This window comes from Micropterus salmoides, unplaced genomic scaffold (assembly GCF_014851395.1).
Source record: "Micropterus salmoides isolate LMB-PRFRI ecotype aquatic unplaced genomic scaffold, ASM1485139v1 Ms_hic_scaffold_1, whole genome shotgun sequence".
In the NCBI taxonomy this organism is placed as follows: domain Eukaryota; kingdom Metazoa; phylum Chordata; class Actinopteri; order Centrarchiformes; family Centrarchidae; genus Micropterus; species Micropterus salmoides.
This window is the reverse complement of record NW_024040040.1, coordinates 47,141,065-47,205,352: the sequence shown is the minus strand read 5'-3', so window position 1 is coordinate 47,205,352 and position 64,288 is coordinate 47,141,065. Positions and strand designations below refer to the sequence as shown.

Sequence of the window (64,288 nt, the reverse complement as noted above, 5' to 3'; positions counted from 1 at the left end):
ACAGATGGTGGTGACACAGTTGCTCTGTTGTGGGACAGCAGATCTCAATTTTCATGAGTTGGTTTATAACGAAAAGTTTGATTTCTCCCACTATACTGTAAAATGGTGATTTATTTAGATTGCAAAGATTTTTATATTCAATTTTTAAACATACCCCTCTTGAATCAAGTACAATGATTTACAATTTAAACTCAACTTTAAGGCTTTTGGTTTTTACACCTCTCCTCACCCTCTGTTACTCACACACATTGTCATTTATTTCACTGACTGACACAACTCACAGCCTTGTTTAGCCTACTTATTCTATACTTTGTCTATAATAATATGATGGCATTTTTGATGGCACATTTGTGTTGACCCCACTGGCTGCTTGGTGTCTGGTACTATGCTGCACTATTATAGTGCACGAGTAGAAACTATTAGTCTTGTGTGGCATGGTGCTTAATTGGAATAGAACATAAAAGCTGGAAGCAGCATATAGTCTATCAGCTGAATTCATTCTCACAAATAACAATTCATCTACTTTAAACATATATACACACACACACATACACAGGCCATGAAGGCACATGAAATACGGATAGGTGCAGCAAAATCAGGTCTTGTTGTACATACGAAGATCCATAGTGAGATTATTGCCAGATAATAATGATAAAAGACAATAATACTACAAATAGTACAAAAATACAAAACACAGGACTCTCAAAGAAAAAAACAAACTATCAATAACTTTAATCATTTTTTCCGGGGTTGTTCATGCGCGTTTCATTAAGAATGTCAATATTTCCAATAGCCTTGAAAGTAGCATCTCTCTAAGCTCAAAGCCTCGCACCTGTGTAGCCCAAATCTCGCGATATTTAAGTCAACGTATACCCTTAAATTGCATTGTGAAGGGATTCTAGCACCTGTGGTTAACTGGCATTTTACTGTATAATCAGTGTCATCCAGTGGGTTATTTTTTAAAAAATAGTTTTATATTTTAGTTTAGAGACCCCTTGTGAATTACACAAAACACAGATAAACACACACCATGCAAAGCCCTGTTGTTTTGCCCCCTGGATGAAACAACAAGCAGGGCAGAATGCATGGGCTTGCAGCAGCAGAAAGAGGGCGATGAAATGATGCAGCGATACTGGAGAGAAAGAAAGAGATGAGTAATTTAGATTCACAATTAACTGTCTTTTGGGTGAAGTACTGTGGCAGAACAAGATGATGCACAGACAATAAGACGTGCTATGATAAACTAGCACAATTCAGGTATGGCATTCACATGGCCGGACATAGATCTAGATCAATTGTGAATGCATCTCAAGTATCTATGACACAAGAGAGATGATCTTGTACGGATGTGGCAGTGTGTAAAAGCCTTTAAATTATCCATTATTTTCAGGAACACTTAGAGAGGATGTGGCATTACCCTACCAGCATCTGACAAACAACAGCTGTAGCCAAAGTTAGTATAGTAGTCTTTGAATAAAGAAATTGTTTTTGGAAATACATTTATACAATATCTTTGTAGATTGATAACCACTCATGTCTTTATAGTAGGCTACATATGAAGCTACAGCTAGCAGCCAGTTAGCTTAGATCAGTTAGCCTGGCTCTATCTGACGGTAACAAAGCCCCCTGTAAAATTGCAAGTTGTGTTTACACTTTGGTTTTGTACAGATTAAACAAATGAGATAATTTTTGTGCTATTGGAAGTGATGGAAGTTAACGCTATTTAGCCTTTGATCAGAGCCTTACGGCTTCCAGTCTTCATGCTAGGCTAAGCTAAACGAGTCCTGGCTGTAGCTTTATGTTTAAAAGGACAGATATGACAGCGGTATCTATCTAAACATCTTACCACTTTCATACTGTTAAATATAAGGCTGTATCCAGTAGATGGTTAGCTTAGAATAAAGATCCTGCATCCACTCATGAAATAATTTGTGCTAATAATAATTTAGTTGTGCTGTCAGGGTAGATCCAGACTAGTCCCCCTCCCCAACCACATTTTCTGGCTTTATGCTAAGCTAAGCTAACTTAAGCTAAACTTCAGACAGGCATGAGTGGTATCCAATCAATCTTCTCTTAACTCTCGGCAAGAAAGCACAAAATCTCCCCTATGTGAAACTACTCCTTTAAACCAAAACAATGTAGTAAATTTAAAGCGAGACATAACATTTCAAAAGAAGAAATGACTAATTTGTCCTCTTATGTAAAGTTTAATCATATACAAAAAATAACAAACATACCATTGGTCAATTCAATACACTCAGGGATTTTGTCAGTACAGCATTTACTTGCTCTTGTGTGATATGTAGCTTTTGTATAATTGTGTTAGGAAGGTGAATTTGCTGTACATTAGACATTATTTTGAGCAACAAAAGAACCCACTCAGCAACAAAATGTAAAGAGATTCTGGTCACACACACTCTCTCCCACATACAGTAGATACCATCTGTGCTGCTGTACGTGCAGTTTCAAGAGAGACAATTGTTTGCTCATCCAGAGATGGAGGTTAATTCTCTCCAGAGATCAGATAATTTTAACACAAAGCACTAAGGTGACACCATCTGGGACTGTGTTGCTATTGCATGATGTGCTCAGTCCCAATTAAATCTTACCACCTACTGTACATGTGGAAACACACCCACAGTCTCAGCAGTGCAGACACTATTTCTGGCACCTCCATCCCTCCCTTACACACATTTGTCATTTGATGGCATCTGCAATGTTGCTTTTAAGTCATTTCAGGGACTGTGTGAAAGTTATTAGGGTAGAGATGGGTCCTGATATTATCTTTTTTTTTAAAAAACAAGACCCTCTCTATGGTCCTACAATAAAACAAATACTGCAACATCCTCTTGGAATTTCTTAACAAAACCCTGACTTCAAGCTCAAGCACAATAATATATTTGCTTCATACATTAGTAGAGCACATTGGGTTGTGCTGAATATGCATCATATTTTAGGTGGAAGTGATGAAATATGTACTAGTTGTACTTTCTCTTCCACTTGGGTGAAGTACAGTGACAGAACAGCAACAGCAACAGAGTTGCTGCTCAAACAAGAAGATCTGCTGTGATAAACTATAACACAGTTCAAATATGTGGCATTCACATAACCGGACAAAGATCTAGATCAATTGTGAATGCATCTCAGGTATCCGTGACGTAAGAGAGATCATACCTCCACGACTGTGACTTGAATATTTAAGTGATTTTGTGGATAGTTCTGCAAATATCCACTGTATCTACTATCTAAGAGTGTGTGTCACTGTTTAATAACATTGATTAACTCAGTCAGTAATATCAAATCTGTTGTTTTTACACTTCCGTTCATGTAAGACTCAATAAGACAAAAAACCCTGATTTCAAGCTCAAGAACCGTAATGTTTTCACTTCACACATTATTAGTAGAACATATTGCGTTGTGCTGAACATGCATCATATTATGAGTAACAGTGATAAAATGTAACACTTACTCAAGTACTGCACTTAAGTACAGTTTTGATATACTTGTACTTTACTTGAGTATTTCTATTTCATGCTACTGTCTGCTTCTACTCCTTGGTAATGGTAAATTTAACTATATTTCTGTTAAAGCCAGAAACACAAATTTAAGACAGCTGTTCATAAGAGAGATGTCCCTAAAACTATTAACATGGTTTTTGCAAGGTTCACCAAATTGTATTTAAGACTTTAATACCATCTATAATGCAATTTATTCCTAGTCTAGTGTGAAAGCATGATGGAAAAACAGTAAGATATAATTTATTATTTTTATTGTTAAATGTGTATTAATGTATGATAATATAATAATAATGTCAATAGTAACAGTGTTTGCTACAGGCCTTATGGTGCTGACTGAAACGCCAAAAAAAGGACTGAACAGCCTCTTGCAGCACAATCCACTATCTCCCAACAGCCTGCAATTAAATACAACGACTTTATGGGAGGCATAAAAATATATTTAAGACTTTTTGATACCTTCTAATTTCCTTTTGGGGAAAATAAATTAAATGCTCTTTAAACTTATCACAACCTGCAGATACCCTGTATAAAGATAGAAGAAGAGCAGCTATAAAAAAGCCCTGTTACAAACCTTTATGATCCATGGTGCCCACAAAATGCAGGATGTAACTCTAACCTTCATTTATTTATTTTATAGTCAATCTTGCAAGAAAAAGGATGATTTAAAATCTCCCTGATAATGTTCATACAGTCCCTTAGTTACAGTTACTGACTCAAACCTCTCTATGCCCACATTACTGACACTTTGTGTTACAATGAAGTCATGCTCTGCAGCAGCTTGCTCCAACAGATGACAAACCATCTGTGATGTCTGCACAGTGAGATCATATTACTGTAAATCTCTTCCCCCCCACAGGATGTGGTGGCTGTAGGTGTGTGATTTCGCATCTGTGGGACTTATTGATAAAACAAACAAAGAGAAACAGTGTCTTCTTCTTCTGGTCTGTTACTGCAACTTGAAACACGTTAAATGCACATAAATTTTGGTGGCGTTGATAACAGTTTGCCCTCTTGCTTGTTTGTCAAGGACAAGTGGACTGCAAGGCTGCCAAATAGGAATTTGAGAAAGGCAGCAAAGCAGCAGGCCCTGATCTTTTATCCACTGCTACCATTAAATGTGTTGAAGATAAACTTACTACAGTCTTCACTGATTTTTTAACAGATCTCTCAGGGAGTGCAAAGTCCTGCATGTTTTAAGTCGGCTGTCTGAATCCTAGAGCCAAAGAAATCCCACATCAGTTGCCTGAATGATTACAAACCTGTTGCATTAACATCTGTAATAGATCTTTAAGAGCCTATTATGTCCAGGGTGGTCAGTTTAGACCCCTACATGTTTGCATACAGGGCAAATAGGTCTGCAGGGGATGCTGCGTCCCCTGTCTCACATCCTGCAGCACTGAGAAGCACAGTCTCTCTGAGGACTACGGCTCTGCTTTGAATACAGTATCACCTACAAAACCTTGAGCATGACCTTGACCTTCCTACAGCTTAGGACACATGTAGTCAAAATAAACAATAGTATATAATCTCTAAAACCCAGCACACAAACAAGCCCCCCCCCACCCAACTATCACCTCTCCTGTACTCACTGCAAACAAACGACTGCTTATCACATTGCAACTCTGTTAAAATGTTGACATTTGCAGTAAAGGTCTGATCTCATGCAACAATGAATCAGCTTACAGGAACAAGGTCTTATCTCTGGTTGACTGCTGCCATCTCTACAAATTGAACATCTCCAAAACTCAAAACCACTGTAAGAGAGATGGGAAGGCTCTCTTGCCACTGACCTTCAATGGCCTGGAGTTGGATGGAGAGGAAGCCTCCACTCCACCTCAGCTCAAAACGTTTGGGTTGTCCAGAGAGGGGTTGCTGCGGTTCTACGGTGCCACAGTAGAAAGTGTTCACACCTTCTTTATATCTTTGGTATGGCAACTCCACAGCTCAGCTGAGGAAGCACCCCGTCGACCCACAGCTAATGACTCTCCCCTCAGGAAAAAGACTCAGGGCTATTAAAATGAAAGCATCCTGTTTTCTCAGCAGCACTTATTCTAAAACCACTTCTGGTTTTCTGCACCAGTACTTTGTGAAAGCAAAGCACCAACTACTACTTTTTATTAAAGCACTTGGCATTTTAACTTTTAATGTTTTACGTTACATGGATGTAATGTTTTGTGGGGTGGGGGTGTCTTGACTGTAATGTTGTGATTGTTTTTGTGGCAATAAAAGTCTTGAATCTTGAATCTTGCAGTTAAAAGATGGAGATGGCTGAAGGGCACAGAGAGCCAAACAGGATTAAACTCTGTGTGCCAACAACAACTGAATTCTGTGTGTCTAAACTCAGGAGATTACAGCCAGCAAGGTCAAGGTTAAAAAGATTGTTTCGCTTTACATGCTTAAAACGGACATTTGTTTAAAGTGGTTTCAGGCAACATAGGTTTATATCTTATGTCTTAGGTGTAATTGTTGGGATTATTATCTATTTAAATTAAATTAAGGATCAAGTATTTATTATAAACTTGTCAAGCACCCCTAATCAGCGAAGATTTGTTGTGAGACACTGCAAAAAATATTTATTCAATAAAATATTTCCCAGTTCAGAGTTAATAGAGCAGAAAAAATTATCACTCCTTAAAAATATATTCGATGTCACACCCCAGAACAATCTCAGCAGCTGTGGTGTCACTGGATTTACTTTATGTTATTAATACATTTCATGAGCAACCAAAATATTTCCCGTAGCACTTGAAGGCAGCAGTAATAAAGGCATCTAACATTATATTATTAATTTCACATTGCCAATTAATAATGTTGACTAGTGGTTTATTGCTTCTTATAAGAAAAATAGAAAAAATCTCTTGCTTAAATTTCTTACAAATCTTGAAATAAATATTTTTAGCTTGTTAATTTATTTATATCATAAAGACTTGCTTTAGAAGATATTACTTTAAATAGGTCATTGGGGTCTATGGGGATGATTGACAGAAGTGTGTGTTGATCGTGATTTTGTTTCTTTAGTTAGGTAAACATTTGGTAACTATCTTTGCTGTGTTAGTTTCAGCGGAGGTTTAGTAAGCACGGGGTTACTGATGCTCAGGAGATGGGTACCAATGATCTTCTGAGCAGTTTTAATCACCCGCTGCAGAGCCCTCCTTTCCTGGGCCGTGCACATCCCATGCCATGCTTCCTCTAGTTGTTTCTGAGCTTTCATCACCAGCGTTGAGATGTGAGATGATCGTGTCAGGTTCTCTGTGATACTGATTCCCAGGAACCCAAAACTTTTCACCTGCTCCACGTCAGCTCCACTGATGTAGAGAGGAGTGTGTGTCTTTATCTCCTTCTTTCTAAAATCAACGATCAGCTCCTTAATTTTGCTGATGTTGAGCAGTGGGTTGTTCTCGGTATACCACTCTACAAGATTATTAATTTCCTCCCGATATGAAGTCTCATCGTTTGAAATCCGGCCGATGATGGTGCATGATGCATTGGTGAATATTTTATAAACAACAAATAAAATAGGCTACTTAAGGTATCAAAAGTAAAATTCTGCATTATGCATTTTATTTTGTATCTTCTGTGTCCTGCAAACCTAATTTTGTTAAAATTGCAGTAAGGATATTTTTGTTGGAGTTTTAAATCAACTTTTTAAAAAATGCTCTAGAGAGGAATACTTTACTGTCTGTCTCTTGAAACAAGAAAGGATAATAACATGGTATTATACAGTATTTATTCATAAAATATCAGCAAGGATTTTGTTTGTTAATCTGTCTGTTAAAAATTCTAGAAATGAGAATGTATACGGCAGTTTGCTTCTCTAAAATTATAAAAAAAAAATATTTTAAAAATACTTAAAAAAAAATAAAAACAGTAGGTATTTACATTTTATAAAAAAGGTATTTACATTTTATAGACTCAGTTAAGGGCTAAAATGACTCAATACATCACATTTTATAAACTGAACATTTGTTTTGAATGTAAAATCTTATTCTGCAAAGTAATTACACGTGTCAGATAAATGAAAAACATTTTACATGTGCGAAAAGCAGTAGGAAGAAATAAAATAAGAAATCTATAATCACAGAAAATACATATTCAAATATAGCTATTCACATTCATATATTCACACATCTCACATCTCCACGCTGGTGAAGAAAGCTCAGAAACTTCTTGAGGAAGCTTAAGAAGGCAAGTTCTTGTCAGCTTTTACAGAGGAGCAATAGAAAGCATCCTGACTGGAAACATCAAAAACTGGCTGGGATGTGCACGGCCCAGGATCGGAGGGAGGGTGATTAAAAACTGCTCAGAAGATCATTGGTACCCATCTCCTGAGCATCAGTGATATTGGTGAGGTGAGGTTCCTACGCAGAGACCAAAGGATACTAAAGGACATAACCCACCCAGCCACAGCCTGTTCACCTTGCTGCCTTCTGGGAAGAGATATAGAAGTTTTAGCTGCCACACCACCAGACTGCAGAGCAGCTTTTAACCTCAAATTCATCCTCAGCACTGGTCCATTGATTATAGTTTATTTCTGTTTACCATTTTTACCAATTGCTTCTATATTAATGTATATTGTACACTATATAGCAGAAGCGGGATTTCACTATTTAACCTGTTATATTGTGACAAATAAATGTACGACCTACCTACCTACAATATTTGAACATGTAGGCCTACTTCATAGTAGAACCCTACTTCATCTCTGCTCCTCTTGAAAATAATTGAATAGCCTGTATTCATCTCTGAGTTTAGTGGACTACATGTATAAAGTAGTGTGAAATGCAAATACTCAAGTAAAGTACAAGTACCTCATTCGAGTAAATGTCAATACTCCCACAGAGTGCTTTAGAGAGACAATTCAGGTGAGGGTGGGAAGTGAATTATCAAAGGAGCTTGAGGTGGTGAATGGAACCCCTCAAGATAATGTAATAAGCCCAGTTCTTTTTTAATATATTAGTCAATGGTATGTTCAGTAGAGTGGGGAAAGAATTTAGGTTTTCATTGTTTGCAGATAACGGGGCCATCTGGAAGCGAGGGAGGAACCTGTCCTATGTTTTTGGCCAAATACAAGCTGGATTGGAAAAAGTAACTGAGTGGGCTAATGATTGGGGTTTTAAAATATCTACAGAAAAAACAAAGTACATGATATTTGGACATAGGAAGAAAATGCCAACACAGATGTTTCAAATAAAAAGTGAAATACTTTAAATTTTGACGAATGTGGTTAGACAAAAGAATGATATAGAAAAGCATATTGAAATCGTTTCTATGAAGTGTGGGGAAATAATTAATGTCCTAAGGGCTGGACTGGGACAAATTTATGCGTCGCCCCACCGGGCATTTGCCCGGTATGCCAGATTGCCAATCCAGCCCTGTCCTAAGGTGTGTAGCTGGGTCTGAATGGGGGGCTGATAGTGAATCTATGATGATGATACACAGAGCAATGATAAGATTATGGCTGAATGGTATATGGGTCAGCAGCCCCTTCAGTGATTAGTCAACCTGATATAGTCCAAGCAAAAGCCCTTAGAGTGTGTAGTGGGTCATTTTGTACACACTACCAGCACTATTAATAGAAACAAGGGAGATGCCGTTAGAAATAGGAAGACTACCAACAAAAAGCCTGTTGAGTCCGCAGTGGGAGCTTATGGGAACAGCAAGAAGGGTCAAAACAAACTTTACAGAAAAACTCAAATCTATGGCAGATGAAATTGGTATTGTGAATTTGAATGCATGTCCACCAATACGTCGTTGAGGTATACCTTCATGGTTGATCCCAGATCCCAATGTTGATTTATATTTTTGAAAACAAGCTAAAGACAGATGTCAGAGGCTGTACTGAAGGAGATGAAAGTCCGGCTGTGTCAAATATGGGGAGGCCACCTACAAAACGGGTCAAAGGATCCTGAGAGCGGTAAAGTGGCTTTTGGTATTAGCATTCCTGAAATAGGTAATAAAAAGGGTGTAGGATTCCAGATCACTTGTCAGTATTCACAGCAGAGCGGTGGCAGTTTTATGGGCATAAAGGTGGGTTGACCAGACCTGATTTACTTATGGAAATTGTGGTATGAGGCATGAGGTGGGGTTTCTGTGGGTTCTGGCACACACAGCTGTGGAGGGTAATGAGGAAATAGATGAGGTGGCAAAGAAGGCGGTGCAGGACGAAAGAGTAGCCTAAATGTAAATGTGGAGACAAGTAAACGGTAAAGATGTATTAGTTCACTGCAGAAAGTACTCTCGTGAAAGAAGGAAATTATTCAGAGACTTTGTGAGCAGCTGGAGAAACTATATTCAACCTACGCACTCTACTTAATTTGGACAGTTGGAACAAAATGAAGAAACTGATGGAGCACCTACATGAAACTGGATTACACAAAATGATCTGAAGAAGATCTGAATAACGAATATCGAGCAGTGGAGGGCAGCAAAAGATGCGTCTAGTCTGCCGAATAAAAGAAGAAGAGCGCTTCTCTGACTGGCCTACGTGCTCCCCTGTGACTGGCCTACGTGCTCCCGTGTGACTGGCCTACGTAAGTCATTGCGAGATTACGTAGGCAGAAGTACAGGAAGAACCTTTACGCAGATGGTGCGAAGCTGAGCGGCAAGAAGGTGAGAATCCTGACATTGACATATCTTTTTATTAGTTTACAGCTTACATTATCAGCTATCTTTTGAGCAGCATTGCCTTTTACGTAATGTTTCGCTCAACTGAAAAGACACGGAGGACACGAAGCACGTGCTGCTGCTAACTAGCTTATTTAGAAATGATGCTGCTAATGGCCCCTGCAAGCTGTTTTTATTTATTAATTTATATAAAACACGTAACGTTAGCTCGTAAGATGATGAGTGAGAAGATTTGCTTTATATTACTTCATCACCAGGATTTGATTTGGCCAGTTAATCGTGTCAATGACCGAAAGTTAATTTAATTATTATGATAATGGTTCAATCATTTTAGTCATGTTTCATTCATGTGCTAGATTCAGGTTTTATATTAACGTTATAGTAAGCTGAATATTTTGGGGGGTTGATCAAGGAAATTGTGACAAGAAGGAAAATAACTGGCCGATTAAAAGGTATTAATGAACATATTTCTTTTTGTTGTGCGTAAGACATGTGCTGTGTGGGACATTTCACAGTTTTACAGTCCATTATTTGATCACTCTATTGGCAAAAATGTATTTGTATTGATTCATGATGAATTTGATGCTCGCTCATAAGATGTTCATCAGTCAAAATGTGAATTTTCTTTAATATCTTCGGTTTTAGGCTGATGGGACAAATCAAGACGACCTTGCTTTGGGAAATTGTGATGGGCATCTATGAGGGGGAAACTGAAACTTAGACCCTAGCCATGTTTTTTTAATGAGTAAATGATTGGATGAAAATCTGAATACGTTTTCTGTCTTGAGGAAGAATGATTAAGTATTTCCTGCTTCAGCTCAGTTATGAGGAAATGTTTGATTAACTGGTAGATTTACGCCTCTACAAGGAAGAAGATTTATCTGAAAGGATGTTGGGAGGGGTGGAGGCTTGACATTTTTATAAATGAAACAAAGACGTGTTAAAACCGAAGTCTACCTAAAGGTCGCATTTCCAGGTGTGTGAGTGTGTAGTGAAGGTCTTCTTGAATGCCTTTTGAGACATTTGATAGTTGGCGTTAGATGGGAACACTTAATCATTATGAAAATAGCATTCATCATTGATTAAATGTCTTTTTGAATATGAATCATTTGGTCTAAAAAGTGTCCAGAATAATGATTCATATCGCTCATGATATACAAACACATTATACTGTATATAAAATATGTTGTTTAGGTTTCTCCCTCAGTGAATAAAGGTCAGCCTGTTTACCGAGAAATCTCTCTCCACCCTGCAGGCAAACAGCAACCCTTAACGGTCAGCTGAATAGCAACTTTGTTAGAAACCATGTACCCCCCCCCCCCCCCTCCATTTGCTTTCCTTAATTGCCTCTTACAACCTCGTCTCTCCTCTGTCTTCCACTTTCTGTCTCTAGAATTACAACAGCAGCAACAATGGATCGAGTGAGGTCTGCATTTAACAGCATGGTGAGTATTTCTTAGATTTAGTGTTTGATGTTTTACACTGTGTTTTACTCGTTTTTTATTATTTTTGCATCTAGAGTGAATTGATTTAACCGGTCCTCCATGCAGCTGTGGAACCGGGAACACATTGCTCTCACAGTTTGTATTCTTAGCTCACCCGGTCTTGCTCCCTAGATTAAAAGAGAGCGGTACAGCAGGTTCACGCTGCACCAGCGGTGGACGGAGAAAGACACGTTGAGGTCAAACTGTCTGATGATGCCACAGATGACGCCACAGAGGCCGAGGCAGGGGGCTCTCCGAGCTTCAGGCCAGCACCTCTGCATCAAAACCGCCGTACCATTTGCTACCTGGCCCTGGGAACTCTGCTGATTTTTCTTACAGGTATGCCATATAATCATTTTAATCTGTTAAGTCTGAATTTCTGTCAGCATGTTCCTTTTTAAAATTTGTTTTCTAAATGATATTAGGACTGAAACTAACGATTAATATATCAACTAATCAATTAAGTCTATTATTAATGTCAGAAAGTAGTGAAAAATGCCCATCAGACTTTCTCCAAGGTCATGTCGCTGTCTTTCAATCTCTTGTTTAGGGAAAAAAAACAAATGTGAAACAAAAAGAGAAGAAAATCAGCACTATGTCCAAAGCTTAATAATTCTTTGCACACATGGATGATGTGAACTGTTGAGCTGTTGTTCTTCTGCTCTCATACTTTATTCTGTTTACATTGTACCACTATGATTTCGCAACCATTTATTGCAAAATCTGACATGCCGCAGATTGATATCACACAGTCAACTAGGGCTGAATGAAATTTAAAAAAAACATAAATCATATTGTGAATTTTGAGTCAGGACTTAAGTGGGAATTAATAACTAACTTTTGCAGAAAAGAATATTAAAATTATGATGATGTGATTTTTGTTTTGTGGTGGTCCGTACGAAGCAAGCATGTTCCCTCACATCTGGAGAATATGATTTCTTTGGCTATTGCACTTGGCCATATTGCAATTTCGATAGTATTTGAATTAATTGTGTAGCCCAAATTATGACCAAGATTAAATTGGACCCATCTTGCAATAAACCTTCACAATCGTTGTTGCGCAGTCTGAAGGTGCCTTAAAGCAGACCTGTCCCAGACCTAAATGATTCAGCACTTTATAAACCAACAGTAGAATTTTAAAATCAATTCTTTCGCACACAGGAAACCATTGCACAGGTCTGAACTTGAGTGATCCACTTTCATAGTCTTTGTGAGTTTACCTGTAGAGTTAGAAAGCTGCTTGCCAACTTTTTTTAAAAAGCAGTTCTGGTGTCTGTGTACTGTTCTCCAGGCTACCTGATCGGCTACATCAGCAAACCCGGCGTGGAGCAGAAGAACTGTGGCACAGAGCTGGGCGGGGAAAATAGCCTGATAATGACGCCATCCGTTGTTGCACCAAATGCTCAAGTTCAGCTGGAGTGGAAGGACATCACCCAACTCCTCACGCAGAAACTCACCAGCCAGGCCTTTGACAAAACTCTGAGGTACGCTCATCCCATGCGCACTCTTAAACCACACTGGGGTGTATGTCGTCCTACAGAAGAGAACACACCGGACCATAAAAACGCCCAACGATCAAACAAACCCACTGCCAGTTCATTAATAAGTAAATAATCCCAGTTAATAAGAATAAGAGTGATTTTTACCAGCCAGGTACAGTTTTATAGCCTCCAGCTTCCTGTGAAAAAGGAAATGAGTAATAAATATAAATTAACTGGATGAGAACATTTTGTTTTTGAGTATTACACAGCTGAGAGTCAGAGACTACAAACAAGACAGGGGAAGGTTAAAGTGAGTGTGATTATATAAGGGATAATACCCATCAGCGTTATAACAAAACCGAAGACAAGTCTATGTTATTCTGTTTAACATGTTTAATCGTTTATTAAATGCATCCTGGATATAAACTAAACTAAAACGTAATTGCAGTTAAAATTAGCCTATAAAAAATAAAAAGGTTAACAAATTTCTTTACTGTTAAAACTAAACATACTAACAGACTCAAACATGACATGCTCTCTCTCCTGCTGACAGCCATTTCATAAAAAACTTTACACAGAGCAGCAGATACAAGTCCCTCTATCCTGATTGACAGGTTGCCATGGTAGCAACATGTCAAGACATGCTGTGTGTTTAAGAAGACTTGAAACTAGCGACTGAGACCGTAAAGTCATTATGAAAGTGTTTACTGGGCCATCAAGCCCTGATCTATTTACTGCACACTAGTTTAAGGTGTTAGCTTTTTCTTATAATAAGTTTATAACACCTTTTCATCTTAGTCTCATGAAAACCCTGTTATTTAATTTTTTTATCACCAAGCAGTCAGCAAACTGAACTAAAATGTGTTTCTCCGCAGTGACTTTGATGTGCTCAGACGTTTGGCAGGAAGTGAGGAAGATTTGAGTCTGGCAAACCGCATCTTTGATGAATTCAAGAAAATGGAGATGGATCCCTGGACTGACAGCCACTACGTTCAGCTGCAGCAGCCAGACAGGTTGATTTTCTTTGACCATACTTAAAAATGTCGCTGTAGTTCAATGTGAAATGGGGCACTGTGACATGCAACATATCCTACAAAATAAAACCAAATTAATGATACCGTGACCAGCTTTTGTTTTCTTTTTGGCAGCAATAGGCCAAACCGTGTCCTCTTTGGTTCTGATGTCTTCAAGCCTACGGGATATCTGGCCTACAGTGCTCCTGGGACAGTTGAGGCAAGTTGATACTTAGTTCTTTGATTATTTCATTTGAAATCGTTTTAAATTTTTCTGTTTTAAAAAAAATATTGATTTTGATATTTTATGTGTCCGATTAGTGTAGCTTGTGTGTTACACTTGATAAACCTGCAGCAGATACAATTTGGTGAAATTAAATGAGCTTGAACACCAACATAAGTGGGGTTTTTGTTAGTTCACTTTGTAACTCACTAGCAACAGGAACGGGAATGCTTTCCTGATAATCCTTTGTTTTTTAAGATTTCTTCAGTATCAAATTAATTCAGTGATAGTTGTCAGTACATCAAATGGTAGTAAGCATGAACTGTTATGAGTTAATTCTGCGAGCTGTATATTAACAAATCATACATTAAAAGGTTCGGTTAATTGTCATTCAGCCCCTCTACACTGTTTCGACCTGACCTTTTATTTTCATCGTGAGATGGGAGAATTTAGAAAGTTGCGCGACGCTGCAGAGAGCCTCCAGTTGCAGTAACACATGCATTATGCGTAAAATAGACTATATAATCAGACTTCATCCAGCCAGAGAAACGACCACTGACCGTCGCTGGAGTGTCCAGGGCCAGGGAGAGGAGGTCGCGGAAGGGACCTACCGAGCTGCGGACGGTCGGTAATCGTTCCCTCTGGCTGGACGAAGCCCCACACTCCTGATTTACGCATAATGCATGATGATACAGAAAAATAGAAATGAATGGCAAAAATAGCATATTGTCAATATTTTAGAAACCCTCCTAAATATCACAAATCATGTTTTCAGGGAATTTTACGTCTTATTAAGAGGAGTAAAGCTCACCCTGGTTCCCGCATAGTTCGCACCCTGGCCATAGCCTCGACAAAAAAAAACTTGATAAACACATTTGGGAATTTTCTTTGATCGCTCAGGGAACCAGCTGCTTCAGATAAGCCCTAAACAAAATGCTACCTGGATGTTGACAAACTTAAATCAGTAGCTGACTTGGCCCGCTGGCAAAGCAACACGCCTCAGTGAGGAATTGTGAGTTCAAAGCCAGCTTGACACGATCTTGCTAAAAATTTAACTTGAATTTCTTTTTCTAGCGGCAGACAGTGGTGTTTATATAACACATACTCACTGATCCTGGGGAAAAAAAAAAACTACGTTCTTATTTTTTATGGTAAAACATACTATAGGTATTAGGTACCAGATAGTTTAAAACGGAAAAACAAAAATGTCTGTTTTTTTTTTTTTGTTCTTCGTTTTCCATTTTTCTGTTTTGGTTTTAAAATAACTTAACAAAATATTCAAAGAACAAACCATTTGCTGATTTTTCAATGAAAATCTGTTTTTTGTTTAAACATACTTGTCAGATGTTCTTATAAAAGTCTATAAGGCCACAAAAATGTTACTTTTAGCTTTCTGGTGTGTTTGTGTTTGTAGGGGAAGCTGGTGTATGGCAACTATGGTCGTCAGGAGGATCTGGAGGTTCTGCAGAAGAAGAACGTTGAGCTGAAAGGGTGTGTGTTGCTGCTGCGAGCTGGAAAGATCAGTTTTGCGGAACAGGTATTTGCTGATTTTACGCCTTCACACTCCTCCTTTGTTCTCCAGAAACGTAACTAAAAGCCTGTCTTCATGTTTCTACAGGTGGATAACGCTGCCACAAAGGGGGCGTCTGCTGTTCTGATCTACCCTGACAGGAAAGATTACCCATATCTTGCGGGCACAGCACTCTACGGGCATGTAAGTGTGCACACATAGCTGTTTGACATCCATTGGTACAGCATGCTGTTATGTCTTGATTTTGTGAGTGAGTATGAGTGTGTGTCTCCTATTCAGGTCCATCTGGGTTCAGGCGACCCCTACACCCCTGGATTCCCCTCCTTCAACAGCACCCAGTTCCCCCCAACTCAGTCGTCTGGCCTCCCCAAAATCCCAGCCCAGACAATCACCGCCAACATAGCTTCAGCTCTTCTACAGTAAGACACACACACACACACACACACACACACACACACACACACACACACACACACACCCTTTGTCAGATCTTCTGGTTACTTGGATGACATATCTGGGGTGGTGATGGTGCAGTGGAAAAGACACATGCTTTTGGTCTGGAAGACTTGGGTTCAATTCGCACTGTGACACGTCCACCAATGTGTCCCTGAGCAAGACACTTAACCCCTAGTTGCTCCAGAGGTGTGTGACCTCTGACATATATAGCAATTGTTAGTCGCTTTGGATAACGGCGTCAGCTAAATGACTAATGTTGTTGTTATTACCGTCTACTCAGCAGAAAAAAATATGTATATCCTGTCAGTGGTGTTTATAAAACATATATTCTCACTGATCATGAAAAAAAACAACATTCTTATTTTTTATGGTAAAACATGCTATAGGTATCAGGTACCAGATAGTGGATTTTTAGTTAGTTGGATTATTTTTACCAATATTTTTTGTAATGTTTATTTATTTGGAGTTTTTAGGAAGGTTCTAGGAAATATTTGTATTTCTGTTGTTATTGATATCTTGATATAAATAAAGACTTCTCTCCATGTCACCACCCGTAGGATCATGTGCTGTATGTATCTTCATACATGTGTTTTGGAAGGGTTTTCCTTCATGATATGTTTTGCTCCAAATATTTGACTTTACTATCAAACGTTGTCATTCTGTCAGTAAATTTGCTAAATTGCCTGAAAAAGTTGGAAACTGGAAAGCTTTCCAAAGCGGTAAATTCACCTGTTCCTCGCCTGCCTCTCTCTGTCCTCTCTAGGAAAATCGGTGGCCCTGAATCAGATGAAAGCAGCGGTTTTAAAGGCGGCTTTGAGTCGCTGGCTTACAGTCTGGGAGGCAGCAAGAACATCACTGTCGAGGTGAACAACGTGCTGGTCAACAGGAAGATCCCCAATGTGTTTGGAGTCATCAAAGGATTCATTGACCCTGGTAGAACTAAACTCCCTCCCTCCACAGTGTGATTTATTTTTTTTCCTTTATCGTGTATCTAAGTGTTTGTGGTGCTTTGGTGTCTGTATGTGAATCTGCAGATCGCTACGTTGTACTGGGAGCTCAGAGAGACGCCTGGGGTAGTGGTTTTGCCAGAGCCACTGTCGGCACCTCTGTACTCGTAGAGCTGGCTAAGGCTGTTCATGAGATGGTGGAGAAAGGTAAGACATATAATACTTTGCATACTGTACAATACACAAGGGATTAGCAGTGATTAAAAAGGACATGACACCATGTTTGAAGAGTGGCAACTCAAAGGCGTCTCTGTTTTTGACTTTCTGATCTTTATTGTATGATTTCTGTGTAGTGTCAATGTTCAAAGGTATTTCTTTCATTAAATACACTACTTCTCTCCTGCACTGTTAGTTTGTAGCAACTGTCTAATGTAGTGTTTCTCAACGGGGGTGTTACCGCTCCCCAGGGGGCATTCAGAAGATGGGGGCGCTGGAAGCAGCATTTTGGAAAGGGCGGCGCTGAGCTGCTTTTGGGGGGCGTTTGTTGAGATGAAAGTTTTAAAGTGAGTTTACACCAAAGATTCACAACAATACGAGTTTAAACTGCTTGCAAAAAACTGTGGTCTGCAACATTAAAACCTGCCAGTTTACTCCACTGCGAGACTGTGTGAATCGTAACTACTCTTCTATTCAGTGTTTCCGTCATCTTCATGTGGCAGCTGTGAAATTTCAGCCACATGCTGTGTAAACTCTGGAAAATTGACACTCTTTTTTTTATTATTGCCATGGAAAAATATCTTTCTCTTAAGCTTTAATTTCTCTGATGAATATGCCGTGAACGCCTTTCTATCGCCGTGTTTACACACTCACAAGGGGAATATTCTGCTGTCGGACTTCCCCTGAAAGCAACTTAGCATCCAGCACCTGATGTGACACCAGCGAGTGCCGTGACATTAATCAAGTGGACCCACCTCTCGCTGTGAATAGCATTGAGTTTGTGTCCAAGCGGTAACTTGACATGTAGAGTTTCAATTAAAGAAAGGTAACGTTAAAAACTGAGGAGTTATTTACTGCACTTTATCCGAGCTGCTGAAGTTAACATGTGGATTTGTGGTGAGATCGCTACCTGATCACAGTGCTGCTTAGGCTACCTGTCAACCGTTTACCATTCAATCCCGCAGTTATCCCGTTTAAATACATGAAAAACGTGTTAAAACAGAGGAGCTAGCTCCAGGAGTTGAAATTAATTAATTTATCATTGAGGAGAAAAGGTGCCACAATCGCATTGAAAGAGGTTACTTCCCCAAACAACAGACACAAAGAGGAGGGAAGACTAACTTGTGTGTGTTGACTCAGCAGGGATGATTTTAAGTAAGTTGATCTACAGGAGAAACAAAGCAATAAAGAATACCTGAGAGCCTTACTGCATTATATTCTGATATATTTAGAATTTTCACCTTCCATCTGAATTTTGTGTTTCCCTTTTTATATAAATAAAAGCATTTCCACCTTAAATTTGTGCAGAAATTTTTTGCAGAATGCGGGAAATTAAGTCTTTTATGGGGGAGGACCCCAGACATTAAGTGCACCATCCAAGAAAACAGTCTGTGTTTACCAAAAGTTTCTGAGAGGAACATTCACTTATTAATTAAATATAACTACTATTGATGTGACTTTTTTGCAGTCGTTAAATTAAGTGTGAACAGGTGAACTCAATCAGGTCAATGAGGAGGAATGAAAGGTGAAAGCGGGAGACAAATAATGATGAGAAAGGAAAGGAAGTAAGGTAACGGGAGTGAGGTCTGTGAAAGGAAGTGAATATAAATAGAGATAAATTGGGGGTGTTTACTACACTAAGGATTGGCTCATGAGCCTGAATAATAAAATTGAACCGTTTTCTCCTATAACAATCTTGTAGTGTGATTTTTATTTAGTACTATTAGTGAGAGGCTTGCTTTTAAGCAAGATTTATGTTTGAGCCAATGTGTAAACGGGAGTCCTGCTGTAGATTGTGATGTATATATTACCACTACTTCACTAGATAAAAGTATCAGGCTGTGTTTAATTTATAGTCCCCGTAGTAACACAATGGTGGAAAAGTCCAGTTTGTTTCATAACTTTGTTCCAGACTGTTCCATGCAATGACTAGAATTATGTTGTCTGTCTTAACGTCAGGTATCCAAATGAACATGAAAGGTTTTTCTTTCTCCCCTCTTAATACGCTTCCAGTGTAAGTGAAGGGGACAAAGAAATACAGGACATTACAAAGGCTTTTGAAATTTGAGGCTTCAGCAGCCTCATTCAGTCACATCATGTGGAGAGCTTAAAAATTACATAGTTATTTGTACAAAATTCCCTCTTTTTGTCACTTTCCCTCCACTGCAGCTGAGTGCAGAAACACTGTCAAGAGAAACAAAAGAGGGTTTATAATGAAAAGTCACTTAGGAAGATTTCCACTTTATTTCCACAAGTCAATCTGCCATCACTTAATGCTGGAAGCATGTTGGAAAAATGGTTTTTAATAGTAAATATTAAGGAGGGATGATCCCAGGAAGCAAAGACAGACTTGAACATATCCTTTTACTATAGCAGTCAGATGTTTGCGTCGCTGAAGAGGAGAAGACTACATACGGAGTATCTTTTTTTTCAACTTGCCGTTTCAGTGTGTGTGTAGGTTTAGCAGTCTCTTTTTCTTTATGATCAATGTTGTTCTGTTTTTCCAGATGGGTTCAGGCCCAGAAGAAGCCTGGTGTTTGCAAGCTGGAGTGCCGGAGAGTATGGAAGTGTTGGCGCCACTGAGTGGTTGGAGGTAAGAATTAAATATCTCTGATCTAAATGTAAAAAAAAACAAAGGTTAATCGCTGCTCTGTTCTTTAATATGTCTGTGTTTGTTCTTAGAGTTTTATATCCTCAGTTGACAAACGTGTTGTCACCTACATAAGCCTGGATGGAGTGGTCATGGGTAAGTACAGGACACACCTGCAGCATATCGCTACACTCAAATGCTTTTCAGTGGTTGTCAGTTGACTGAGTTTATCTACTCACAAGGTAATGGGAGCTTTATGGCCTCAGCAAGTCCGCTGTTGTACAGCCTCCTCGAGAAGACGATGAAAGCGGTAACAGCACTAGAACCCACTTGCTAATGACGCAGCTCTATAGGAATCAGTAGAGTTTGTATTAACTTTGCCTCGTCCACACAGGTGAAGGTTCCTCTTGGTTCTGGCACTGTGTACGACCTGGTGGGGGAAAGTAAATGGGAGACCAATGCGTAAGTAGATAACCATTACGTGTTGCGTGGTCTTTAGAAATGAAAGTTATGGAAGCAATACAGTTTGTTTTTTTTGTTTTGTTTTTTTTATTTAATAACAAAAAAATTTATTCTCAAATGTGCCGTTTGTCTAAACACAGGCAGCTTGACAAGAGCTTTGCCTGAATAAAATGCAGCCTAAAATTGGCACATTTGATTTAAATCAGCAATGTGATGTGTAAGTAAAATGTGAACAGGCCGTTGCCAGTCTTTGGGTCAAGTTTCATTAAGTTTAAAAAAAGAAAACATGCGGTTTGATACCCAGTCCTACAGCCAGTTCTTTTTGTTGCTACTATCCATGTACAATAACTTTACATTACTATGTGTGCAGACTGAGGCCGATGTCAATGGACGACCCTGCCTATCCCTTCCTCGCCTTCTCTGGAATTCCATCCATCTCTTTCCACTTCACCTCTCCCAAAGTGAGTCTTGCTGGAAAAACAAACAGCGGAAATTTACTCTTCTATTTTTTTAAATGTAAAAATCAGCGTTAATGGCTTTAATCAGGGGTTTTCAAAGTGTGAGGCAGGCCTCCCAAGAGGGGCTCCAAACAGTTTCAGGGGAGGCTCAGTGAATGGAAGTGAAACATTATTACATTACCTATTGCATTAGTTATCAAAAGGAGATCACATAGAATAGCCGACATGTGTGAGAGTTCAGAGATACAGTAGTTTTTGGGAACTGTTTTCCCCCCATCACAGTCAGAAACTAATAAATGCCTTAGGACAGACCTTTCTTTTTTTTAAAACTATTTGGTGTAGTCAGAAGTTATTTCAATCTAGGAAATGAGTGAAACTTACCACGTAAACTAAAGATGTGGGGGCCGCTGTTTCCCAGGCTTTGTCTGAGGGGAGGCCCGCAGTCTAAGACATTGCAAAGCCCTGGCATAAATGAAGAACAATGTCCTATCTTGTTCCCCTTTTAAGATTGAGGCCTACCCTTACTATGGCACAGACCTGGACAACAAGAACAATCTCAATTTCCAAACCAACCGTCGCACCAGTGAAATGGCAGCGGTGGCGGCGCAGTTTGCTGGCCAGATGGCTCTGCGGCTGGTCCACGACCACCGGCTCAGCCTGGATGTGAGCCGATACAGCAGCGTCCTCGCCAAGGGTGTGGCCAAGGTCTACAGACACATCAACCAACTCTCACAGGTCGGTCTCTCTTTCTGTCAGACATTTTTTATGCTCTAATAATTCCTTCCATCTGAATCAGAATCGGTGTTCCAGGTTACAAGCGCTATAGTGCGTGTGCTTGATTGTTTATATTGTTTTATGAATTATGTTTTTGACTGAATACGTCTGTTCTCAGAAAGGTGTATATGTTGAATTTTTGTTCTGCAGTCTGGTCAGCTGAAGGAAGTGAATCCCAGCTGGCTAAACCGAGCACGCGGCTCGTTCCAGCGAGCTGCTTCCAGCATCAACGAAGCCTTCGACAAGACTGACTTGGATGACAAGGAGGCCTGTCGCATCCTCAACGACAGGATCATGAGTGTAAGATGCTCTACTGTGATTACTCTGCTGTGTAGCCACATTTGTATTAAAATGTTGTTAATGAAATTCAGTTCTTAAAAAACAGGGTTGAATTTTTAACCGTTACAATAATATTAACTATCAAGGTTAAACAAGGAGGAGCAGGAATGTACTGGGACTGAAAGTCAGCCCGGGACTTTGAAATGGAGGAGCCATTGATGCGAACGCCTTTGAGAAAGATTATTTGCAGTTACTTTAATACTAATAGTGTTTCTGTGGTTTAAAGTGAATCAGATTAGGCTGAAGACCTTCAAGAAACTTTAGGATGACACGTGCCTCCTCAGTTTGTATAAGCAAGTCACCACTGCACTAAACAAGACCAGGTCAGGCAAGTGTGTGTGTGTGTGTGTGTGTGTACTTTTTCCTGCGACTGTAAAAAAAATTAAAACATATCAATGGTGGAACGCTTTTACTTTGAGGAATATAAACACGTTTTTCTACAGAATCCTTTTTTGATGAACACAATTGGCAAAATGTACAATTTTAAATCAGAAGTCTGGTCAAAGAATAAATAAAAAAAGTACAAATCTGAGCATTTGTGGTAGTGCAACGGTAGTGCCAGGCAGAGTACACCCCGTTGCGTACTCTGCCTGGAGCAAATAACCATATATGGAAAACCGGCTTTGAATGAAGTCATACCCAGCCTTTAGTAGAAAGAAATGTTGAAACCTGAGCATTCAGAGCAGGGAGAAATCTGAGGTTTTGGCTCACAGGGATTTCTTTTAAATACTCCTACCTCTTTATTTGACGATTTGGCCACGTTAACATGAACAGTGGACATTTTAACATTATAGACATCCCAGAAAATATGGAAAAGCATAATAAATCCCCTTTAAACATTTTTTACTTAATGTATGAACCTGAGAGTGCACAGTAAAAATGTAGTGTGGTGATACTGTAAGTTGGGATTTAGAAGGACTCAATGATTTGTTGGATTAAGAATCAGAGCTCTTTACTGTCTCTCTAATATGCCAGAGCTGTTGCATTAGCTAGACCGGTACTGTAATAACACTGCAACATCTTGAAGCTACTTTTAATGTCTTGGCACATTTAAACATCTTAACACCTCACCGATGTATTATGGTCTTTTTTTAAATTTATTTTATAATTCTAGGTTGAGCACACCCTCCTCTCTCCTTATGTGTCCCCCATCGAGAACCCCTTCCGTCACCTCCTGCTGGGCCGGGGCTCCCACACTTTGGCATCCATCGTGGAGACCGCCGACGTGAATAAGTTCCGCACCCGACTGGCCCTGGCCACCTGGACCCTGGAGGGATGTGCCAACGCCATGGTGGGCAACATTTGGGAAATCGACAACGAAATCTAAAGAAAATGGACGGGGAGTTGTTTGGCGTTGGTGTGTGTGTGAAATTAAATATGAGGTAGAGCCGAGATAGGAGCTCCAATAATCAGCACTTAAGCACAAGCTATCAATCACCGGCCTAGGTCTCGCCCTTTAAGAACAGGCTTATTATCAGTTTTTGGGGGGTCTCGATCCCACTAAGATCAGGAGGAGGTAGAAAATATAAAACACATTCTCAAAAAATGTGAACCAAGTACTTGAAGAAATGAAACATGACAAATCTGCCTCCTCTCCAACACCTCGGACCAGTCAAAGCCTTAGCTGCGACCTATTGCCATCCAAACACTGAGAAACCTTATTTATACTTAAGTTTATTTATCAGTGGCAGTGTCCACTATAAATGTATTGTTTGTCTTTTTATACGACGTTATCGGAAGCAGTGCCTTCCATAATTATGACGGTTATACTGTCTAATCCTCTGGCAGCATCTGCTACAGAAAATGACTCCTCAACTGTTGCTTACAAAATGGAGCCCCTGATGAAGTTAAGATTTGAATTTTGAATGACCTTCATTTCTTCCTTTTGTGTGGATCCCAGTTAAAATGGTAATTTGTGTTTAAAAAAAAAAAAAAAGTGACGTGAAGTGGCGCTTCCGTTGATCATTGAAATGGTTAATTAAAAAGCATTAAAAGGGAGAAATGAAGGGTAGAAAATAGTTTTTCTTGGAAATGTGTGTTAGTATTTACATTTATCTGTCAAAAACTACACTAAGAACAAACATTAAACTGAAACTGTCTTGATATTATGAAATTTATATTAATATACCAACAAGCCCAGAGATAAACTGTGTTTGATTGGATTTAATCTGCGATTGATGGCAGGATGAAAAAAAAAACAAAGCCACCAAGAAACCATAAACAAACCTTATCAAATTCCATTTTTAGTGCAACAACTCTGATTTGTTCAGTAATTTGCAAGAAAGCCATTTATGTTGCACAGTCTACTTTGGAGCAGTTAATAACATGATCGAGTTATCGGGAGCAGTGTCTTCCATAATTAAAACCCATTATCGGGAGCAGTGTCTTCCATAATGACAAGCAGTAATGGTAGTTTTTACCTACCCGTATGTATATATGTGTGTGTGTGTGTGTGTGTGTGTGTTTTTACGTAGTGTGTATTTATCGAGGGCAGTGTCTCTCATATTTCACTTAAAGGGTGGAACAACTTATCGGGGACAGTGTTTCCCAGAGTTTTATACTTGACATATTTGCGTTATTTTGTTTTTTTTTGTCTTTTATTTTTGGATTACGTGTGTGCGTGTAGGCACAGTTCTCCTGTGTATTTGTGCTTTGGACTTTTTTCTTGTGTTTCTTTGTGTTAGTGACTTTATAAACACCACGGATTCTGTTCCTATGTATGAATTCATTGCACAAGCCACACTCTGTCTGCATGTTTCAGTCACGTGTTTCCTCTTCACTGCATGTTGCTGTGTTGCTTTACTGAGGCGTAGCTCAACAGATTTGGATCATATCAAATGTTCAAATTCAACCATATATTTTTTTCTTTAATACATACACTGATAGATAATTTTTTGTTTGACCATTTTCTTACCATTAAAGTTAGTCCTTCATTTTCCCAGAAGGTATCAGTCCTCTGAACATAAAGCAGCAGAAAAAAACCACAGACACAATAACAATACAATTGAAGCCATAATATGAACACTTTTTCATAATTCAGATTATTACATGTTTGAACACATTGGTTTGTTTCCACATGTCTGTTCTGTTGAGCTTCGTACAGTTTTTTCTTTCCCATATCTGTCACAAGAATTAAAAGTAAGGTTGCTTTTTTCGCTCACTGTCTAACTAAAATACTGAATGCTATGTTGAAATACTGTTTCAAAACCTGGTCAGTAAGATGTTTGCACTTGAAAAGTTCTTGGAAGTTTTGTTTCTGTGACCTTCATGTTCAGCTGAAAAGTGTAATAAACCCTTTTGGGCATATAGCAACCTGTGATGTCTGATCTTATCTTATCTCATGCTTCTTGGGCCGCAGCATTAAGAAGGCAGATGTAGTTTTGAAAATGTTTATATTGTCAAATATGGCTCATTTAAGGCCACCAGAAAGACTGAAAATGCATAAAGGGTTAAACTATAGCCACTAATATGTCCCAATCAATGGAGTGTTGTGATTTTAGCACCCACACAAATTGCTAAGTTATTATTAAGGCTGTTGATTTTAAAGTTTATTCATATTAAGGTGTTTTCATTAGTAGGTAAATGTAAATTTTTAGGTTCAGAAGAGTTAAATTAAATTTCCTGTATGTTCCAAATTACCACATCCTGTTATAATAGGTTAAGGTAATGTTAAGATTTTTAATGTTACATTATTTAACAGTATTACAAATATTACGAGTATTTTGTTCATTTAATACTAATTAAATTAAATATGGCCAGACGTTGAAAATAAGCCTTTTTAATTAATTATCAGTTTAAACTTTTATTCTGAAACCTAGACCTCTAAACAGGAAGTGCAGTTATTTCGGTCATTCCGGGCCAGCAGCGTTTAACCCTTTTTGTATACAGTGCATGGTTTAACCGGAGCGTTGCGTTGCGCGTGAGGTTACGCACAGTGACGCTCCTGAATCCCTACAGGCGCGCAGAGGAGCGTCCCGGAATTAACGGAGGAGAGAGAGAGAGGAAAATAACGGATCCGCTAAATTTAACCGATTCACGGTAAACGGTGCACCTTCCCGCCGGGGTGCAACCTCTTAGAGCGGCGGACGGAGGTCGGAGGAAGGGATCGTTCTCACGCGGAGCCTTCAAGTCTTCCCAGGTCGGTATGCCGTGGGTATTTTATTCTGGCTGCTCGTTACTCCCCACAATCAAGATGCGACATGTTGCACCAAAGCAAAAATACAAAAAAATGAATAAATAGAAATAAAAGATTGAACTCTTGTGGACAAGAGTGAAAGTGTTATGGTGAGATGTTTACTGACAGACAGGGAGCCTAACGTGACCGAAGCAGGTTAATCAGCTTTGGAGCGTGAGCGTGAAGCAGAGGCTGGATCAATTAAAATCTATTCTGCTCTATTCGTTACAGATGAATAGGTCTACATGTCCCTCTGTTTCTGTCTTCATTTGACATGTTTAAGTGTATTTCTGTTGAACTTAGTTTATTGTCAACATTCAACAAGGTAAAATCCCTGCAGATAAAAACTACGTGTGCACGGGTCTGTTTATTCTGTGTTTTATTTATAGTATCTTGTATATGTTTGTGTTGAGGTGCTGTAATTGTAAATCATGACTTGAGACCAGACTACATCCAAGAATTTTACAAATATTGAGTCCCATCCCCACAGCCACATTTTATTTAGATTTTTTGAAATACAATAGTTGTAAAATGGTTTATTTATTTTATTTATTCAGTTAACTGTTGAATTAAATTGCCATTATAATCACAGTCGGATTTATTGCCAAGTAGGTTTCCACACCTTTCCACACACTGTACATGAAATGTGTTTTGGTGCATAACAATAAAAGTAAGAAAAAACAAGTACTACAGATGTCAAGAATCAAGAATTTAAAAAAGAAAAATGTGCAATTATATACAATTATATTATACAATTACAAGTCATATTGTGCATTTTATTTTTGCAACGAATAAGAAGCTTTTAGATTTAGCTTTAGGCCTCCTGCACACGCCAGGAAAGACCTTCTGGTGGGGAAATACTAAATCCTACAAGTTCTATAGATGATATTTTATCTTCTAAACAAAAGCAAACAAAACCCCACATCGGTCAAGACCTTTCAGTTCTTAATTTTTAGTCCATTATTTGTGTCGGCCTAAAAGTAGTCAAATTTAAATATCTTGAGTCTACTGTATAAAATATATTGAATTCTCTGTGCATCTTCCAACAACGTGCAAGTGAATCAGGCACTACTGATGTTTCAACACTACAAAATTAGTAGATTTTTGATTCTGATGACACAAAACCTTGGAAGAAAGACTGCAAATCAGCATTCTCCTTTTTTTCCTATCATATCCACTAACTGTTAGCTTTTAATTGTAGAGTGTAAACACCCAGCCGTTTGCTAAAAACCCCAAACAAATTCCAGTCTTTCTTCTGTTTTGAGACAGCTGGAGCTCACAGTTGCTTTGAGTATTTGACATTTATTAATAATATTTATAATTAATTATCTCTGTCTCTCAGTTCAATTCTTCAGCAGTTCTTTCATTTCTAGATTCTGTATTTCTTTTGTGTTTTTCTGGTAGTAAATCTTTTTGTATGTGTGGGTAGATGTGGGGTGTCTCCATCCATGGCCTCCTTCAGGTGACCTCCGGTGACCTCAGTCACTCCTGACTGCAGCTTTGAACTCCTGATCCACCAGAAGACGTCTGCAGGGTGAGACCACTTAAACTGTATGACACCATTTCGGAGAGGCCCGGCTGTCTGTACTGGCCTCTACTGCACTAAGCAAAGTACTCAGATCTTTAACTTAAAGGGTAATTTCATTATGTTTAAATCTGGGTCCTGTTTTCACATATTTTTGTGTTGAAATGACAAGCAGATACAACAAGTATTGGAATCTGTGCAGTAGATGGCTTCAACCAGCAGCAGCGTTGTCAATCGGGGTAATTGTGCCCATCAAAATTACGTCCGCAAAAAGTGCTTCTTTTTGCTTCTGACTGGCTCAAACTGTTAAACCAGCTGTCTGACAGCTCCCCTTTCTACTCCCCTGTCCGATTAATTAGCACTGACTATCTGATTCAACTGTAAATGCTCTTAATCAGAAGCACGCTGCTCCGAAACCTGCTGTTTCCTTGTGACTGTAATCAGAGCAGGATACCGAGAATACAAATGCACAATAAATCCCTACAGGGAAACATCAATGTATCTGTGAACACTTCTGACTAAATTTCAGGTGTCTGACGCCGAGACGAGGCAAAGTAAAACAGCTCAGTTCTCACCATCGCTACACTCTTCATGCCAGTGAACGTAAGCTAAATTTAGCTTTCCTATGTTTAGAGCGTGAGCGCCGGCCTCGATACAACTTGTGCACGCAGAGATGAAAGCTCTGATGCACAAACGCACACACATAAACACGCATGTGAAATGTACAGGCATATAATGCACACTAATGCCAGTGCTGCTGCAGTTTGTGCACATGTTATCTGTCAAATGTTGCTAATGGTGATGGCTCAGCATCTAGAAGTAATCTTCTCATGTATTTTCTTGTTCTCAATCTGTACTATTACATTATTTGTGTTTTACCACTAGCCTTTAACCCTTGTTTCTAAATTGTAATTTGAAAACAGACAAGCACCAGAGTCACATTCATATTAGTTTTTAGTGTAAGACATTTGAGCTCATAATATTTTAAATTAAGCTCACAGGATCAGGCAGATTGGATTTGTGTGTACATTTTTATCTTTGACAAGAGCTCAGTGCAAGCAGCGGTTAAGCTTTTACCAAACATACCGAACAAGAACTGAAGTAATGCTGTGATATCACTCAGATCTTCCTCATGTTACCATAATTAATATGTTTGTGAACGGACATCTTTATATATATAAATATATAATGTATTACAAATGTGATTTGGTAGTCTGTGACAAGCTGTGTAAACAGAAGGAATTCATTAAGGCTATTATTCAGGATTCAGGATTCACATTTAGAGAAGAGAATACAAAGGGAGAATTATTTAGACAGTTTGACAAGCCACCAACCACGTATTGTCTTAAATCACAAAATTTTATATATTTATTAATTCACTGGTTTCTGAAACACTATTGTTTAAATGTTGTTTCAAAACATTTTCTTCACTTCAAGGTGTGTAATTTTAATGCAGAATATTAAGAACCTGTAGTAATTTATTACGTTTTTTTTTACCTATATATAGTCACATGTTTAGTCCAAAAAAAATATCTGAATCAGCTTAAAATAGCCCAACATGTGTGTTACATAATCCTAACACTTTGTAACCTCCTCTTCATATCATTAACACTCTCAGAAATATTATACTGACCTCAGTTTCATCCAGGGTAGCTATGTGAAATCATCGGGTGGTGATGGCGCATAGATGCTTACCTTTGTTGTGGGAGGCCTGGGTTTGATTCCCTCTGTGATCCACCATTGTGTCCCGAGCAAGACCTAGTTGCTCCAGAGGCGTGCGTGTATAGCAATTGTAAGTCGCTTTGGATAAAAGCGTCAGCTAAATGAATAAATGTAAATCATTGCATAGAAGCTGAATGCTAACATGCCGGTGTTTGGCAGGTATCCTATAATGTTTACAAAATTCTCTCTCTTGGTTTAGCGTGCTAGCATGTGAACGTTTGCTATTGTAGCATGACACAAAGTGTAGCTGAAGCTGATGGTAATGATACCACTTTTGCAGGTTTTTGGTCATAAGGGCAGTGATGATGGCACTAGAGCAAAAGTCAGGGGATCTCGACTGTAATGAAATAAACATGAATGTCTGTGTCAACTTTCATGGCAATCCTTCTTAAAGTTGTTGAGGTATTATATGTTATATGTTAGCATGGCTAAATAAAGGAGTGCAAGAAATAGTTATTTTCATTATCACTTAATTTTTTATTATAATAAATGCCCATCATGATTTCCCAGAACCCAAGAAGTCATGTTTAAATGTCTTGTTTTGTCCAAACAGCAGTATTCAGTTTTAATGCCATAAGACCATTTCTCTTGATAAATGTCTTAATCTAGGGTTGAAACTGTTATATTTATTATATAAATTGGCCTGCTGTATTTTCCAATTGTTTATTCAAAAAAAGGCTTGAGTATTGTTTTGTCTTAAGATGGCTTGTTTTGTGCACAAAACACAAACAATAATATAAAATCACACTGGAACCACTGAATGTTTCAAACTTTATTACTGAATGCAACCGTTTCTTTAAAAATGGTCCCCAAATCAGCCCAAAGCTAATTTACCACATCATATTTGCATCCTTTACAAATATATTGCTTGTTTGGGTTGATGTCAAGCGTAGCTGCTGTACCATCTGCATGTTGGCATCTATCAAATGACTATTATTTCTCTTTGGCCTGACCATTCATCCATTTACCCATCCATCTGTCCACTTATTTGCATCTACATTTTCTCTCCTCCTTCCTCCACGATATCCCTCTCATCCTCTTGTTAGAGCTGCTGAATTATTTAACATCAGACGGTGGGCTTGGCTGCCGAGCGAGAAGGAGAGAGAGAGCTAGAGAGAACAGAGGCGGGAGGAAAAAATGATGGAGAGAGAAAGGGATGTATGGAGGTGTCCGACGCTGCAGGAAGCCGTGAGTCAGCAGGGAGAGAAAGAACCAGTGGGAGGGAAGACAGAGAGGGTTTATAGATAACTTTAGGTGATACGTCTGCGGAGAGTGGCGTCAAAAAGCCTCCAGGTGCGTTTGTGTACGTGCGTGTGCATGCCTATCGATTGAACAGAGAAGGTCACAGAGCCGAAAGGAGATTAGCCAAGTAGACTCAGAGACGCAGAGCTAACGCCTCCCCTGGACAGTAGCTAGACAGAAAACGGAAAGCCAATAAAAGAGAGAGAGAGAGACAGACAAGGCGAAGGACGAGAGGAGCTGCTACAGTATGGGGGAGAGCTACATGTACCAGAAACTCCCCTACACCAGAGGAGAGGAGGAGGGGGAGGATGAGGACGAAGAGGAGCGAGACGGGAGGATCAGAGAAAGTGTCGGGGGACAAATGGTAAAGTCTGAAGTTGTGGGTGGACATGCAATTCTTCTTGTCGCTCTGTAATCAGGGTGTGTGTGTGTTTGTTGTCAGGAATGTTTTTTTGTGATTGTGTGTGTGATTGTGTGTATGTGTGTTTATGATTGTATGTATGTGTGTTTATGATTGTGTGTTTGTGATTGTGTGTGTTTCTGACTGTTAGTATTGATGGGCTGCAACTCCAGACTATTTCACAACCTGCTTAGCTGACATCACTGCTTGTGTACTGTCTACCAGTTTAGACCAAAATTTGTTTTCTTCTTAAAGGCCTTAAATTATCCAGAAATTCCCTATTTTAAAAAAGCAACATTTAGAGGAACATGAAAAAATAATAAAGATAAAAAACAACAACATTTTGTGTAGCATTAATATGTCTGTCTTTGTGAGATTCAACTTGCAACCTCTTCTTTAGATTTCGACACCCGGGTGGGAATCACTGGTTTGGTCTATAAAGTGTTAAAAGACAGATGAAATAAAGCCCATCACGATTTCCCAGGGTCCAAAGTGTCATCTTCAAATGCTTTGTTTCATCTGACCAGCAGTCCAAAACAAAACTGTTAAATTTACAGTGATATAAAACAGCACTACTTTTCAGAGACAGTAATTTAAACAGCAAATGTTTGCCGTTATTGCTTTATGTATGACCTAAATGATTTGTTTTCTGCAGATCAACTAATTGATGAAGAAACTAATTGTTTCAGCACTAGTTGTTTTTATGTCTTTACCTGTGATGATCACGTACGGAGCTGGGCCGATAAAAATATGTCACATAATTTTAGAAATACTCTCTCAGTTACATAGTTCTTACAGCAGAGAGCACTGACAAGTTTATTTTTCCCCTGTCAAATGTCACGCTTAGTATACTGAACAAAATGATAAACACTTTTGCTCCCATTCATCATGAGCTGAACTCAAAGATCTAAGACTTTCTCTATGTACACAAAAGGCCTATTTCTCTCAAATATTGTTCACAAATCTGTCAAAATCTGTGTTAGTGAGCACTTCTCCTTTCCTGAGATAACCACCTCACAGGTGTGGCATATCAAGATGCTGATCAGACAACATGGGTATTGCACAGGTTTGCCTTAGGCTGGCCACAACAAAAGGCCACTTGAAAATGTGCAGTTTCACTGTATTGGAGGGGTCTAGGGGTCTGGAAACCAGTCAGTATCTGGTGTCACTGTCTACCATCTGCCCTGTACAGTGAAAACTGGGATTCATCCGTGAAGAGGACACCTCTTCAGAGCGCCAGATGCCATCGAATTTGCTCACTCAAGTCAGTTACGACAAACTGCAGTCAGGTCGAAAACCTCAATGAGGACAACGAGCATGTAGATGAGCTTCCCTGAGACAGTTCCTGATAGTTTGTGCAGAAATTCTTTGGTTATGAAACCGATTGTTGCCACAACTGTCCAGTTGGCTGGTCTCAGGCAGTCTTGGAGGTGAAGATGCTGGATGTGGAGGTCCTGGGCTGGTGTCGTTACATGTGGTCTGCGTTGTGAGGACTGTTAGATATACTGCCAAATTCTCTCTGAAACGCCTTGGAGACTTATGGTAGAGACATGAACATTCAATTCACGGGCAACAGCTCTGGACATTCTTGCAGTCAGAATGCCGATTGCACGCTCCCTCAAAAGTTGCGACATCTGTGGCAATATGCTGTGTGATGGAAATGCATTTTTGAGTGGCCTTTTATTGTGGCCAGCCTAAGGCACACCTGTGCAATACCCATGCTGTCTGATCATCTGATATGCCACACCTGTGAGGTGGATGGATTATGTCGGCAAATGAGGAGTACTCACTAACACAGATTTTGACAGATTTGTGAACAATATTTAAGATAAATAGGCCTTTTGTGTACATAGAGAAAGTCTTAAATCTTTGAGTTCAACTCATGATGAATGGGGGCAAAAACAAAAGTGTTTATAATTTTGTTCAGTGTAGACACTGACAACCAAAATCCTCAAAAATGAGGATAATTCTTTTTGATAGGGAACCAGTTTGTTATTTCCTGGTAAATTATTCTCATTCCCACTTAAAGCTTGGCACATCATGTTGAGATGCAGATAGGTGAAAAATGAATGAAGAGTTGACACAAAGTTTTGGTTTGAAGGAATCAACATAAAGCAGAAGTTTGACATTTTGGGGGAAAATGCTTATTTGTTTTTGGTTAGCTTAGCTTAGCATAAAGACTGGAAACAAGTGGTAATAGCTAGCCTGGTGCTGTCCAAAAGTTAATTAATCCGTCTGTAGAGCTCACTAATTAACATTTCATATCTTGTTTCTTTAATTATATAAAAACTGACGTGTTAAAAAAGAAAAAGTTGTGGTGTTTATGGAGTTATAGCAGGTAAATGTGGTTTTTTAAGAGGTATTAATGTATTGAGCTGAAGCTGGAGTTACTGCACTCTCACCCATGATTTAGAGTAACTCCTTTGTTTCCACTGCACATTACAGAATGTCCATTAACCTCACACCATCACACTTAATAATTAATCAATGTATGCTAAAATTGTACATATGTACAATGTGTGTGTGTGTGTGTGTGTGTGTGTGTGTGTGTGTGTGTGTGTGTGTGTGTGTGTGTGTGTGTGCCCACAGATGCAGTGTGAGGAGGGCACCGAGTGGCTGCTGGAGTTGCTGACAGATGTGCAGCTGCAGCAGTACTTACTGCGGATCCGTGATGAGCTCAACGTCACACGACTATCCCACTTCGACTACGTCAAGAATGAAGACCTGGAGAAGATCGGCATGGGACGCCCAGGTACCTCCTGTTTCCATTTTACTCCAGGCAACTATTTGGTAGGACTGTCTAGTGCATAGTGTTTTAACATAATTGAAAATGTTACAGTGACTCCAATATTAATCTTTTTTTTATCTCCAATTCCCTTAGTATCCCCTAAACATCAGGCTCTATGTTTCATATTCATATTGAAATGTCAAGAATATTTATTTTAGTTATTTCTGTATCACCGGGTTTGAGTTTTGCAGTTCTTGCTGCTAAGTGAAAACAAGAAGTTCACTGAGAAATTCAAGTTTATTAGTGCTCATTGTCCTCAGTAATGATAAGGGGTACAAACAGTGAGGTTTTTGTTCTCATTATTCTTGCCGTAGAGTTAAAATTCTTTCATCGATTGAATCTTTTAATTCATCTGCATCTTTGTTCCAAAGGTCTTCTGCTCTATAAAAAGTCAAATGTTGCTACTTTTTTTTTCTTCTTCAATTTTCTCAAGATCTTATTTTCAAGAACTTGTCCGTTAGGCCACTCGACCTGAATTTTGGTGGGATCATCTTAAAGTTATGCTTAAATCCGTCTGAAAATTGTAAAAAGTAAAATTTTACCTAAATGCTCATAAATCAAAATTAGCTTTTTTAACCACACTTGGAGCATGTGTTCAGATGCTAGGTCTGAGTTTCACTGAGCAGTCCTGGGATTTTGTGCCACTACTGGGCACCACAAATTTGAAAAGTTTATATCTCATAATTGGCTGCATAGATTCATACTAAATTTTGTTCTGTTTGCACAAATTAAGGATCACTACTAAGTTGATGCATACAATTTGCAAATGATTGAATAGAGTTGGCATGGCTTATTACAAATTTACATTTATAGTTATTTCTCATTCCAAAGTTTTACATTTTTAAGTTTTAATCTAAGAAAATTGCCCGTACGTAGAGAGCAGGTGGGTTGCAAATTCCACCCACTGCTCAGGCACATATTGCAATGACGGTGCTTGGACTTGGATCATTGCCGCTTGCGGCTATATTTCACTTTTCTTAAGTATTTCAAACTTATAAAAATACATTGTTACATATTAGGTGAAAAGCTTTGGAGTGTAGTTGTTGCCCCTTGTTGCATTTGTTTGAAATTCCACCAAATAGACATTTCCCATTTCAACTTTACAAACAGTTTGAGAACAAAAGAGGGAATTTGAACTGATAGCAAAGTATCCATCCAAAGTTCAAAATATTATGACATTTGTGTATCAGAAATGTATTTTTTAAAATGTTTCCCTCCCATTAATCAACACTGGACACCTCAGATTTATCATGTGACCCTTTGGAAGGGACCGACCCCTGGGTTGGGAACTACTGGACTTAACTAGCTGTCTTAATAATATATCAGTCACAGAGACTTTTACTTCAGTAAGACTTTGATTACTTGTAATGGAGTATTTTAATTTTAATTGTGGTATTGGTACTTTTACTTTAGTAAAAGAAGAAATACTTCTTCCGTCATTTGCTAATATAAATCTAAACAAATCTCAGTAAATAATGTGTTCAGTATTTGTGATTTTATTGGCTCAGGTCAGAGGAGGCTTTGGGAGGCAGTGAAGAGGAGAAGAGCCCTTTATAAACGCAAGTCCTGGATGAGCAAGGTGCAGTACCACAAACACATACAGTATGTAAAATTTTAAACCAAAGCGGGTCTCACATTCTGACGTTCCAGCGAAGACGGATCAAATTACTGTTACTACATTCACACATGCCGTCTTGCATTTCTTAACATTTGTCAAGTTGTGATTTATTTCTTGTGCAATTCCCCACTTGAAAAGGACAATCCCTCCACATGAAGTTCTTAACTGGATTTCACTCAACAGCCATGGGATCAGTTGTTCGTCTTTTATTAACCAATCTTTGGTGGGCAGTAAACAGGTGAAAAACCTCAAAAGAGATGACAAATACAAGTTATTATCCGAGTTAACAGCCAAAATGAAATTATTCACATTTAACTCATAATGGCAGAAATATGTTTGTCTGAGTTACAAGGTTTCCAATTTTAAAGTAAATATTATCCAGATAAATACCCATAGTTTTAAATCAAATGATCAGAGCTAGTACATTTTTAGTCAAATTCACATTTTAGTCAAATGCAATACAAAATATTTTTTAATAATTTAATAATTTTTGGTAGTAAAAAATTCTATTTACTTTCTAATCATTAGTTTTAAGCCATATATTTCTAGTAAAGAATTATTATAAAAAGGTATCAACTAGTGTGTAGCCACACAACTAGATACATTATACCAAACCAAATCAGTTGGTATTTTAATTGTCAAATGTATATTTTCTTATCTTTCCTTTTCCCCACTTGTTTGATAAAACCAAACAACATTTGAATTTACAAATACCACTGCAAAAAGTCCTATCAAAGTCAGCAAGAGTTAAGAGTCTGTGTTTTTCCAGAGCATCATTAGCACTGCACTGCTTAAGTCAATCTAATCAAACATGGCCAATATGGCGCTTACCGGCTGTCCTTCACAGTTTTGTGGAGGGCTTGGTCTTGCAAAATCACTTTAATGACAAAGATCAAGATCCTTGGTTTTGTGGTGCTATATATGCTCCTTCCACTGAAAACCAAAGCCAGGTACTGGCACGCTCAGATTGCCTGGAAGATTTGTTCCACCTGGTTCACCACTGATTGAAGGGGAGGAGGAGCTCCCAGGCAGTTTGTCAGCACAACATTTATTCTCTGACTCCTTCACACCACTGTTTCACCACCAACTGAACAAAACATTTGACTGCCAAATGAGATAAGTTACACTTTTATTTAAATTTAAAGTCTTCTATTAGATACCTGATCTCCAAGGCTGACAAAATGTGGCTCACACATTTGCAGGGTGACCATGATTGATGTAAGTCTTATGCATCACATGTAATGACAATATATATTTTTTTATTTTAGTAAAACACACAGTATATTTCTGAACAACATATAGTGACAATGCAGCGGTTGCAATATTGTGAAAGTAAACAATAACCTAGCTGCTTTGCCAGTCACAGCCTCAAACAATAAACTGTCCAAATTCATTTACTATAATATTAAAGGCTACATATCGACTAAGGTGATGGGTTATTAATTACATTTACTTAAGGTATATATTACTTTATCTAGTTGTGGTTTTAACAAGCAGGTCCATAAATAAATAAATCAAATCAAAAAATCTTGCTGTTTATGAGCATAAGATGGAAATCATGTCACCGCTTTCTTCTGGGCCCTTGTAGGTGTTTCCAGTGAAACGTCCCGACACTGACCCCCAGCAGCCCGTCCCTCAGGGGGCGTCGTCCAGCGCGGCACCAGCCAGTAGCGAGCCGGGAGCCTCGCTCACCTGCCTGATCAGAGAGTCGGAGCTGCAGCTGTTCGAGCGGCTGGGAGATGGCACGTTCGGGGTGGTCCGGAGAGGAGAGTGGACCGGGCCCAACGGCAGAGTGGTGAGATGCAGAGAAAGAAACACGTAACATGCGGTTGAGTGCATGAGTGTTGAGTGTATGAAACGCAAGCTCAGGTTGTATTTCGCCGTGGTTGCTTGGTCCCATTAGAACTCTGAGGGGTAACTTAGCCAATCAGCGCTCAGTCCAAAGGCTGCCTGCGTTTGAATTACAGCAGCTTATTCTGTTGGTTGTAAAGCCGGTGTCGTCTCTCGCTCTGTTTCAAGTTGTCAGTGGCAGTGAAGTGTCTGAAGGCAGGCGTGCTGGATTCAGACGGTCTGGATGATTTCATCAGAGAGGTGAACGCCATGCATTCGCTGAGTCACCAGAACCTCATCCGCCTGTACGGCATCGTCCTCACACAGCCAATGAAGATGGTAAAACACATACACAAATTCTCAAACACACACAGACCACAAAAAGTAGACACCCAAGTAACAAATTGGATATGTAAATAAGGTGAGCATTTTTATTTCCATATGTGCGTGTTCGTGTGCAGGTGGTTGAGCTGGCCCCTCTGGGTTCCCTGCTGGATCGTCTGAGAAAGCGTCAGGGTCACATCCTCATCTCCTTTCTGTGCAACTACGCTGTGCAGGTCAGTTAAAACCAAAAAACATATCACACGAGAGGAAGTGAAAGTGATAAATCGCAGTTTCATCAAATATTTGCTGCTGTTTCCTTCCTTTGTCCCTTAGTTTATTCCCAACAAACCCCTCAATCTGCTTCCACAGTGTCTGAATTTATTTATATAATATATAATTCCAGCAGATTCATCCAGCAGAACATGAAGCTTTGTTCTAAAACATTAGTCAAAGTCAAGACAAACAGTAAAGCAGCATTTTAATGATTCATAGTAAGGCAAGGCAAGTTTATTTGTATACACATTTTAACAGCAAGGTAATTCAAAGTGCTTTACATAAAACATAAAGGCAACATAAAATATATAAAAGTTACAGTGTTACAATCAGGGTTAAAAGAGTTAAATGGAAAATAAAAACAGGCTGAGGGGTTGAGCAAATAATTGAGCTACAGTTATTTTGAAAAGAGAATAAACAGAGAAGTACACTTAATCTACTCTCTCTAGCTAGTCTGTACTCGGGTCCACAGCAATCTTTGGGTCCACTGAAACTCCAAAAACCCTCGGACACTACAGAGAAACCACGACATGTCTGTCAGCAGGCCACTTTGACCCAGTTATACTCTGGACCCACCTGCGCGTTTACAGGTGGACAGAGGTTCCAGCAAATCACTTGGGCGCAAGATTTAAGACCACTTCCTTCACTCTGTTCAATCTCACTCCCATAATCCCCCAACTCAATTACCTACTCGTTTCTCACAGTGTAACTATTTAATTAAAAGCAATGATAAAAAGCTAAAAACAAAGAAAAAGAAAACAGGACAATAAAAGTTGTCTAAAAAATCTTAAATATTAATTAAAAGCAATGGTAAAAATAAAAGTCTTCAGTCTTAATTTAAAAGAACTGACTGTTTCAGCAGAAACTGACTGTTTCAGCAGAAGTAAAGTTAGTAAAGTATAGAAATTGTAAATTATACTTTGCTGTTCCTTATCAGCAAGAGTAGTATTTTTAACAACCGTGACAGGATACTTTGCTCTGATCCGTCAGTCCCTGTCTTTAGAATGGTGGACGGAGGATTTAGATCCTTTACTGAAGTAAAAGTAGCAAAACAATGTGATAATTCACTACAAGTAAAAGTCCTAGTAGTCAAAAACAATATTAAAAGTTAAAGTACATATTCTGCAGTAATATGTTCCCTGACAGTGTTTAACTATTACATCTGATGTTTCTGGATTAATATTACTGCTGCAGTAATATTCATGTTTCATTTTACTGCTGTAGAGGTTTGAGGTTGAGCGTTGCTGTCCTGTGAGAACCATGTATCTCTAAAAAACTCAACTTTCAGCTTTGTGGCGATGCATTCTCAGGGGGTTTTAAATTGTTTATTTATCTTAAGGAGTAGGATCATTTTCTCATCCATTAAAAAAAACACTTAACCCTCCAGTTTATCACAAACATTCAAATTCAAAATCACATTTGTAGATACGTGGTTTCTTTTGAGAGGACGGGTTATGAAAAATTGTAATCTGAAAAGTAAAATATTTGCCTCTGAGATATAGAAGAGTAGAAGTAGAAATTTGCATAAAATGGAAATACGTTTAATTAGTCCTTTAATAAAGTATTTGTGTAAATATACTTTGTTACATTCCACCACTTTTTCTTTCTGATATTTCCTTTCACTAGTGAAGCACAAATGTTGGAACCACCCTTCACTTCACATGAACCTCACAATTTGTTACCATGTGTGTTTGTGTATGTGTGTGTAGGTGGCGTGCGGCATGGCCTACCTGGAGCAGAGGCGTTTCCTCCACAGGGACCTGGCTGCACGTAACGTTCTGCTGTCCACCAATGAAACAGTGAAGATCGGAGACTTTGGCCTGATGAGGGCGCTGCCAACACACACGACCAATACATCATGGAGGAGGGCCACAAAATCCCTTTCCCGTGGTGAGAAGAGCGTCCTGGTTGCACAAAATGAGTAGTTTTTTAGCCTGGTTTTCGGACCTCGGTGATTCAAACTGTTCTGGTGTTGCTCTCCATCGTTTTCCTTTCTCTCACTCACTCTGTCTTCTTCCTTGTCTCTCTCCAGGTGTGCTCCAGAGTCTCTGAAGTCTCGCACTTTCTCCCACGCGTCTGACACCTGGATGTTTGGGGTCACACTGTGGGAGATGTTCACCCACGGACAGGAGCCGTGGCTGGGCCTTAATGGGAGCCAGGTGCACACACATCTTTCCTATGGGATTTTCTACTTTGCTATTAAAGGAATCCATTTTTTGGATAACATTTTCTTTAAAACAGTAAACCACAAAACAATTGCAGCTTCTTACAAAAATATTCACCAGCTATTAATTGTTCCTCAGCATTCTGTTATTTGTGTGTCTGTGTGCAGATTCTCCACAAGGTGGACGTGGAGGCAGAGAGGCTGTGTAAACCAGACGACTGTCCTCAGGACATTTACAACGTCATGCTGCAGTGCTGGAGCCCCAAACCCGAGGACAGGCCGACCTTTGTCGCCCTCAGAGACTTCCTGCTCGAGGTAGCACACTAGTTTTAGTCAAAAGGCAACTGAATGAAGGCTTGTAGTTACATCATCTTTCAGTAAAAATGTCCAAAACAGAGACAAAACAGGTGATACACTGTAAGAGAGGCAGCACAAATGTTACTGTGGCATAAACTGAGTACAGTAACTTTAAAGGTGAGTGTGATTTGAAAGATGCATTCAGAAATGTAGTTATTAAAGGGAAATTCTGAATTCCTATTCAAAACCATGTATACTAAAGCAACACGAGCCTCCGGCTTTATGGCAAGTTGCCCCAGAAAAAGCAGCTAGCGAGCTAAAATGGCTATTAGGGGACTAATTTCTGTGTACTTTTGTTTGGACGAGAGAAGCGTTGGAAATTATTATGTACATATTGTGTAGCTGTTCAGATTGAATTTTCCTTTAAGATGGTAGACCAGATTATTTTAGATAAGAAGCATCAGACAGCTTGTTCTGCCAGATTTTTGTTAGTTTGCAATTTAGCATGTTTTTTAGCAATTCAACATGTGCTTCAGTTAGTGGATTGTTTTTCAATAGAGCCGTTGTTGTTAGCTGATACATACTGTATATCAAAGCTGACATTATTTAAACACAAAAGTGACAGAGCAATAACCAGTTTCACAAACAGCATAGAAATGAACCACGTTTATACAGATTTTCTTTCCTAAAGACAAGAACCCACAGTGTTATTATTGTGACTGTATGAAAGAAATATCAGTTCTCTGCACATGAAAATCTTGTATATCCACAGAGATCGGACTTATTCAAAAAGAAAAAACCCAGATCAAGTGAACCACTCAGATTAATTGTGCTCTGAATAGCTTTGAGCTAATTTGTCACCAAAGTGGAGCGGCAGGCAAATAAAGGACAATAGAGGGGAAGCAAGTGGAAACAAATAAATCTCCATTATACAAAATGACATGAAGTATTTTTCTTCCGTTTGACTCCATGACCCTGCTGATGACAGTGATAACTCATCAGCGTTTTTAACCAAACTGTAAGTGTGTGTGTGTGTGTGTGTGTGTGTGTGTGCTCTGCAGACCATGCCTACAGATATGAGAGCGCTGCAGGACTTTGAGGAGGAAGGCAAGCTCCAGATTAAAATGAACGACATCATCACCATAATAGAGGGGAGGTCAGTGTGTAGAAAATTGTCACAATCCTTCAACTTGTTATTTAATTATTGCACAAAAAGTTTTTTATCATTTTAACAAAATTCTTGAAGAAGTCATGCTCGAGTGTGTCAGCGCAGGATGAAGGAACACATACAACACAAGTTGGATTCCTTACATTGTGGAAAATTACTCTAATTACTGTCCTGTTACTGGTTCATTATAGAAATATTGTGGCGTCTGCTGATTTGACAGACTCACATTTGTTTAGTCTGAATTTCCGCTGTCAGTTATACGTTAAGTGGATTCATGTGGCAGACTGCAGGAAAGTCACATTATTGTTGAATGGTATTTCTGCTAGTAGTTTAGTTTTAGTTTATAAAATGTATTTATATCAGGGATGATATACAAAATATGTAAATCTCAAAAAGAGATGCTTTGTACCAGATTTAGGTACCAGCTAATTTCCATCTGCAGTCCTTTAGTAGGAGACAGGTCATTTCCACTACTGATGGACCAACAACCTTTCGATACCCACACACACACAGGAATAAACACTAAACAGAACACATCTGTGCAGGATTTCAAATTGACAGGGAGCTTATTCTATTCTTTAATGGCTTTAAAAGAAAAGACAGATTGTGCAAAGGTGGAGTGCCTTTTAGGGACGCTACACTCTTCCCTCATTTGCTCAGAGCGGGGTTGTTATGTGTGTTTTCAGGGCAGAGCACTACTGGTGGCGAGGTCAGAACAGGGGGACGCTGCGTGTCGGCCAGTTCCCTCGTCACGTGGTGACGTCTGTCGCCGGTCTCTCCGCACACGACATCAGCCATCCGCTCAAACACTCCTTCATCCACACTGGACACGGAGACACGGACCCTCACAGGAGCTGGGGACATGCAGATCGCATCGACAGGTTAATAACACTCAGTAACTGAAGACTTTAGTTTTATTCTTACAGTGTGAAAGTAAACAGCTTTTATACTAAGGTTCATTTTAAGATGAGATAAACCTCTGTCGATCCCCAGAAGTGAAATTCAGGTGTTGCAGTAGCACAAGAACGGAGCATGCACAGATAAATAGAGTAAAAAATAAATAATTAGAAGAATATAAAATAAAATCCAAGGCAACTGGAGTTGATACTGAAGATACTCAAAGACATTGCGCCTCTCTCCGGTGGGTCAGGCAGAACTGACGAAGCCTCTTGGACGAGAGGCGAAACGCCTTCGAGTGCCTTCAACCGAGGCCAGTTGCCTCTGATTATAACCCGTCTTGGATTACTATGACCTGGATTGCTGAGAATCTTTACAGACATTTTTATAAAATAAAATGAGAATAGAAATAAAAAAGCAATTAAACTCAAAATTACAGTACAAGCAGTATACAGACAGTGTACTAATACTGCAGTATTGTCTCCGGTGAAGTGACAGTGATGGATTAAAAGTAAATATACTTTTTTGAAATTTGATGTACTACATCATGTAATAAAACAGTGTACAAGTATAAGAAAATTTAAATACTCAAGTAAAGACCAAGTACCTCAAAATTGTTCTTTAGTACAGTACTTGAGTAAATGTACGTAAGTTACTTTCAACTGTTTAAGTGATGCTTACATGTAAATGCATCATTAAATGTAATACAGTGATACATATTCTTCTGAAAAGGCTCATTCTGCATAATAAGGACTTTAAGTATTTTATATTTTATATATATTTTATACTTTGATGCCAATTTACTTGAGTAAAATTTTGGATGCAGGACTCTTCTGTTACTTCTGCTTAAGCAAATGAGTACTCCTTCTTCCATCTCTGTCCACTGGAGTGCAGCATCGCATCACTCCTCGTTCACCAACAGATGTTGTACTTGTTTTTTTCAGAACTCGCTTATATCCAGAGAAACTCACAGCTGCTGCAAGAATATAAGAATATAATCAATTCCATTTTTACCATCAGCAATTACAGAACCAAAGTGTTTACGACCCTTGTTTGTTACGGCTGCTCTCTCCATGTTCCGTTTCTGCCCTAGTTCTGCCTCGGAAGTACTTCAGCTGATTGCTGAATGAGGTCCACCTGGCCTTAGAAGGCGGTCTTTAAAAGTGCCTGTACAAGCATTAGAAAGGAGGCTTTTTGATTTGTGACTGCTGGTCTCTCTACCTTTCAGCTGGGGCATTTTTATGTTATGTTTTTGGTGTTTTTAATTTATTGTCTTGTTATGTTAATAAATTCCCTTGATTTGGTTGTTTTAAAGGTGTTTGTGTGTTAAGTTTGGGTCAGCGTTGGGGTTGCCCCATGTTGCCACCAAAGGGCGGGGCATAACATGTTAAAGAAATAATCTGTTCAGTTACTTCTTGGCCCATTGGCTACTTCTTTCCGTTAAATCTAATATACTTCTCGTCGTCTCCCTTTCAGTCTGTATTTGGGGAATCCCATGGACCCACCTGATGTCCTTGGGATAGACTCGGGCATCTCGAGGCCGACCAAACTCCCCAACCGTGCCAAGAGTAAACTTCTCCAAAAGTTTAAACACATATGTTTATGTACAGTGTTTGTAAATGATCATGTAGAAAACTGAGCTCATTCTTTCTCTTTATCAGAGCAACCTCCTCCTCGTCCGCCTCAGCCGGCCGTTCTGCTGAAGAGTAAGTTTATTTCTTCTTACCCTGTCCTCTCTAAAGTCTGCAGTCCCGCATTTAAAAACAACGCTATTGTTATTTCCTGACTCTGGTGTTTGCATGTGTGTCCAGAGCCGTTCTACGACTCTGTGATGGACGATGACGAAGACGATGACGACCTCAGTGCCTCGTCTGGGCTGAAGAGGCTGGGAGTGTCCCTGGGTCTGAAGCTCCGGCCGTGGGAGGGGTCCGGGATGCGCACGGCCAAAAGCGAGGTGTCGCTCATCGACTTCACCGATGACAGCTTCAGCTCGACCACGCCCTCGCCGCTCACTGAGACGAGGCAGCCAGATGAGGACACACTGAAGGTACAGTTACGAGAGTGAAAGTAGTCTGACCTGTCACAGAAAAATGTGAAATTACTAAGAAGCATAAAAGCTGCCTGATGATATGATGATGGTGGAAGAGCATTTGTAAGCAATTTAAACAAAATAAAGTCAAATTACATTTTGATTTGCTTCAGTTTTGATACCAAGATGATGTGGTATTTATAAATAAATCTTTGAAGTAGTGGGAGACTCTTGGGGGACCGCGATGACCTGCAAGGCGAAATAGACAAATGAAAGTGTTGGTTGCTCTCAATTTACTTACACAGAAATAAACATTAAGCTAAACAAAAGGACATAAAAGCTGAACAAATATAGTTATAAACATTTAACTACAATATAAACATAATAATTTATATACATGATATAGCTACAACGTTTGCTTGTATATATTTTTGTCTACAGCATGCTTAGATTTGTATTTGCAGTGGTGATGATGATACTGATCTGTGTGAATGTGTATAAACTATAAAATATATAATAAACTTGCAGTGGATGTTTTAGTGTTACGGTGTTATTTCACAGGGATTGTTTTCTGACACTATATGAGTGATGAGTTAATTGTTCATCAGAGTGATGCCGTATGGAAAGAAACTTTTGTCTAGTTTTTGGTAGCCTTGCCAGCAAACTAATTTACTTGATCTCTAAGAAGTTAGAACATGGTGCACAACTGTCGCTGTAAAAATTAGTAAAACTCTACAGAAAAGGCAAAACAAGGTAAAACTTGTTCATTCAGGTTGAACAATTCACCACGAGCACAGAAGAAAACACAGCTCCTATAAAACTTACCAGCACAACTGTAACTTAGTTAAAAAAAAAACTAAAACCATTCATTGCCTTCAGTCCTCTCATCCTGCCTGGGTCTGAACTAACAGAGACCGTTCGTCTTGCTCATGGACTCACCTGTTTTGTTGAACTGTGACATTTTCCCATGAAAGTCTAGGCTTTATGGGAAATGGTGTTCGTTAAAGGCAACTAAAAAAGAGAACTATTAAATAAACAATACTAGAAGAACTACCCTCCTTATCTAAACATAAAAAGCGATCCACATGACATACAAACATGACAGAAAGGCTCTGTGCAAGGATTTTAAATGATCAGTGTTTTTACAAATGTCAGTGAGACTTTGAATGACTTCTGAAACAGAAGCCAGCAGCTCATTTTTTCACTCTGCTTTTCCAATGTCGATCGCTTTCATCCTCAGGACACTCCGTCCATCCTGGACTGGCCCCTTCCTCAGCCAGCTTACGACGAGGTTACCGCGGAGCTCGAGGACCAATCAGAGGACCAGGAGGTGCGGTCTATCAACAAGGGATTGACTGAAGAGACCGCGGTAACGCCCGGCGCCACCATGGCAGGCAGGAGCGAGTCGCAGTCAGCTGACCTCTTCCAAGAACTGCAGAGAGAGGTGGAGAAAGTAAACGCATGGATGATCAACACATACAGACACGTGTGTATGTATCTATGCTGATTTTTCTGTCTCTCTTTGTGAGTGTAGGTGATGGTGAAGCTGCAGGTTCCCATGGCAACGGGCCGCTCCCTCCCCTCCTCCCCTCTCCCGTTGCCCCTGGCTCCTTTGGGCCCCCACCGACAGATCTGTCTGCCTCCTCCTTCCCCTTCATCCACCTCCACCTGCTCCTTCGCCTCCTGCTTTGAGGACCGCCCGGTGTTGCCTCCTCGCAGCCCCGTCCCCCCGCTGCGTCCCTCTAGGCACAATCTCTCCACCCGCACCAACCACCCGCAGGCGCGCTCCAGCTCCATCTCCCTGGGTGACCCGGAAGACACGCCTCCACAGATCCCACCCAGAGACCACGCCTTCTCTCAGCCGGGCTCCCGCTCCTCCTCTCCCCTCCCACTGGTGCCGCCACTCTCTTCCTCCCCCGTGACCCTGCCCCCTCCTCCCCTCTCCGTCTCCCCACGCCGGGCGTCCGGACTCCTGGGTCCCCTTCTGTCCTCCAACTCGTCCACCTCCTCCCTGCCTCAAGTCACATCGCATTCCTCACGGCTCGCAGCTCGTGGTTCCTCCTACGCATCCAGCTCGTTAGTGGATCCTTTGGCCTACCGTGAGGGGCGTGGCCTTTCCTCACTGATTGACAGCCCCCAGAGCTCTGCTCCCACCCGCTGCCTGAACGCCCAGCTTTTCTGGAAAGGTGTGTTACTGATATCAAATATCATTTACTCTCTACCACTCTAATTATTAGGATAAAGGGAATTTTATAATCTTTAATAAAATATGTTTATTGACATTTCAACAATCTTGTTTAGTATCATAAATATCTAAATGCTTAGCCAACTTTGACCCTATTCTGTTTTACTTTATTTTAAATTTTTTGTTTACTGTATTTATGTATTATGATGTTTGTTAATATTTCCATGTGTCCTTATCTTATCCTCTATTGTTTTAAATACAATGTGGTGAAGCCAAAAATTATTTTCCATAACATGGACAGTAAAGTCCCTAATCAACTAAATTGCATGAATAGTTCAACAGTAGTTCAGCATTTTGGGAAATACAATCATTCACTAGCTAACGTTAGTTTCCTACCTTACCAAACATCTAGCTTTGTTAGCTGGCAATTTATCGTGAAACTAGTGCCCTATGAGCTACAATAACTCACGGAGCTACTCTCCGTGTTCACTTTCATTTGGACTTAAAGAGAAAAGTGTTTGATTAATTTCAATTCAAATGAATAAACTTTCCCTTAAGTGTAACCTTAGTTTTCCTTGTTTCCAAGTCCTTTTTGACAAAGACAATGATTATGGGACTTGGGCTAAATAGAGTCTTGAATAGATTGTTCCTAAAATCCTAGAAACACTAAAAGAAGGTGACACAGTACCACAGTTTCAAAATGAAAGCTCACGTAGCACCCAGAGGTGAGAAAGTGCCGTTTGACTGACAGCCTGACTGAAGTTTAAGCCAACTTGTTAAGTTTGTGTTGCACAGTCTGAGGTCACCTCAGATATTTTCAGTGTGTATCTCTTCTCTCTTTATTTGAGGTTGCTATACATAGCAATTTATTTAGTTTTTTGGGATTCCAGCAGTTCCTAATCTTCCTGTGGTCCTTACAGTAAAACAAAATTCACATCAGCGTTATTTGCACAATAATAAGAGATAAATAAACACATGGAATAATATATAAATTGGAAACAAATTAAAACTACAACATATAATTCTACGAAGAGAAAATAAATGACAAAAGTGATTAAACCTATTTTTATAACCACAATGTAAAACACTGAACTCAAATTGTGACCAAAGTTGAGTTTGATGTAAATTTTAAGTCTTTTCTTTTACAGTCTTTGTATAAAATTTTAATGTAATATTATAATAGACTCTTAAGTCTGATTCTTATTCACTTATTATAATTAACAGCTATTTTAAACCCATTTTAAATTTCTTTGTATAGCTTTTTTTTTTACCAAGATTTAAAAAAATAACTTTAGTTTCAAATTTCATTCTTGACCTTGAAAGTTCACAAAAGAATCTCACATTAAGTCTGAAGAAACTGGCAGATATAAACCTGGAAGTACGACTCAGAGACAGACAATATATAAATAAAGTTCAGTGTACAGAATACCGGGTTTGCAGGTCAGGGAGAAACAAGAACAGAATAATGCTGGATAGTTAGGCTGAAGACACTCGACAGCCTGGCAGGGAGCAATTGAAAGGGGCTGGAGTTTATTCTGAGGAATAGTCGGGGGAAATGAGCTACAGGTGAAGAGATATGCAGGAATAACCAGGTGAAGGGAACTGACATCAACTCATTATTATCATGTTGTGAAAACTTTGATTCAGTATTTAAATGAAAGTGCAGTTTTCATTCAAAGTCGTTTTAATCTTTTACAACATTACTTTATAGTAATGCAAACCATATTTTGTATCTGCGGTTTTCTAATCAGATACGGCGCAGCCAACATGGCGGCAGTCAAACCCATGATGCAGCAGCCCGGTGGAGCCAAACCAAACTCCTCCTACAACAACAACAACGGGCGAACTGCAGCTCCCAGCGTGCAACAGGAGCAGAGCATCACACAGGTAAGCGAGAGGAAAATCAAATGCACACGTGGTATTTCCACCTCTCTTTTCCTCTTTATTTAATCACATTGTATTTCTTTTTTTTTGTGGCCAAAATGGGTTTCCTGAGGCGGATGTCTCCCTTAGAGATAGGGTGAGAAGCTCGGCCATCCGCGAGGAGCTCACAATAGAGCCGCTGCTCCTTTGCGTTGAGAGTAGCCAGTTGAGGTGGTTTGGGCATCTGGTAAGGATGCCTCCTGGACGCCTCCCTAGGGAGGTGTTCCAGGCACGTCAAGCTGGGAGGAGGCCTCAGGGAAGACCCAGGACTAGGTGGAGAGATTATCTCCACCCTGGCCTGGGAAAGCTTCGGGATCCCCCAGTCAGAGCTGGTTAATGTGGCTCGGGAAAGAGAAGTTTGGGGTTCCCTGCTGGAGCTGCTCCCCCGCGACCTGATCTCAGATAAGCGGATGAAGATGGATGGATGGATGTCTGGATGTCTTCCTTTGGCATTTAAAGACTTAGTACTGATTAATAAATTAATATGTGAATATATGTATTGTCCACATCAACAAAAACAATACATATATTCACATATTAATTTATTAATCAGTACTAAGTCTTTAAATGCCAAAGGAAGACAAATAATGATTTTCCTTTTCAATTAAATCCACAAAAAGCTTTTAACAGGAAATTCTAATTTGATCTCTTGTTCCTTTACTGTCTGGATGGATGATATGTTGATTTAGACATAAAGACAAATTCTTAACTTTATTACGAGTTTCATCATAGTTTGTGTATCTGTATTTGGGTGGGGGGTAAACTTTGCAGTCCTGTCGGGTAATTTGTAAATCTTTTGCACTTGATGATGAACTGCAAATTAGATTTGTTGTGAAAGTGACTGAGTAAGTTTAACATTAAAACTGTTAAATGCTTTTTATAGAGAACATTTCAGTTTCTGCTTCTGAGACTATTCAGGGTGACATTTATTTTAATTTTAATAAGTTGTGACTTTTGCATATCTGTCAGCCTGACGACGGTTGTCTGAAGAATACTGATGTGCAAAAGATCAGAAGCAAATCACGACACACCAGCAGGCGTCTGTCTGTCTCTTAAACAGCCTGTATAAAGAAATAATTTTACATTTGATATCATCTTCAGTTGTCATTCCTGCTTGTGAATACTGATCATGGAACATTTCTACTTTTACCACTGATTCACCATTATTGAAAATACAAACAATCCACAGGTCCAGTCATGTTACTTTTCACTTTCATCCTCCATTCATTGTAAGTTCATGGTATGATTGACAGGTCCAAGGAGCAGTTCACGGTGTCACGCTGGAGGAGTGTCAGGCAGCTCTGCAGAGTCACAACTGGAGCATCCCTCAGGCCATAAATCATTTGAAGGTGCACGTCTGTCATACTTTTTCCATTTTTAAATTACTTTCTTAGCCTTGAAGACTAAACTCCGTCTGTTGTATGTCCTCAAGAAGATGTTGTCATCAGGTACACTAAAACAAAAAAAGCGAAATAACATTGGCTACAAAGTTTCTCCTGTGATTTTTAAGGTTATTTTACAGAAGTAATGCTTTTCTTTCATGCGGAAATACTTCGGTCACCGTAAATTAAATTTGATATTAAACACAGAAGCCCCAGACGATGGAGTAGGTTTAGCCAAGAATTCCCAGGAAATAATGTGGATCTCAATTCCTGGTGACACATTCCACAATGGCAGAGCATTGGCCAACAACAGTAGATGATACAAAAAATAGATTGAGTGGGGGAAAGGTATGCAAGTATGCAATTTGACAGGTAGGGATGAAACGATTACTTTTTTAATGGTAAACGATGGTAGAATTCCTGACGGTTATTATCACCGTACACATTACCATGATAACCGGGTACGGTTAACCGCGTTATTATAACCTCACTGCAAACACTGTCCAGCGTCTCCCAGAAGCAGAATGCAACGTGGGTTTGTTTGGGTCAACGACGGCGGAAGACAACGCTGCAGAGATTTTCCAGTCGCTCTGAAGTCCGGTCGTATTTTGGTTTGTTTGAGAGCGCTGAAACTTGATTGAAGAAAATCGTCAGTGTTGCTGCTCTTGTAAAAACGCTACACGTTGTTCTGCTGCTGAGTGTGTCGGCAGAGTCTATTCGTCCACTGCACATGATAACGCGTTGCGCAGTTTTGTCAACCAACCAGCATCAGTTAGAAACGCTACAGAGTCCGCTGTATTTCTGTCAGTTTTTGGGCTCATTGCAGTTACTATCACTGTCTTCTAAAGACTTATGTGTTTTCATGTAATTATGCACGGGGTCATTGTATTACCTAGGCTATAAAATATAAAATGTTGATAGTGCACATTTTCATGTGTTTACAGAAGGTATTTGCTTCTTATTTTATTTTTTATGCAGACAAAATGGCAATTGTATTTGTAGTTTTCAATATAAAACTTGTTGAAATGGTTTCAGTGTGTGTATCAGTACATTTTAATATTTTTTGGCACATTTTTACAATACCGTGATAATACTGATAACCGTGATAATTTTGGTCACTATAATCGTGATATGAAATTTTCATACAGGACAGTCTTTTATTGCAGCAGTATGCATTTTATTTTGGCGGTGTGGCTCTGCTCATGTGATGCACTGGAGGAGATCTGAACGGGCTTGACACAGAGATACACAACATTTATTGAGCAATAAAGACGTATGCAAAAGAAATATTCAAAATGTACAAACGACTAAATGTTAGGACACATGTAGGCTGTGCAGCAGTGGTGGAATGTAACTATACATAAGTTGTGTACTTAAGTAGAAATGTTATGCAACTCTATTCTTCTACTCTACTACATTTCAGAGGCAAATATTGTACATTTTACTACAATTGTACATTTCAGATTACAGTTCCCTCATTACTTCATTGCTTGAGAAAATTCTACTACTTAACTAACTATTTTAAAATCTCCCTTGGATCAGCGAGATAATGCATCGTCACAAGAATACAAAACAGGCAGGAATATTTTTCATGGTTTGCCAAGCGTAGACACACAGCGATACAGGAGATCGGATCCAGAATGCACCAGATGAAGCAGATGAAGTTTGTAGTATTTATTAAGAAAATGACAGAACAAAAGGGTGAATAAGCTCAGAGTTGTGTTAGACCAAGGTCAAAAACTGAAGTACAGTACCAACAAAAGACAAACAAATCCAAATCCGATAGGCAGGCAATCCACAATCCATAATCCAAAAGACAGGAAACACAGAACGAATGAATAAATCACAAGACAAAAACACAATCAAAAAAATACAATCAAATGTAGAGAAAGGGAAAACACAAAAGACTGAAAGTGATTTAAACACAGACACAAGAGGAAGGGTTTAACAAACCTATAAGGTAGATTTATCATTTTACAACAAAGGGTTGTATAACGAGATTGAGTTGTAATTCCCTTTATGCTACTCACAACAAGCAAACACATTATATACAGTAGATGGTTGGATAAATAACAAGTTAGAAATAGAAATAAAAGTATTTTACATGGTGCAGTGCTGAGGATGAACTGAGGAGTCTCAGTGAACAGACTGTGGCTAGGGTGAAGGAAAACAACAGGAAACAGTACTAAACCTAAAACCATGACAATATTCATCCAAACACATTATGTATAATAGTAAAACACTGACAGCGACCATTTTACTGCATAATGAGTACTTGTATTTTGAAGCTACTTTGTGTTTCACTGACTTTACTTGTAGATGGAGAGGTGGAGGAAGTTAAACTTATGTTGATTATGTATTGTGAGAGATACTACAGGTTGTGGACATACATGATTGGAGGATGAATGGAATATTTTACCATAAAATTACTTCTGTGCCTGCCCGAACTATTGCAAGGCTCCATTCTTGAACTTCTGCCACTACCCAGATGCTTAAAATGTGTGTTGAAGTAGAATAAAATCAGCTACAACATGTTCAGGAAAATAAAAAATACATAAAACACAAATTTAAAAAAAGTGCCTACCTTCCTGCGTAAAATGCCTCTTGTCACCGTCTGTATTGTAGGTGGAGCAGTTGTTTTGTCTGGGTCTGCGGTCGAGAGCCGAGTGTGAGGAGCTTCTGCAGCGCTGCCGCTGGAACCTGGAGGAGGCCAGCACGCTCATGCTGGACACATACGGACCACATCGAAGCATGTAAGAAAAACTAAACTGGTAAAAAGATAAACAACAGTCTATAGGCTCTAATTTATATTATTTAGTAGTAAGTCTGCAAAACAGAAACTATGCCAGTTGGTACTGTACAGTATGCAGCTGCTGTTTACTCTGTAATGTGTATATATAGTGTATATGGCCCGGGAATTCCTCATTGCATTGGACTCTGTTTTTGTTTTAATGTGCTGCTGAGTTTTAAAAACATAACAATGCAGCGACAGTTACAAAACCCTCCAGAGTTTCTCTGACAACAAAACCACATATGGGATGGCGATGTCACTCCATCTGCTCTCCTTCCCATCTGCTTGTTTGTCTGGTGCTCTTGTCAATGTTAAGACGCCCAGTCTGAGTGCCCACATGCTGTGAGAGCTCCTCTGAGAAGTTTTGCTCTTAAATTAAACTGATTTGTCTTATATTTAAGTCAGTTTAGTGGTTGTCATGTGTGATGTTTCTTTGAAATAGTGATTAGAACAAGTGGGACTCAAAACAAGTACGGTGTGCCTCAGTTTCCGAACTACTTTTATTCTCCTTATATTCGCTTTTCATTATCTGTAAACATGTTTATTTATCAATCAAGTTTATCTGTCACATGTAATCATATAGCTGTAGCCCACGACCTCGGTGGTTCGATCCCCGGCTTCTCCAGTCTGCATGTCGAAGTATCCTTTGGCAAATTGCTCCCGATGGCTGTACCATTGGTGTATGATTGCAGATGCATACTTTTATTTACGAAACAATTAGCTAAATAATGCAAAAAATTAACAATCTCTGTAAAGCTGAGGGGATCAGTAGAGTAATCATTTCCTGTGGGTACATCGTGACCTGCGAACCTTGTCTCACTGAAATTTGTTCCATTGTTAATACAGAAAATCTGTCTTAAATCTGGATGGAAAAAATCTGAACTGTTTCACAAACATCTCGTTAGAGGGTTTGCAGTCACATCTCTGTCTCAATCTGTCTCTCAGGAAGTGACAGCAGGAGGACACGCTGAGCGTCAATCGACTGTTGAAGAGCTCCTTTGGATCAACACGTCCGTAATGGATGACTCACCACTCCATGGACTCGAGACACAGTGATGCTTTTTAATGAATTGAGGGACATAAGGCAGTATATGTGCCTCACAATGTACTGTGAATATAACTACCTGTGTCATACACATGCATGGTCATATTAGCAAACAGCAGCGTGTTGAATGAGTCACACCATTTACTTGAACAATTGCTATTTATGCTTTTGTATTATTATATTAATGTTGGGAATTTATGTTTCTGGGTCTGCTGTGAATGCATGCATGTTCAGGTGTGTGAGTGTGTGTGTGTGTGTTCATAAGCTTTTACATTTATTTACAAACACTGTAAATGCCCATGCCTTTTTGCTGTTATTGAAAAGATATAAAATCAGGGAAATGTCTGCTGACGTAATAGCTGTACTTGTATGTTTTTATGAAGATGTACAGATAAGATTTGTGTGTGTATATAGCACTTTAATGAGTGTGTCGACACACAAGCGGATATTTTTTAACTGCTGGTCAGAAGATGATAGACGACTTATCTAGTCGGTGAAGTGAATAAGATACTGAAATGGACTGATAGCAAATTAAGTATTATCAATGTATCATTTGTGTTTCAAACAAAGCTTTTCTAGGCTTTATAAAGGCTTTTATTGTGAAATGGTTAATGGATTGACATTTATAGTTCAGGTTTTCTTGCCAAAACAAAATTGTGAAGAGATCTACCATTTCCTCATGAATACAGGGTATTAGGCACTGAGTTGAACCTCTGAAAATAAGATATTTAATGGACCTAAAATGGATGTGTAGTATTTCTTCCTATAACAATTACCGCTGCATGATAATCATAAACACATGCTGAAGCCTTTGCTGTCATTCAGTGTGTGCTTGTGTGCTTAGCGCTGCAGCTAGTGGTTCTAGAGAACTTGATAGTGTGTATGTTGGCGCATAGATGCATAAAAGTTATAAGCAGCTGAACGAATATATAAAGACAAAACAAAATGTTCATTCTTGCAGCTACTGTGCATGATAAGGGGCTTCAGTTAAAGGTTGCTCTCTTGTCCGAGATACAATTTAGACAACATTTTTAAAAGTGAGCAAATTTCTGTACAAACATTGTGGGCAAAAAAATGGGATTATTTTCCTATATTTTTTCTAGTGCGTGATCTTTCAGTTTGAGTGCATGACTTATTGATTTCACATTGTTATGCTTCCCTTAAAACCCTGCCCTCGCACTCAAACAGACCCTGCTTGCGCTTAGATTTGCTCTTCTCAAACCATTTGCTTGCACTCAGATATGTTGTTCTTGCACAGATTTCCTGTGCACCAGCTTCAGCTCTTCTCCTCGCGCTCAGGCTGTTTCTGTGTGCTTGTGAAACATTTACTCTCAGATTTCTACTCCGCTCTAGGACTGTTTGTGCAATAACCCAGTCAAAATCCCTCAGTAAAAGGCCAGGTGTATTTTTGACCAGTGAAATGATCCCTGCCTCGTTGCTGGCATGTTTGCTTTACATCCTAGAGCGTCCCATACGGGGCAGTTGCTTTCTTTACAACCTTTGCAGTACAAGCATGGGTATTACGTTGCTTGGCCAACCTGAATCCCATTTTATTCCACAGCGGACCTTTAGTAGCAACCTGACATCTGAGCTGGGCCAACATGGCTCCTATCCCTATTTTCTAATCCAAAATCCGGCTTTCTTTTCCAATGATATTTCTGTCAAAGGTAGCACATATTTAGGCAATAAAGCAGGAAAAAACAGATTAAAAACAAAAGTGTAGCGATGTTTAAAGGAGCTGCCGGCTGCTTCATCTACATGCGCTGCCGGTAGTTTTACAAAATCTAAACGTGAAATCAAAAACTTATGCTCTCAAATTTGAAAGACCAAGTCCTTGAATAAATAATCCCATACAAAAATGTTTTAAAAACACGTTATTATGTGTGTGGGTGTGTGTGAAAAAATCCTCTCTCATTCTCAGCTGTAAGCTCTTGTAGTCACGCCGCTGTATGTGATGTTGACTGCATTATACTGTAACATTAGAGCAGCTTATTAATGAAACATGCAAATATGGCCTCCACTGTTTTATAATAAAGTAAAATTTGAGTAATTCTCTTTTACAAACCATAAATGTATTGAACAGCCAACATTAAAGTCTCCTCTCATGTGTATTCCATCATTATCAGTTACTACGTTACAGATGTCTTTGTAAAATCACGGGAATCAGGGGAATGGAAGACCAAACTGGTGTATAGTGGAGTAAATAAATAGATAAGTTAATGAATAAATAATATGGTCATATATATAACACTGAATACATTTTTTTTTATATCTTTGAGGTTTTCCTTGATAAGCCATAATTTGTTTTTTGTGAGTGCAAATTAATTTATTTTTTTAATACAGTACAGTAAGGTCACACTGAATCCAATCCAGCAGATATATTCTGATATAAATCTGCACAAATAAATCCAATTAAAAAAATTTAATCACATCAAAAGTCAATATATTTAATTAATTTCATTCATTTAATGAATTTAATTCAAGTAATTTTGATGTTCGATGTCTTTACCATTTCATTTACTGCAGTTATTACTTAATTTTCTTAATAAGTCAGTGTTGGTCTTCCATAACTGTGGACATAACCTTGAAAACTTAAACAAATATTCACAACTGCATTTTTGTTTTGATTCCTTTGAAAATTAACACGTTTGTATCTTGATTGAACCATGTTTCCTCTAATTTCATGTCACTGCTATTTCATCCACAAGATGCAAGTCCCAGAGTTCAAGTAAAGTGGTCTAAACAAGTTTGACTAAAACTTGCTTTTAGTCACCAAACATCCTCCAAACAGCTCTCAGCAGAGTGACTTCAAACAGTGCTGGAGTCCCGTCTCTAATGGAAGTCTCTTGCTTCCTCAAGGGATAAAACCTATGACCTTTCTGTTATGGGACCTCCAGGCCGCCACCCTCCCCCCACCTCCTGTGTCCCTCGCACACTTCCTCGCTTCTAAATTGATCGCCGCTGCAGTGCATTGTGGTCCGATTGCTCAGTGTGATCCCTGGACAGTACAGTTCAGCAGCCTGTCTTTCCCCGGACGTTCTTTTTCCTACAGCAGTAAGCACTCTGTCACATTCGCTGATGATGCAGTACACACACACACACAAATAAGGAGGTAGTTCTCACGTAACTAAAAGGTGTCACCAGGTTCCTGCCTGACGTCACCAAATTTTACAGATGGGGTCAGAACCCTGGGTTGATTACATAAAAACCCAAATTAATTAAAACTTCTGAATCAAATTCTTGTTTATTTTTTCTATTTTATTTTTTCTATTACATATGTTGTGCAATTATTCTGCCCCAAAAAAAGAAAAAAAGAAGAAGAAAATAAAAAGTTATGTCCTGCTCCTTATTGGATGGAGGGAAGGTGATATTTCGGCCGTGGCACCCCCAATTGTTTTCTGAGATAGCGTCACGTTTGCCAAACATATAGGTTAGTCCTCACCCTCAAAGCCTTTTCTTTTGCAAAGCTGAAAGTGAGACATATAGGTTGAATATACAAACAATAAAGCAGAAATATCATCAATTGTCATGAGAAGCTGAGTGCAGCAGCAGGAAACTGAGGTGTGGACCCAAAATGCAGACACTAACAAAGACTGGATCAGTTTTCTAGTTTATTAAATAAGGTAGTCACTCAGATGGATGTCCAAAACAAAAGGCAAGGTAATCCGAACGGGACAAATCCAAAACTACAGAGTAGTCCAGAAGTCATGGAATAATCAAAAAAAAAAAAAAAATTTAACAGGCAGGAACACTCAACATTGACAAGGACATCACAAAGGCTGAACATAACTGAAGGCTTAAATACACAAGCAAACGAACAGGGAGGGAGTGTGCGGGTGAATGACATGAGGAGCTAATTAGGCACATCAGACACAGAGTGATCACAGGAGAGCAGACAGAAACTAATAATACAAATAAACTACCACCAAACAGGGAAACAGACTAGGATGAAACAGAACACAAGGTAGACAAAACCAATATAGTGAAATCATTGATGTTAAATTTTATCTTAGCATACTGCACTTTATGTAACAGAAGGGTCAACTAGCATAGTATTTAGTATTTAGCAAGGCTTCATCTTACAGGGCTCTGGTTTCAAAACATGTAGCCAGAGCTCCTGGAGCTAATGTGTAACTGACTAACTAACGTCAATCAATAAGGCAGTGACTGTTCACACAGCAAAATCAATGGTTGGTGGCAAGAAATAAGACACTTGTATCTGTCTACATCTGTGTGGATTGATTTCCTGAACCAATAAACTGTATTGACTGATTGGGTCTTTTGGAGGTGGGTGGTTGTCGATGTTGTTTGAGCTGTTATTTAAGATGTTCTTATGTCTGTATGCACTTCAATGAAAAGCACATTGAGTTTACCTATAATAAAATGTGCTGTAAATATAAAGTTGCCTTGCCTTTATGAGATTCCTACCTGACTAAAGCAGAATTAACTATAATTCATTCTCAGATACAGAAATTAATGTCTGCCTTTTGAAATAAGATGTATACAAATCCTTATGATGTTGCTGGAGTGTGCTTTGATTGTCTTTCAGACATTCAGCTCAACATAAGACTCCTATAGCTAATCGACTCTCAGCTGGAGGCCGAGACCTGTGAATGTTGGCTATTGATCACTCAGGACTCACCTGCTTCCGTTCCACCTGGCACAGTAATCAAAATGATGGTTGGTCAATACATCACTCAATAGTATGGATTGACTAACAGGACGATTGGCCCAATGATAATTCTCTGTCCCCCGTACACGCCTCCTGGTATGAAGTAGCTCTTGACAAAAGTTGTTGCAAAGAAAAGTCACTGTTCGCTGCCTCCAGAGACATTGGCAAGTCTGTCAGTAAAGACGTACTCAATTCCTGAACCATGGATTAGCACCTTGGGAAAATTACTTTACGTACTTTACTTTTTTGTCATTTTCAATATGCACTTTCAATCATTTTGAAAGAATCATTTTTGAACATATCATCCTCATTTCACTTTTACTATCTGTGTGTGTGTGTGTGTGTGTGTGTGTGTGTGCGCGCATGTAAAAGAGAGAAATGGAAAAAAGGCAGATCAAATATCAATTTTATGAATTACAACCGGTCTTTGCTCTTACTACACTGAAGTGACAGCTCCATCTCATGTTTTTTCACCTTCTGTGATTGCTCATCGACAGCTATCTATTAACTCACGATTCATTTCTATGGTGAACAGTGCAGATTGAAATGACAGAACCTGTATAATAGATTTCTGGCAACCTTTTGAACTCATAATTTAGCATGTACTTAAGTATACCCTAGGAACATTTGTGTGTGTGACTGTGTGTGTACGCACCTATTAAGCATAGCTGGTACTATGCAGGTCTAAAATATGTCTGGACTTCCATTGTAGATGAAAACTGGACTCCAATTGGGGCTCCCAGGTTGCGTATACCTGGTACAGGGCTGGGTCCCTGGGTTTGGCTCCATCCCGGGCCCATGGCTGCGTGTCATCCCTTCTCTCTCTCCCCCTGCCTTTCCTGTCTCTCTTCACAGCAGAAATACCAAAAACAAATCTTGAAAAAGAAACCTGGGCTCAATTTGGTTGGGAAGGTTGCAATAACAGTTTTGCTAATTTTCTTTTATTTTCATTAGTTTTGTCCATAGATTGGGAAATGCAAATGTCAGAGGTGGCAAGTAGTAAAGCTACTGACTGTTGTGCTCAGTTTCAGCAAAAGATTTCCAAATAAGTTTCTGTCCTGATCTTAGTTTCCTAGACCCCAACAGTCAGTTTTGGCAGGTACCCAGAGTCCTTGTGCCAGAAGCATAAAACTAAATAAAATGCTTGATTCTGTTTTATAAATCTCGATCATTGTGGAACAGAGCACACATGCACAAGCCCCATTTCCACTCCCAGTTGGATATAAATGGATGTAGAAACGCTCTTAAACATATGCATATCGATAGTTGCCTGCTCCGCCAATAATTAGACCTGTCAATGAGATGAACGGCAAAGAAGAAGTGTAATCTCACCCACTGTGTTGCATCTGCAGGGCTCTCCATCACCACCAGAACAGCTGTTACTCACAGCTTTGACTATTCTTAACTCCCATACCTGTACAAATTGCTTCTCAATAAAGGATAAGGCGAGAAGATCATTAACAGGGAAATTATGCCTTAAATGCAAGTAAAAAGAATGATAAAATTCACGACTAAAAGTATTTTAAATTAAGCTTATAAATGTGCCTTTGATTGACATTTTACACAACGCTGTGTGGACTGCAAAAATAATGATACAATCAATGAAATTGGGAAACAAGTACTACCTTCAACTCTGATCCAGCTCTCTGATGCTTTATATCTCACCACACCACAGTAGCCCCCCCACCTCCACCCCAACCTGGGTGGATCTACTCCAGCTGGAGCCTAATCAACTCATTATCCCTTGCGCGTTTATGGTGTTTTCAAGTACTGTAGCATCACCGTGAACGTTTGTTGTCTGTTTTCTTGTTCCTTGGCTTTGAAATGCAGAATACACAAAATCATTGACTTCTCTTGAAATGGGAACAAAGATTACTATTAACTGCATCAATTTTTGTTGTCAGGCTTCTTGGCGGTGTTGTTCTTACAGACGAAGCCATAAAAACAGAGCATTTTCAGCTGAAGACACCATTCACTTTGAAGGCAACTTTAGTCGCTAACCTCAATTTACACTTTGCTAGATTGTCTCGTTTGTTTCTGTCAGTCTTGTGTGCAAGGGCATCACTTTGTGTTGAAATGTGATGGGGACATAGGGCCTCAGATTAGGGGTGTGAAGATGCACTTAGCTCGCGAGACATCACGATGCACGATAATAGGTTCATGAAAACAAGATGAAAAGATCCTTAAACAGTGTTTTAAAGATATCCTCAATGCTGCGATATATGAGCAGGGGGACTGGTGGGACCTCCTCCAGGAAATTTTGTTCATTAAACACTTCATTTCCTGCATTCTGGTAAAAGTTTCTGCGCCAATTTATGGTGAAAATGTTTATATTTATTTAAAAGGAAACGCAAAATTCAGGTAGCATCTGACATTTCAAAATCAATAAATATAATAGAATATGATGCAGTGCAGCTCTCAGACATTCTGTGTTGCTTTCAGATCTATTTCTCCTGTAGATAAACTTTCCTCATGTAATATCATCCTTGCTGAGGCAACTCATATGTAGGGATGATTAAGTCTTTCCTCTTCTTTTGATTAAGTCTTTCCTCTTCTTTTGTCATGTTCACAGGGAGAGAACTGAAAACTTGGCCAAAAAAAAATTGTGTCAAGAAGTTGTTAAAGGTAATGATTGGTGCATGCACGTTTTTGGGTCATTTTATTATCAGTAGCTTGTTTTTTTTAGCTTAAATGACTGTTTTTGGACAATGCACAAAGGTTTCTTCTATATTTTAATTGCACTTCATGTTTTCTTAATGTGCAAATAAACCTCTCTGAAGGCATTTTCATTTGTTATTTAACTGCAAGCTATATTTCAGAATATGTTTTTTAACAAATAAAAAAAGTGATGGGGACAAAATCAGCCATTTCAAAAAGTGGTGGGGACATGTCCCCATCGTCCCCAGTGTAAATGACACCTATGTTTGTGTGTCCCTGACTGACTCATGTGCTATCTTAAAAAAGTGACAGTTTCCCTGTTTCTTTGCAGCAAGCAAGTCCTACTTTAGGTTTCAACTCCTCCATGGCTGGCTAAAGTGTTTCCTCTGGGTACTTATACAAATCAAATGCTGGAATACTCCTGCCATCATCCTTCACTTGTAAATAGTTACGTTGGGTCTAATGAAGTGGACAAATCTACCCAAGGGGACCAATGAAGTGAGACATAATTTAACAATTTTGAGTGCATTGTTAGTTATTAGTTCTTCAAGGCCTCTATATTCCTGCTCATCTGCTCCCATGTGAAAGTTTGAGTTGACGTCATACTGCCATCTGTTATCTGAACCTGGGTCCTGGTCAGTCAAAGAACGTTGGAGAGAATGTTGGAGGGAACAAACCGAGGCCACATTATACCGAAAATCACAAGCTTTAGTGACGCAGATCTGAGCCTGAAACCATGTCATCCTCTCATTGTTTATGGGTTGTTTGTTGCTGTTGTTTTTGAACTCTGACTTTGAGGGCAGAAACTTGGAGACAAATAGGGATGCAAGTCTGTTTGTGCTCCTGCCAGAGCTGACTGAATACAGTCAACCATGCCTGACTAGGGCTCTAATGAGTGAACTTGAAAGAATCAGCATCATAGAGAAAATGAGCGAGCCAGACACAAAGACACACACGTCCCCAAAAGTTCAATTAGACACTGTGTAATCTCAGTATCTCAGTCACCTTCACAGACACAGACCACAACCAGACAGCACACAGAGCATACTCCCAAGCGATACCCCAAAATGAGTCTTTGAGCATTAGTTACCCTCTGTAGGTCTGAACGGTGGCTTTGTTTGCTCATTCAAGGGGAACAAAGGCAGGTGTCCATTTGGCTTCAGGGTGTTTAGAATGGATTTCAATAGTGACATGTTTTCACAATGACAAAAAACAATTATCTGCACAGAAACTTTGTATAATCGTAAAAAACATATTCCACTTTTCTATAGTATGTTCCAGTTATATATGTTAAAATGTGGCAAAATAGCCTACACTACATTCCAGTTATAGGTGCTGCAAGTACGTCTCTAATAGCACTCTTGCTGAATGGCAGATATGGATTCTGCAAGCCTAGAGAAACACATTTCAGCACACATTTCTTAGATCTTCTTACACAGCCTTGTCAAGCAAAGAAGGCAGCTCATGGCACCCATTTCCTGCTCTTCCACTGCTGAAAACGTCTCTCATAGCTAACTCAATAGCCGATGAAGTAAAGAGCCTGCCTCTGGCTCATTTCCTGGGCTAAAATCCCAGTGTAATTTGATAGCCTTGCGGGAACCTTAATCTGTTATATAAATATAGCAAGAGAATAATCATTACAACGTTTCGTTCACATTTCTTCATCTTCATGCATGAAAGTAAGCTGTTTTTTAAACTTCTAGCCATTTGATTGTTTTGTATAGAGCAGCCAGGTTTCCATCCAAATATTGAAGAAATTTAAACTTTTGTGCAATTTTTCTACTTGTTTACGAATATTCTGTTTATTTTTTTTCTGCACAAATGGAAAACGCGCATAAATATTGAGTGAACTTTGACAAACAGGTTGTCCTTTGAATGTTTGAAATATGATGTGCAAGGACAGTGGGAAACTGGATTTTAAGAATGTTGGACGTTGGTTACATTGATTTCTCCCACCAGTTCATTCAGTTCATCACTGCAGTGGAACCATATACATATATCAATATTCTACAGCCAATTTTGAAGGCTACATGTGGGTGCAGGGGGTGACTGACACCTCATATACTTTCCTTGATCAAAACACAAACGTCTCCCACTAAAAGGCAGTGGGATGTCAAGCAAACTCCAGGCAGACTCGGTGGCCTCTTTTAAATCTCTTATTAAGGCTCACTTTTATCGTATGGCTTTTAAAAAAAACTGTTGTTTTTATTACTGTTGTTGTGTATTAATTGATGTTGAATTTTAATTATTTGATTTAATTTATATTTGTAAGCATGGGTCTTGTTTGCTTCTCCTGTACAGCGCTTTGTAACTTGGTTTTGAGAAGTGCTGTACAAAAAAAGGTGCACTGGTAAAGCTGGGCACTTCTGTTTATAGGATAACCAATACAACAAAACTTTTGAGTGAGCAATTAATTAGTGCAAATACTTTTGGAGCATGCATCCTTGAAATAACAATAACATTTGATTTGTCTTGATTTTGTTTAATGAAGGCCAGGGTTGCAGAGCTGATATCCTGTCCTCCTCGGTTGCTCTTGATGAGTTCAGGGGATGGAGGATGTTGTACAGATCATATAGCCCTCTGAAACAAATGCGATTTTAATGATTTAACAACAGAAGATGTTATATCAGTGTGAGAAAACAGACGCAGTGAAAACTTGTAGGGAAGAAGAGCGTGTATAAGACTTTCTCCTCCTTTCTGCCACCTGCTCCACTTTAGTCAATCTTATTATCAAACACAATGTTAACAGCTTCAGCCCTGTCATTATGATTAGCCTCATGTGCATGACTCATTTTCTTCAGTGCCAACAATGACCGTGTGTAGGACACATGCACAGTGCACGGAAATTTGATTTAATTTGATCTGATTGGATTGATTGAAGGAAGGAAGTTATTAGATAGGATACTTATAAATATTTAATATAAATATTTAGAGAGAGAGAGAGAGAGAGAGAGAGAGAGAGAGAGAGAGAAAATGACTCATCCTTGAACTGGTCTGAAATTGATTGTGTCAAGCCAAGAGGAAAATGTGTTCTCCCTTAGGAGAGGTAAAAGGAGTATAAGACA

The 64,288-nt window shown here is 39.1% G+C and overlaps 2 protein-coding genes and 1 long non-coding RNA gene across 3 annotated transcripts; all 3 read left to right on the top strand.

Annotated features, from left to right (window-relative positions):
- Positions 1-11,554: 11,554 nt before the first annotated feature.
- On the top strand, positions 11,555-25,428 carry tfr1b (transferrin receptor 1b). The gene is given in 19 exon segments (XM_038731697.1): positions 11,555-11,587; positions 11,759-11,789; positions 11,792-11,965; positions 12,918-13,110; positions 13,983-14,120; positions 14,256-14,340; positions 15,758-15,880; positions 15,962-16,057; positions 16,154-16,293; positions 17,094-17,263; positions 17,365-17,484; positions 20,001-20,086; positions 20,176-20,239; positions 20,326-20,393; positions 20,478-20,545; positions 20,916-21,006; positions 21,511-21,738; positions 21,928-22,077; positions 23,231-25,428. Coding segments are annotated over 19 exon segments (2,271 nt in total). The 3' UTR covers positions 23,444-25,428.
- Positions 25,429-26,022: 594 nt separating this feature from the next.
- Positions 26,023-30,836, top strand: LOC119912477. Its single transcript, XR_005446164.1, has 3 exons — positions 26,023-26,254; positions 27,720-27,824; positions 30,584-30,836. It is a non-coding gene; the product is annotated as an uncharacterized LOC119912477 (long non-coding RNA).
- A 49-nt stretch (positions 30,837-30,885) lies between these two features.
- Positions 30,886-55,980, top strand: tnk2a (tyrosine kinase, non-receptor, 2a). The gene is given in 22 exon segments (XM_038731680.1): positions 30,886-31,143; positions 33,769-33,931; positions 35,476-35,546; positions 37,174-37,380; positions 37,605-37,754; positions 37,877-37,972; positions 39,722-39,854; positions 39,857-39,902; positions 40,045-40,171; positions 40,345-40,491; positions 41,535-41,629; positions 42,328-42,522; positions 44,015-44,106; positions 44,200-44,244; positions 44,350-44,585; positions 45,808-46,011; positions 46,102-46,717; positions 46,720-46,753; positions 48,504-48,639; positions 49,929-50,024; positions 52,683-52,810; positions 53,794-55,980. Coding segments are annotated over 22 exon segments (3,141 nt in total). The 5' UTR covers positions 30,886-31,026; the 3' UTR covers positions 53,801-55,980.
- Positions 55,981-64,288: the final 8,308 nt, after the last annotated feature.